Source organism: Rutidosis leptorrhynchoides, chromosome 10, assembly GCF_046630445.1.
Source record: "Rutidosis leptorrhynchoides isolate AG116_Rl617_1_P2 chromosome 10, CSIRO_AGI_Rlap_v1, whole genome shotgun sequence".
Lineage (NCBI taxonomy): Eukaryota > Viridiplantae > Streptophyta > Magnoliopsida > Asterales > Asteraceae > Rutidosis > Rutidosis leptorrhynchoides.
In genome coordinates, this window is record NC_092342.1 from 251,739,868 (window position 1) to 251,811,956 (window position 72,089).

Consider the following 72,089-nt stretch of genomic DNA (forward strand, 5'->3'; position numbering starts at 1 on the left):
ATCCTCTCTCTCTCTCTCTCTCTCTCTCTCTCTCTCTCTCTCTCAACAAAGAAATAAAACCCTAAACTAAATCTAGTCGCCGCCATCCGTTTCTCTCCTCCTCCGGCCGTCGGTTTTCGCCGGCGGTCCGGAGGACCTCCCTCATCCTTCGTTTTTTCTATTCACTGTTAACCCTTCGTTTTATTTCGCTATCTTCATTCGTTTTAGGTGTTTCAATTCGAGTGTATTAAGGTTGAGTTGTTGAAGTGTTGAGGTGGATCTGCCGGATCTTTCCTCATCGCTTTTTCGGCGTAGATCTACAGGTGTCATGCAATTAGTATTATGTGGGTCTTTCCGATTTATCGGAGGTTCGCGGCTGCCGGCAGTTTCGCTTCCTTTCTCCACCGCCGGCGGGTTCGGTTTTCTCTTGCTCCATCGCCTTCCTTCTGCTATTGACTTCAGGTATTGTCGTTGTTTAGGTTCGTGGTTGTGGATTTCGAGGTTGTGGGTTTCGTGGTTGTGGGTTTTGATTCGTGGGTGCGTGGGTGTCGATTTGTGGGTTCGTGGTTGTCCTTTCGTGATTGTCGATTCGTGATTGTTGGTTATGCGTATGAAGTTTGAATACTTCAATCGATCTGTTAGGTACCGGTGTTGGTCTCGTGATTTCTAGTCGGTGGACCCCAATATTGGAGGTCTTGGATGGGTGGTTTCATTTGCAGGTATCCCCGTATCTTGATCCTCTGTCGTGATTATTGTTGGGTTCCCTTAGTTCGTCATGTGGTGTTCAATCTATTGAATGGTTTTTTCTTTGTTAATCGTATTTACATAATACATTATCACCACTCGGTTTGAATGTGTGATCGGATCTTTGATTTAGATTATCGTGGGTTTTTCGGGTCGTTGTAAGTGTGCTCTGCTTTCATGATTTAAATTGAGTGCTTGCCCTTAAGTGGTATTGTGATGTGTTTTGGTTAACAAGGGGTTTCCTTAGATTGTTGGCCCGTTCATTTGTAGTAACTTTTTGTTAGAATTCGTGTTCTAGTGAGTTTTAGAATCGTTTATGTTGTATGTTTTTTATTTAGCTTGTTGTGTGCTAGTCGTTTCGTGTTGAAGTCATTGCATTGTAGAAGGTTTGGTGGAGGTCGTGTTATATGTAATTCGCTTTGTATTCCTAGCATCTTGCTAGTTTTTATCAATTTAATATAATTATTATTGCCTTTCAAAAAAAAAAAATATTTTGAGACTTTAATACACTTTATTGATAGACTATCCTTAGAATAATCCATAATTATCTAACCTTACAGGTACAATTTTGAATAATGTCGTCCAATTGGTATTATGAACATAACCGTAAAACGTTTGAAGTTTTTATACTTGGACACACACTGCCAAGTCAATAAAAAAATTTTATTGCCCAATTAGTTACTTGGGCCAACGCTAGATATATAATGTTGTGTTTGGGTAACAGAAGTCACGGATTTGACTTGCTTTTCGAGGCCTTTGATCATTAACTTATGGTTTCCACGAACCGTTTTGTGCTTTCGGGTTATTCAGGTTTTAATGAGCCTTCCAATCGACAAGCTGAGGTGATTGCGAATGTTAGGTTAAACGAGCCATATTCTGCTGCTTATGATGATCACAACAGTCTTGGTAAGAGTGCGGCTTCAACTCCTTTTAAAGGTGTGGAGTCGATCATCAATTCTAGTAAGGGTGAAGTGTCAGCTTCTGCAACTGAGGTCGTTTCGGTGAATACTTTATCGGATACTCCGATTGCGGCTACGAACTTGGAATAGAATTGTTCAAGTTTTAAATTCAGTTCTCTTCCTGATGAGGTGATCCTAAATGAGGTCCCTCCGATTTCATGTAATGACGCTATTCCTCCTTCTGTTGGTAATCCGAGTAATGAGCTAGTCGAAGTGCAAGTTTCGGTTGATAATTCGAGTAGCATTGGTATTTCTTCAAGGTTAAAACAATCGGGTTCTTCAAAGATTTCGAGTAATGAAGTTCAATTTAAGCTGCGGGATGAAGAGCATGATGATGTTTGTGGTGTTGAAGTGGATCAGAATGTCGGTTTTTTGAGGGTCTAGAGAAGGAAGGTTCACTCCCACCTCTCGTGCCGGGTATTAAGAATAGTAGTTCTTCGACAAAAGTTTCATCATATGAGATTCAAAATTGAACAGGCAAGTTATTTAATCGTTTGAAGGTTCACAGTGTGATTGTAAAGCCGATTATAAAGACTCGGAAAGTTAAATCGATTGTAAGTAGTGTGTGACCGGTTTGTTTGTTTGTTTTTGTGTTGATTGTTGTACGGTTTGGTTAGATTTGGATTATTGTTTTGATTCTTGTATTTGCTTGTGTTTGTGGTTCGTTTTAGTGATCTGGTTGCTCAAGACTCAGACTTAGGGTCTGTTCCAGAGATTTTGTGTAGAAGAAATGAAATGAGATGAAGGGGAAGGATTGTGAATCCTTCCAATTTGGAAGGAAGAGATGATGGGAAAAATACACTGAATTCTCCTTCCCTTTCATTTCCTTTCTCTCTCAAACTAAACTCTGGAACATCAATTTCATTTAGCTTCTTTCCTTTTCATCTCCCTTCTCTCCAAAATTACACTCTGGAACAGACCCTTAGTTATGTCTTGCTTTTTTATTTATTGATAGGGTTTCCGAGATTTGGAGTGCCTTTGGTTCGAACATATCTTTGTTCGTCTTTTATAAAAAGAATTTGTTTTAATATCATCGTTATTAAAAAAAATCCCATTTTTCATTTTCAACTAAATCTGTATCACCAAAACCCTGGAATCAATTGTTCATCACAACTTGCAAAAAAACAACTGTTAGGATATTAGGACCCAAACAACGCTAGTAATTCTACAAGACTACTAGCCGAGTAGTGATTCTATCAAGATCACTCAAACCCACTTAATGAACGAAAGATAATAAATGCGTAAATGTAAGAACGACACAAGATATAACGTGGTTATATGCAATCGGTGTGATTGCTTTAGTCCACGGACCAACTAGAGAGTGTTTATTACTGAGAATCTGTATGTGGTATGTTACAATTGCATACAATGAGTTCTATATATAGGAGAAAACAAGAACACCATGACAACTAGCTAGGAATCTTCATCATGACAAGTAATCATCTTGTTTACCAACTAGCCATGCTTTCCACCTTGTAATGGCATGATCACAGCCCTAATTTTAGGTGTAAAGTGATTAACTTTGCACCTAAAGTGAAAGGAGGCCAAAGCATGCTCGGATGTAAAGGTTGCAACTTGCCAACTTGCTGCCAGACACCAGATGCGCCGCATCTGATGTGTGATGCGCCGCATCACTTGCTTTTCACGTTCCAGATTCATGTACCAGCACTCGATGCGCCGCATCGAGATGGTGATGCGCCGCATCTGACCCCTGATGCGCCATATCAGCTCAATGCTCCGCATCAATAACTCTCGGACTATTTTGCTCTATGAATGCGCCGCATCCATGTCAAGATGCGCCGCATTTGACTGCTTCACGCTTCCCAAAATCTGCAAAATCCGTGCAAGTGTTGGAACAGTTTTTTTTTTTTTTTTTTTTTCTCGTTTTGTATAAATGTCTTCATAATCTAACAAATCTCCCACTTGGAGACTTTGAACAAAACTCCAATTATATCAATGAATTAACCAAGAACATTAAACCACCTTCGATTACCGCCAAATACCATTTGGGACACGCACGCTCAACACATTCTTCGGATGTGTAGACTTTCGATAAAAGGTCTTCAATACTACTTGTTAAACTTGTAACACCATTCACATCTCTAGCTGGGGTCTTCTCTCATCAATACATGAGAAGACAATTGAGGTAATGCAAAACCTCAATTTCTCCGTCGTAACCACCTTAGTAAACATATCGGCAGGATTCTTCGTACCAAGGATTTTCTCCAAGAATAAAGTGCCATCATTTATATGTTGTCGAATAAAATGATACATTATCTTGATGTGTTTCGTTCGACTATGAAACACTGGATTCTTCCCAAGATGAACCGCACTTTGATTATCACAATACAAGACGCAATAGTCTTGTCTTTTACCCAACTCACCTAAGAAGTTCTTCAACCACACTAGCTCTTTAGAAGCTTCCGCAATAGCCATGTATTCGACTTCGGTGGTTGACAAAGCAACACTCTTTTGCAATAGAGATAACCAACTAATCGCCGTCTTCCCCATTGTGAAAACATAACCCGTAGTGCTTTTCCCCGAATCATCACATCCACCCAAATTAGCATCCGCATAACCTCTAAGTATGAGATTGTTTTTGGAGAAACACAATCCCATATTAGAAGTACCTTTCAAATAACGAAGCAACCATTTGACCGCTTCCCAATGCTCTTTTCCCGGATTAGACATATAACGACTTACAACTCCCACTGCTTGAGCAATATCGGGTCTTGTACAAACCATGGCATACATAATACTACCCACGGCCGATGCATATGGAACCTTTTCCATATCCTTCTTGTCTCTTTCCATCTTTGGTGATTGACTTTTTGATAACTTTAAGGTGCTTCCCAAAGGCATAGAACGAGCCTTTGAATCTTCCATGTTGAACCTCTCTACTACTTTCTCAATATATTTGGATTGAGACAAGTATAGAGTACCCTTCAAACGATCACGCACAATACTCATGCCAAGTATTTGCCTAGCACCGCCAAGATCTTTCATCTTGAATTCTCGGGAAAGTAATCCCTTCAACTTGTTAATTTCAGACATGTTTGAACCTGCAAGTAACATGTCATCAACATACAACAATAAGATTATGTAAGAAGACTTGAATTTTTTCAAGTAGCAACAGTGATCCGCTTCACGTCTTAAGAAACCAATCTTCTTCATAAACTCGTCAAACTTCAAGTACCATTGCCGAGGTGCTTGCTTCAACCCATGCAAACTTTTCTTTAGCTTACAAACCCACTTCTCTTTACCCTTTACCTCAAAGCCCTCGGGTTGCCTCATGTAGATCTCTTCAACAAGATCACCATGCAAGAATGCAGTCTTCACATCTAGTTGCTCTAGATGTAAGTCTTCGGATGCAACCATAGAAAGTACCAAACGGATAGTAGTCATTTTAACTACCGGTGAAAATATCTCTTTGTAGTCAACCCCTTCCTTTTGTTGAAAGCCTTTGACTACCAAACGAGCCTTGTACCTTTTCTTGCCATCCATCTCATTCTTGATTCTATATACCCATTTGCTTTGCAATGCCCTTTTATCATGAGGTAACTTCACTAGTGACCAAGTCTTGTTCTTCTCAAGTGATCCCATCTCTTCTTTCATGGCAAGTTCCCATTGTATGGATTCTTTTGTTTTTCTTGCCTCAAAGTAACTTTCGGGTTCACCATTCTCGGTATAGAGCAAGTAGTTTGCTGATGGAGAATACCTAGGATTAGGTTTGGGCACTCTAGTCGAGCGTCTTAGTGTAGGATTAACCGAAATGGTTGGACCGGTTTCATTTTTAACCTCCTCATCACTAGAACTCGCACTATGTTCGGAATCATCACCGCTTTCCGAATCATCCCCATCATTAGCATTTCCCGACGCCTCACCGTTATTTGGCAATTCATTGTTCCCCGTACTCCCACTAGAACCTGCAAGATCATCAATAGAAACATCGTCAAAAGTAACTTGACTCGGTTTAGGACTCCCCGTTTCCGGTTTGCCATAGACCGAATCTTCATCAAAAGTAACATCTCGCGAACGAATTACTTTTCTAGTCTCGTTGTCCCAACAACGATAACTCATTTCATCCGACCCGTAGCCTATGAAAATACACTTCTTTGACTTAGCTTCAAGCTTGTCTTTATCCGCATCTTTGGTCTTCACATATGCATTACACCCAAAGATCCTAAGGTGACCATAACTCACCTTCTTACCTTGCCATTCTTCCTCGGGAATTTGGAAACCCAACGGTGTTGAGGGTCCCCTATTTATCAAATAAGCCGCCGTGTTAACCGCATCCGCCCAAAACATTTTAGGCAAACCGGCATGTAGTCTCATACTCTTTGAAATGTCCCGTTCTTATTGATTAAAAACGTTCCATATTAATTGATTTCGTTGCGAGGTTTTGACCTCTATATGAGACGTTTTTCAAAGACTGCATTCATTTTTAAAACAAACCATAACCTTTATTTCATAAATAAAGGTTTAAAAAGCTTTACGTAGATTATCAAATAATGATAATCTAAAATATCCTGTTTACACATGACCATTACATAATGGTTTACAATACAAATATGTTACATCGAAATCAGTTTCTTGAATGCAGTTTTTACACAATATCATACAAACATGGACTCCAAATCTTGTCCTTATTTTAGTATGCAACAGCGGAAGCTCTTAATATTCACCTGAGAATAAACATGCTTTAAACGTCAACAAAAATGTTGGTGAGTTATAGGTTTAACCTATATATATCAAATCGTAACAATAGACCACAAGATTTCATATTTCAATACACATCCCATACATAGAGATAAAAATCATTCATATGGTGAACACCTGGTAACCGACAATAACAAGATGCATATATAAGAATATCCCCATCATTCCGGGACACCCTTCGGATATGATATAAATTTCGAAGTACTAAAGCATCCGGTACTTTGGATGGGGTTTGTTAGGCCCAATAGATCTATCTTTAGGATTCGCGTCAATTAGGGTGTCTGTTCCCTAATTCTTAGATTACCAGACTTAATAAAAAGGGGCATATTCGATTTCGATAATTCAACCATAGAATGTAGTTTCACGTACTTGTGTCTACTTTGTAAATCATTTATAAAACCTGCATGTATTCTCATCCCAAAAATATTAGATTTTAAAAGTGGGACTATAACTCACTTTCACAGATTTTTACTTCGTCGGGAAGTAAGACTTGGCCACTGGTTGATTCACGAACCTATAACAATATATACATATATATCAAAGTATGTTCAAAATATATTTACAACACTTTTAATATATTTTGATGTTTTAAGTTTATTAAGTCAGCTGTCCTCGTTAGTAACCTACAACTAGTTGTCCACAATTAGATGTACAGAAATAAATCGATAAATATTATCTTGAATCAATCCACGACCCAGTGTATACGTATCTCAGTATTGATCACAACTCAAACTATATATATTTTGGAATCAACCTCAACCCTGTATAGCTAACTCCAACATTCACATATAGAGTGTCTATGGTTGTTCCGAAATATATATAGATGTGTCGACATGATAGGTCGAAACATTGTATACGTGTCTATGGTATCTCAAGATTACATAATATACAATACAAGTTGATTAAGTTATGGTTGGAATAGATTTGTTACCAATTTTCACGTGGCTAAAATGAGAAAAATTATCCAATCTTGTTTTACCCATAACTTCTTCATTTTAAATCCGTTTTGAGTGAATCAAATTGCTATGGTTTCATATTGAACTCTATTTTATGAATCTAAACAGAAAAAGTATAGGTTTATAGTCGGAAAAATAAGTTACAAGTCGTTTTTGTAAAGGTAGTCATTTCAGTCGAAAGAACGACGTCTAGATGACCATTTTAGAAAACATACTTCCACTTTGAGTTTAACCATAATTTTTGGATATAGTTTCATGTTCATAATAAAAATCATTTTCTCAGAATAACAACTTTTAAATCAAAGTTTATCATAGTTTTTAATTAACTAACCCAAAACAGCCCGCGGTGTTACTACGACAGCGTAAATCCGGTTTTACGGTGTTTTTCGTGTTTCCAGGTTTTAAATCATTAAGTTAGCATATCATATAGATATAGAACATGTGTTTAGTTGATTTTAAAAGTCAAGTTAGAAGGATTAACTTTTGTTTGCGAACAAGTTTAGAATTAACTAAACTATGTTCTAGTGATTACAAGTTTAAACCTTCGAATAAGATAGCTTTATATGTATGAATCGAATGATGTTATGAACATCATTACTACCTTAATTTCCTTGGATAAACCTACTGGAAAATAGAAAAATGGATCTAGCTTCAATGGATCCTTGGATGGCTCGAAGTTCTTGAAGCAGAATCATGACACGAAAACAAGTTCAAGTAAGATCATCACTTGAAATAAGATTGTTATAGTTATAGAAATTGAACCAAAGTTTGAATATGATTATTACCTTGTATTAGAATGATAACCTACTGTAAGAAACAAAGATTTCTTGAGGTTGGATGATCACCTTACAAGATTGGAAGTGAGCTAGCAAACTTGAAAGTATTCTTGATTTTATGAAACTAGAACTTTTGGAATTTATGAAGAACACTTAGAACTTGAAGATAGAACTTGAGAGAGATCAATTAGATGAAGAAAATTGAAGAATGAAAGTGTTTGTAGGTGTTTTTGGTCGTTGGTGTATGGATTAGATATAAAGGATAGGTTATTTTGTTTTCATGTAAATAAGTCATGAATGATTACTCATATTTTTGTAATTTTATGAGATATTTCATGATAGTTGCCAAATGATGGTTCCCACATGTGTTAGGTGACTCACATGGGCTGCTAAGAGCTGATCATTGGAGTGTATATACCAATAGTACATACATCTAAAAGCTGTGTATTGTACGAGTACGAATACGGGTGCATACGAGTAGAATTGTTGATGAAACTGAACGAGGATGTAATTGTAAGCATTTTTGTTAAGTAGAAGTATTTTGATAAGTGTCTTGAAGTCTTTCAAAAGTGTATGAATACATATTAAAACACTACATGTATATACATTTTAACTGAGTCGTTAAGTCATCGTTAGTCGTTACATGTAAATGTTGTTTTGAAACCTTTAGGTTAACGATCTTGTTAAATGTTGTTAACCCAATGTTTATAATATCAAAAGAGATTTTAAATTATTATATTATCATGATATTATGATGTACGAATATCTCTTAATATGATATATATACATTAAATGTCGTTACAACGATAAACGTTACATATATGTCTCGTTTCAAAATCATTAAGTTAGTAGTCTTGTTTTTACATATGTAGTTCATTGTTAATATAATTAATGATATGTTTACTTATCATAATATCATGTTAACTATATATATAACCATATATATGTCATCATATAGTTTTTTTACAAGTTTTAACGTTCGTGAATCACCGGTCAACTTGGGTGGTCAATTGTCTATATGAAACATATTTCAATTAATCAAGTCTTAAAAAGTTTGATTGCTTAATATGTTGGAAACATTTAATCATGTAAATATCAATCTCAATTAATATATATAAACATGGAAAAGTTCGGGTCACTACAGTACCTACCCGTTAAATAAATTTCGTCCCGAAATTTTATGCTGTTGAAGGTGTTGACGAATCTTCTGGAAAGAGATGCGGGTATTTCTTCTTCATCTGATCTTCACGCTCCCAGGTGAACTCGGGTCCTCTACGAGCATTCCATCGAACCTTAACAATTGGTATCTTGTTTTGCTTAAGTCTTTTAACCTCACGATCCATTATTTCGACGGGTTCTTCGATGAATTGAAGTTTTTCGTTGATTTGGATTTCATCTAACGGAATAGTGAGATCTTCTTTAGCAAAACATTTCTTCAAATTCGAGACGTGGAAAGTGTTATGTACAGCCGCGAGTTGTTGAGGTAACTCAAGTCGGTAAGCTACTGGTCCGACACGATCAATAATCTTGAATGGTCCAATATACCTTGGATTTAATTTCCCTCGTTTACCAAATCGAACAACGCCTTTCCAAGGTGCAACTTTAAGCATGGCCATCTCTCCAATTTCAAATTCTATATCTTTTCTTTTAATGTCAGCGTAGCTCTTTTGTCGACTTTGGGCGGTTTTCAACCGTTGTTGAATTTGGATGATCTTCTCGGTAGTTTCTTGTATAATCTCCGGACCCGTAATCTGTCTATCCCCCAATTCACTCCAACAAATCGGAGACCTGCACTTTCTACCATAAAGTGCTTCAAACGGCGCCATCTCAATGCTTGAATGGTAGCTGTTGTTGTAGGAAAATTCTGCTAACGGTAGATGTCGATCCCAACTGTTTCCGAAATCAATAACACATGCTCGTAGCATGTCTTCAAGCGTTTGTATCGTCCTTTCGCTCTGCCCATCAGTTTGTGGATGATAGGCAGTACTCATGTCTAGACGAGTTCCTAATGCTTGCTGTAATGTCTGCCAGAATCTTGAAATAAATCTGCCATCCCTATCAGAGATAATAGAGATTGGTATTCCATGTCTGGAGACGACTTCCTTCAAATACAGTCGTGCTAACTTCTCCATCTTGTCATCTTCTCTTATTGGTAGGAAGTGTGCTGATTTGGTGAGACGATCAACTATTACCCAAATAGTATCAAAACCACTTGCAGTCCTTGGCAATTTAGTGATGAAATCCATGGTAATGTTTTCCCATTTCCATTCCGGGATTTCGGGTTGTTGAAGTAGACCTGATGGTTTCTGATGCTCAGCTTTGACCTTAGAACATGTCAAACATTCTCCTACGTATTTAGCAACATCGGCTTTCATACCCGGCCACCAAAAATGTTTCTTGAGATCCTTGTACATCTTCCCCGTTCCAGGATGTATTGAGTATCTGGTTTTATGAGTTTCTCTAAGTACCATTTCTCTCATATCTCCAAATTTTGGTACCCAAATCCTTTCAGCCCTATACCGGGTTCCGTCTTCCCGAATATTAAGATGCTTCTCCGATCCTTTGGGTATTTCATCCTTTAAATTTCCCTCTTTTAAAACTCCTTGTTGCACCTCCTTTATTTGAGTAGTAAGGTTATTATGAATCATTATATTCATAGATTTTACTCGAATGGGTTCTCTGTCCTTCCTGCTCAAGGCATCGGCTACCACATTTGCCTTCCCCGGGTGGTAACGAATCTCAAAGTCGTAATCATTCAATAATTCAATCCACCTACGCTGCCTCATATTCAGTTGTTTCTGATTAAATATGTGTTGAAGACTTTTGTGGTCGGTATATATAATACTTTTGACCCCATATAAGTAGTGCCTCCAAGTCTTTAATGCAAACACAACCGCGCCTAATTCCAAATCATGCGTCGTATAATTTTGTTCGTGAATCTTCAATTGTCTAGACGCATAAGCAATCACCTTCGTTCGTTGCATTAATACACAACCGAGACCTTGCTTTGATGCGTCACAATAAATCACAAAATCATCATTCCCTTCAGGCAATGACAATATAGGTGCCGTAGTTAGCTTTTTCTTCAATAACTGAAACGCTTTCTCTTGTTCATCATTCCATTCAAATTTCTTCCCTTTATGCGTTAATGCAGTCAAGGGTTTTGCTATTCTGGAAAAGTCTTGGATGAACCTTCTGTAGTAACCAGCTAGTCCTAAAAACTGGCGTACGTGTTTCGGAGTTTTCGGGGTTTCCCACTTTTCAACAGTTTCTATCTTTGCTGGATCTACCTTAATACCTTCTTTGTTCACTATGTGACCGAGGAATTGAACTTCTTCCAACCAAAATGCACACTTTGAAAACTTAGCGTACAATTCTTCCTTCCTCAATACTTCTAACACCTTTCTCAAATGTTCACCGTGTTCTTGGTCATTCTTTGAGTAAATAAGTATGTCATCAATGAAAACAATGACAAACTTGTCAAGGTATGGTCCACACACTCGGTTCATAAGGTCCATGAACACAGCTGGTGCATTAGTTAAACCAAACGGCATGACCATAAACTCGTAATGACCGTAACGTGTTCTGAAAGCAGTCTTTGGAATATCATCTTCTTTCACCCGCATTTGATGATACCCGGAACGTAAGTCAATCTTTGAATAAACAGACGAGCCTTGTAGTTGATCAAATAAGTCGTCGATTCTCGGTAGTGGGTAGCGGTTCTTGATGGTAAGTTTGTTCAACTCGCGGTAGTCGATACACAACCTGAATGTACCATCTTTCTTCTTGACAAACAAAACAGGAGCTCCCCACGGTGATGTGCTTGGTCGAATAAAACCACGCTCTAAAAGTTCTTGTAATTGGCTTTGCAGTTCTTTCATCTCGCTGGGTGCGAGTCTGTAAGGAGCACGAGCTATTGGTGCAGCTCCTGGTACAAGATCTATTTGAAATTCAACGGATCGATGTGGGGGTAATCCCGGTAATTCTTTCGGAAATACATCGGGAAATTCTTTTGCAATGGGAACATCATTGATGCTCTTTTCTTCAGTTTGTACTTTCTCGACGTGTGCTAGAACAGCATAGCAACCTTTTCTTATTAGTTTTTGTGCCTTCAAATTACTAATAAGATGTAGCTTCGTGTTGCCCTTTTCTCCGTACACCATTAAGGGTTTTCCTTTTTCTCGTATAATGCGAATTGCATTTTTGTAACAAACGATCTCTGCTTTCACTTCTTTCAACTAGTCCATACCGATTATCACATCAAAACTCCCTAACTCTACTGGTATCAAATCAATCTTAAATGTTTCGCTAACTAGTTTAATTTCTCGATTCCGACATATATTATCTGCTGAAATTAATTTACCATTTGCTAATTCGAGTAAAAATTTACTATCCAAAGGCGTCAATGGACAACTTAATTTAGCACAAAAATCTCTACTCATATAGCTTCTATCCGCACCCGAATCAAATAAAACGTAAGCAGATTTATTGTCAATAAGAAACGTACCCGTAACAAGCTCCGGGTCTTCCTGTGCCTCTGCCGCATTAATATTGAAAACTCTTCCACGGCCTTGTCCATTCGTGTTCTCCTGGTTCGGGCAATTTCTAATAATGTGGCCCGGTTTTCCACATTTATAACAAACTACATTGGCATAACTTGCTCCAACACTACTTGCTCCGCCATTACTCCTTCCGACACCATTTGTTCCTTTCGTTCTATTAACCCCTGGTCCGTAGACCTCACACTTCGCCGCGCTATGACCATTTCTTTTACACTTGTTGCAAAATTTGGTGCAGAACCCCGAGTGATTCTTTTCACACCTTTGGCATAGCTGCTTCTGATTGTTGTTGTTGTTGCGGTTATTATTGTTGTTGGGATGATTGTTGTAGTTGCTGTTGTTGTTGTTGTTGTTGTTGTTGTTGGGCCGTTTGTTGTAGTTGCGATTGATGTTGCGATTGTTGGGATAATTGTTGCGATTATTGTTGTAATTGCTGTTGTTGTTGTATTGGTGATTCTTATCACCGTTTTCCTCCCACTTTCTTTTGACTTGCTTCACATTGGCCTCTTCAGCAGTCTGTTCTTTAATTCTTTCTTCAATTTGGTTCACGAGTTTGTGAGCCATTCTACATGCCTGTTGTATGGAGGCGGGCTCGTGTGAACTTATATCTTCTTGGATTCTTTCCGGTAATCCTTTCACAAACGCGTCGATCTTCTCTTCCTCATCTTCGAATGCTCCCGGACACAATAGGCACAATTCTGTGAATCGTCTTTCGTACGTGGTAATATCAAATCCTTGGGTTCGTAACCCTCTAAGTTCTGTCTTGAGCTTATTGACCTCGGTTCTGGGTCGGTACTTCTCGTTCATCAAGTGCTTGAATGCTGACCACGGTAGTGCGTATGCATCATCTTGTCCCACTTGCTCTAGATAGGTATTCCACCATGTTAACGCAGAACCTGTGAAGGTATGCGTAGCGTACTTCACTTTGTCCTCTTCAGTACACTTACTTATGGCAAACACCGATTCAACCTTCTCGGTCCACCGTTTCAATCCGATCGGTCCTTCGGTTCCATCAAATTCCAAAGGTTTGCAGGCAGTGAATTCTTTGTAGGTGCATCCTACACGATTTCCTGTACTGCTAGATCCAAGGTTATTGTTGGTATGTAGCGCAGCCTGTACTGCGGCTATGTTTGAAGCTAGAAAAGTACGGAATTCCTCTTCATTCATATTCACGGTGTGTCGAGTAGTCGGTGCCATTTCCTTCAAAATAGTTAAATGGAACAAGTTAATCATACAGAATATTAAGAGTAGTTAATAGTATTTCGTAGCATAATATGAACTCATTTATAAAAGCTTTTTCTTCATATTAGCGTTTTATAAGTTTAAATTCGGGTAGTACCTACCCGTTAAGTTCATACTTAGTAGCTAATATACAATTCAACTACTACAATTCTATATGAAAAACTGATTATAATAATATTTCGCGTTCAAACTTTTATACACTATTTTACAAACTTACAATACCGCTTATTTTACATAAAGCATGAAATATAGCACACAATAACTTTGATACAAGATAGTTGTGAAGATAATTCTAGCTAGTACACAAGTCGTTCAGCAAAGGCAATAAAGACACGTAATTCATACGTCCAGAAACAAGTCATGCATTCTGGTTTTACTAGGATTACTTCCCATCCTTGGTCTTGTGCAACATAACCGTTATGGCCGTTGATAAGACAGCGTGTTGTAACGTCATCAAAGGGACGAGGGTTACGTAATGTCCAACAGTCCCGTAATAATCTAAAAACCTCATTTCTTACCCCAATTACCGACTCCGTCACTTGTGGAAACGTTTTGTTTAATAGTTGTAGCCCGATGTTCTTGTTCTCACTTTGGTGAGAAGCGAACATTACTAATCCGTAAGCATAACATGCTTCTTTATGTTGCATGTTAGCTGCTTTTTCTAAATCGGGAAGTCCAATATTCGGATATATTGAGTCAAAATAATTTCTTAACCCGTTGCGTAAAATAGCATTTGGGTTCCCCGCAATATATGCGTCAAAGTAAACACATCGTAACTTATGGGTTTCCCAATGTGATATCCCCCATCTTTCAAACGAAAGTCTCTTATAAACCAAGACATTCTTGGAACGTTCTTCGAATGTCTTACAAACTGATCTCGCCTTAAATAGTTGTGCCGAAGAATTCTGGCCGACTCTAGACAAGATTTCATCAATCATGTCTCCGGGTAGGTCTCTTAAAATATTGGGTTGTCTATCCATTTTGTGTGTTTAAACTGTAAAATAGACAAGAGTTAGATTCATAAAAAAATACTTATTAATACAAGCAATTTTTACATATATCATAAAGCATAAGAACACTATATTACATATATTACACCATACGAATACAACTATCTTATTCCGACTCGCTCGTTTCTTCTTCTTCGGTTTTGGTTCGTTTTGCCAAGTTTCTAGGGATATATGATGTTCCCCTAATACGAGCCGTCGTTGTCCACATTGGTTTAGAAAAACCTGGTGGTTTAGAGGTTCCCGGGTCATTGTTACAACTTAAGGACTTCGGGGGTTGACGATACATATAAAGTTCATCGGGGTTGGAATTAGATTTCTCTATTTTTATGCCCTTTCCCTTATTATTTTCTTTTGCCTTTTTAAATTCAGTTGGGGTAATTTCTATAACATCATCGGAATTCTCGTCGGAATCCGATTCATCGGAGAATTGGTAATCCTCCCAATATTTTGCTTCCTTGGCGGAAACACCATTGACCATAATTAACTTTGGTCGGTTGGTTGAGGATTTTCTTTTACTTAACCGTTTTATTATTTCCCCCACCGGTTCTATTTATTCATCCGGTTCCGATTCTTCTTCCGGTTCCGATTCTTCTTCCGGTTCCGACTCTTCTTCCGGTTCCTCTTCGGGAACTTGTGAATCAGTCCACGAATCATTCCAATTTACATTTGACTCTTCATTATTATTATTAGGTGAGTCAATGGGACTTGTTCTAGAGGTAGACATCTATCACATAATATCAAACACGTTAAGAGATTAATATATCACATAATATTCATATGTTAAAAATATATAGTTTCCAACAAAAATGTTAAGCAATCATTTTTAAAGAAAACACGGTCGAAGTCCAGACTCACTAATGCATCCTAACAAACTCGATAAGACACACTAATGCAAATTTTCTGGTTCTCTAAGATCAACGCTCTGATACCAACTGAAATGTCCCGTTCTTATTGATTAAAAACGTTCCATATTAATTGATTTCGTTGCGAGGTTTTGACCTCTATATGAGACGTTTTTCAAAGACTGCATTCATTTTTAAAACAAACCATAACCTTTATTTCATAAATAAAGGTTTAAAAAGCTTTACGTAGATTATCAAATAATGATAATCTAAAATATCCTGTTTACACATGACCATTACATAATGGTTTACAATACAAATATGTTACATCGAAATCAGTTTCTTGAATGCAGTTTTTACACAATATCATACAAACATGGACTCCAAATCTTGTCCTTATTTTAGTATGCAACAGCGGAAGCTCTTAATATTCACCTGAGAATAAACATGCTTTAAACGTCAACAAAAATGTTGGTGAGTTATAGGTTTAACCTATATATATCAAATCGTAACAATAGACCACAAGATTTCATATTTCAATACACATCCCATACATAGAGATAAAAATCATTCATATGGTGAACACCTGGTAACCGACAATAACAAGATGCATATATAAGAATATCCCCATCATTCCGGGACACCCTTCGGATATGATATAAATTTCGAAGTACTAAAGCATCCGGTACTTTGGATGGGGTTTGTTAGGCCCAATAGATCTATCTTTAGGATTCGCGTCAATTAGGGTGTCTGTTCCCTAATTCTTAGATTACCAGACTTACTAAAAAGGGGCATATTCGATTTCGATAATTCAACCATAGAATGTAGTTTCACGTACTTGTGTCTACTTTGTAAATCATTTATAAAACCTGCATGTATTCTCATCCCAAAAATATTAGATTTTAAAAGTGGGACTATAACTCACTTTCACAGATTTTTACTTCGTCGGGAAGTAAGACTTGGCCACTGGTTGATTCACGAACCTATAACAATATATACATATATATCAAAGTATGTTCAAAATATATTTACAACACTTTTAATATATTTTGATGTTTTAAGTTTATTAAGTCAGCTGTCCTCGTTAGTAACCTACAACTAGTTGTCCACAATTAGATGTACAGAAATAAATCGATAAATATTATCTTGAATCAATCCACGACCCAGTGTATACGTATCTCAGTATTGATCACAACTCAAACTATATATATTTTGGAATCAACCTCAACCCTGTATAGCTAACTCCAACATTCACATATAGAGTGTCTATGGTTGTTCCGAAATATATATAGATGTGTCGACATGATAGGTCGAAACATTGTATACGTGTCTATGGTATCTCAAGATTACATAATATACAATACAAGTTGATTAAGTTATGGTTGGAATAGATTTGTTACCAATTTTCACGTGGCTAAAATGAGAAAAATTATCCAATCTTGTTTTACCCATAACTTCTTCATTTTAAATCCGTTTTGAGTGAATCAAATTGCTATGGTTTCATATTGAACTCTATTTTATGAATCTAAACAGAAAAAGTATAGGTTTATAGTCGGAAAAATAAGTTACAAGTCGTTTTTGTAAAGGTAGTCATTTCAGTCGAAAGAACGACGTCTAGATGACCATTTTAGAAAACATACTTCCACTTTGAGTTTAACCATAATTTTTGGATATAGTTTCATGTTCATAATAAAAATCATTTTCTCAGAATAACAACTTTTAAATCAAAGTTTATCATAGTTTTTAATTAACTAACCCAAAACAGCCCGCGGTGTTACTACGACGGCGTAAATCCGGTTTTACGGTGTTTTTCGTGTTTCCAGGTTTTAAATCATTAAGTTAGCATATCATATAGATATAGAACATGTGTTTAGTTGATTTTAAAAGTCAAGTTAGAAGGATTAACTTTTGTTTGCGAACAAGTTTAGAATTAACTAAACTATGTTCTAGTGATTACAAGTTTAAACCTTCGAATAAGATAGCTTTATATGTATGAATCGAATGATGTTATGAACATCATTACTACCTTAATTTCCTTGGATAAACCTACTGGAAAATAGAAAAATGGATCTAGCTTCAATGGATCCTTGGATGGCTCGAAGTTCTTGAAGCAGAATCATGACACGAAAACAAGTTCAAGTAAGATCATCACTTGAAATAAGATTGTTATAGTTATAGAAATTGAACCAAAGTTTGAATATGATTATTACCTTGTATTAGAATGATAACCTACTGTAAGAAACAAAGATTTCTTGAGGTTGGATGATCACCTTACAAGATTGGAAGTGAGCTAGCAAACTTGAAAGTATTCTTGATTTTATGAAACTAGAACTTTTGGAATTTATGAAGAACACTTAGAACTTGAAGATAGAACTTGAGAGAGATCAATTAGATGAAGAAAATTGAAGAATGAAAGTGTTTGTAGGTGTTTTTGGTCGTTGGTGTATGGATTAGATATAAAGGATAGGTTATTTTGTTTTCATGTAAATAAGTCATGAATGATTACTCATATTTTTGTAATTTTATGAGATATTTCATGATAGTTGCCAAATGATGGTTCCCACATGTGTTAGGTGACTCACATGGGCTGCTAAGAGCTGATCATTGGAGTGTATATACCAATAGTACATACATCTAAAAGCTGTGTATTGTACGAGTACGAATACGGGTGCATACGAGTAGAATTGTTGATGAAACTGAACGAGGATGTAATTGTAAGCATTTTTGTTAAGTAGATGTATTTTGATAAGTGTCTTGAAGTCTTTCAAAAGTGTATGAATACATATTAAAACACTACATGTATATACATTTTAACTGAGTCGTTAAGTCATCGTTAGTCGTTACATGTAAATGTTGTTTTGAAACCTTTAGGTTAACGATCTTGTTAAATGTTGTTAACCCAATGTTTATAATATCAAAAGAGATTTTAAATTATTATATTATCATGATATTATGATGTACGAATATCTCTTAATATGATATATATACATTAAATGTCGTTACAACGATAAACGTTACATATATGTCTCGTTTCAAAATCATTAAGTTAGTAGTCTTGTTTTTACATATGTAGTTCATTGTTAATATAATTAATGATATGTTTACTTATCATAATATCATGTTAACTATATATATAACCATATATATGTCATCATATAGTTTTTTTACAAGTTTTAACGTTCGTGAATCACCGGTCAACTTGGGTGGTCAATTGTCTATATGAAACATATTTCAATTAATCAAGTCTTAAAAAGTTTGATTGCTTAATATGTTGGAAACATTTAATCATGTAAATATCAATCTCAATTAATATATATAAACATGGAAAAGTTCGGGTCACTACACTCTTAGCCCTTTCGTTTAACGTACGATTCATACGTTCGGTGACCCCATTGTGTTGCGGTGTTTCCGGTACCGTTTTCAACATTCTAATACCGAGCTTTGCACAATGGTCTTTAAACTCAAGACTACCATATTCCCCTCCATTATCAGACTTCAAGCTCTTGACTTTCAAGTTAGTTTCATTTTCTACCATAGCTTTCCACTTCACAAAAGTATTAAATACATCGGATTTAGCTTTAAGAAAATAAACCCACACCTTTCGAGTGGAGTCGTCAATGAAGGTGACATAATAGCGAGAACCTCCATGTGATTCTACATTGGTTGGACCAAACACATCCGTATGAACGAGCTCCAATTTCTCCAACTTAGGTGCATTCCCTGATTTCCCAAAGGTCACCTTCTTTTGCTTCCCATATACACATGGTTCGCAAAACCCAAGTTCTACCTTTTTCAAATCCGGAATTCTTCCACTCGAAACAAGCATCTTCATACCCTTCTCACTCATATGCCCGAGTCTTCGGTGCCATAGAGTTGATTCGGACACAACATTAATCGTAGCAACTACCGTGTCTTCATCAAACACTTCAACCATATAAAGAGTTCCCCTTTTATGTCCACGAGCCACAATACTACTACCCTTAACCACCTTCCATTGGCAGTTTTCAAAAGTAACTGTGTTACCTTCATCATCTAATTGACCAACCGAAATAAGTTTCCTTTTCAATTTAGGAATGTACCTTACGTTCTTCAAAGTCCAATTAGAACCAAGAGTAGTCTTCAAAACAACATCTCCAATGCCCTCTATGTTGAGTTGCTTGTTGTCCGCCAATCTCACCTTGCCTTGATATGAACGAAAATTCTTCATCATGCTTTTAATATGAGTAGCATGAAACGAAGCTCCTGAATCCAAAATCCAAGACTCCATAGAATTTTCAACACTACACAAAAGTGCATCATCACTTTCCCCTCGGCTAAGTTTACACCTTTCGCGGAACCATTTTTGCAATTCCTTTGAAAGTGCCCCTTTTGATTGCAACCCCAACAAGTAACTTCACTTCTATCCTTCGATGAATTCCTCTTCTTAGACTTCTTCCTACCCTTCTTCTCACCACGTTCAAATTTTCTACCACGGTTGTCGGTACTTAACAAAGAACCGGATGTCGATTCTCCCGAGTTTCTTCTACGAGTATCTTCACCAAGAATCAAATCCCTTATAGCTTCAAACGCTAGCTTAGTAGTTCCCGTAGAGCTACTAACCGCGGTAACAGTACCCGACCAACTTTCCGGTAATGATGAAAGCAAGATAAGTGCTTTTAGTTCATCATCAAACTTAATCTCTACCGATTCAAGTCTAGAAACGATATTATTAAATTCATTGATATGATCCGTTGCACTCGTACCTTCCTTCATCTTAGTATTAAACAATTGACGCATGAGAAATACCTTATTTGCAGCTGTAGGTTTCTCATACATGTTAGAGAGTGCTTTCAAGCAAGCAAACATCGTCTTCTCATTCACAACGTTGTATGCAACGTTCTTAGCAAGTGAAAGACGAATAGCACCCAAAGCTTGACGATCCAAAAGCGTCCAATCGGCATCGTCCATGCTTTCGGGCTTGGTCTCTAACAAGGGTTGGTGTAGCTTCTTTTGATACAAGTAATCTTCAATTTGCATCTTCCAAAAGCCAAAGTCTCTCCCATCGAATCGGTCGATTCTAAACTTCCCATCTTCCGCCATCGTTCCCTTAACGAAACCTTGTGCTCTGATACCAGTTGTTAGGATATTAGGACCCAAACAACGCTAGTAATTCTACAAGACTACTAGCCGAGTAGTGATTCTATCAAGATCACTCAAACCCACTTAATGAACGAAAGATAATAAATGCGTAAATGTAAGAACGACACAAGATATAACGTGGTTATATGAAATCGGTGTGATTGCTTTAGTCCACGGACCAACTAGAGAGTGTTTATTACTGAGAATCTGTATGTGGTATGTTACAATTGCATACAATGAGTTCTATATATAGGAGAAAACAAGAACACCATGACAACTAGCTAGGAATCTTTATCATGACAAGTAATCATCTTGTTTACCAACTAGCCATGCTTTCCACCTTGTAATGGCATGATCACAGCCCTAATTTTAGGTGTAAAGTGATTAACTTTGCACCTAAAGTGAAAGGAGGCCAAAGCATGCTCGGATGTAAAGGTTGCAACTTGCCAACTTGCTGCCAGACACCAGATGCGCCGCATCTGATGTGTGATGCGCCGCATCACTTGCTTTTCACGTTCCAGATTCATGTACCAGCACTCGATGCGCCGCATCGAGATGGTGATGCGCCGCATCTGACCCCTGATGCGCCATATCAGCTCAATGCTCCGCATCAATAACTCTCGGACTATTTTGCTCTATGAATGCGCCGCATCCATGTCAAGATGCGCCGCATTTGACTGCTTCACGCTTCCCAAAATCTGCAAAATCCGTGCAAGTGTTGGAACAGTTTTTTTTTTTTTTCTTTTTCTCGTTTTATATAAATGTCTCCATAATCTAACAACACCCCCCAAAACATATCAATTAATCAAATGTTGAGAATAGCAAGAATCCCATTTGGTGTATTGCTATGAAACACGTTTAAAAATGCACCAATTCATACCATAATCAAATCGACTTCAACAATCAATAATAACCTAATTATCGAGAAACCAATTTTTTGCAATTCATTTGGGGGTACGCATCGAGCTTACAGTAGTTCGTTGAGCTTAAATGATTTACGAAATAACAAAGGTGCAACACAACAAAAAAGGAGAAAAGGTCGTGGAATCGGGTCGGGTAAAGGAAAAACCGCGGGTCGGGGTCATAACGGTCAGAAAGCAGGAAGAACTCATAAATTTGGTTTTGACTTTTGAAGATGGTCAAACTCCATTGAGATGTAGAATGCCTAAAAGAGGTTTTCAAACTCCAGGTGATTTTCATTTCAATTTCATTTTAATTTTATATATTATATTATATTATATATATATATATATATATATATATATATATATATATATATATATATATATATATATTTATTATATTTATATATTATATTGTTTTGATGTATATGATGACGATGATTTTACAGTAAGTTAATCACATGCTCACTGATATCTAGCAAAATGTGATCTTTATATGATGTCACTACTTAATTATGATTTCTACGCTATTACAGCCCTAAATAAATAAAAAAATTGTTAATGTTAATTAGGCATCCAATATCATCAATCATTTAGGACTTGTGGGTTGTAATTCATTTAATTATACCCAATTAATTTTATATTGTTCATGTTTTGTCGTTGCTATTTTAGTTTGTTTTCATTGTTTATTCAACCATTATTCTTATCACCAGAGAGATGATCGCAACTGGTGATTTAGTCCCCTCGAATGATCCTAAGCGTTGTTAAAAAAAAAGAGTGTCACAATAGTAATGGTTTCTAAGCTTATTAAAGCTTAATATATACTACTAACGTTATGTTACAACTAGTTTTGCTATTTTTACTGTGAGTATGTACGATTAGTTAGCTAATATGTTCTGTTTTTATATCATCTTTAACCCTTCGAGGTGTGTTGGCGTGTTGCTGGGTGTGGGTGAGGTGCTTGATGGGCGTGCTGGCAAACTGCTGAATAATGGGTGGCGTGCTGAGTGGCGTGTTTCTGGGTATGAGTGGTGTATTTTTAATTTCTTTTTCATTTATCTTGATTTTAATTTATTTTATTTAATTACTTATATTATTATTTTGTAAATTATAAAAAACAAATAAATTTAATAAATCACACAACATAAAATTAATAATACGATTACAATAATTTAAAAGTTCTAAAAAATAAAAGATTACAATAAAAATTCATTAAAAAAGCATTACAATTATTAAATAGTTTTTAAATGGTGCGGCAAAAATTTGGTGGAAGATTCCATATATGCTCGGTTAAGTCTGCACGAAGTTGATTGTGCACATCTTTGTCTCGTATTTTCTTTTCTCGTGTTGCTCGATTACTATTTCGATTCCTAACAAAAGCAAGTTGGTTTTCTGGCTCTTTTAAATACCCTTCGTCGAGTGAAGTTATAACAAAACCGTTATCCTCTTGGATCATATTGTGCAATAGAATACAAGCGTATAAAATGCGGGACATTTTTTTGGCTTTCCAAGCTCGTCCAGACACACGTAATATATTGAATCTACCTTGAAGAACACTAAATGTGCGCTCGACATCCTTTCGTGCACTTTCTTGAAATCGTGTAAAACTTTGCAGATGGGTCGTTAGTTGGGCATGAATATGCTTTAATAAGTGTAGCCCAATCCGGAAAAATATCATCAGCGAGATAATAACCATGTGTGTAGTCATGACCATTTACTGTAAATGGTGAAGGTGGAGCGGTACCGTTCTTAAGAGAGTCAGACAATGGTGATCGGTTTAACACATTGATATCATTGTTGGAACCTGCAACACCAAAATAGGCGTGCCATATCCACATATCATATGAGGCTACAGCTTCGAGAATAAGAGTTGGTTTTTTTTTATGACTACTTGTGTGGTGCCCTTGCCATGCAACATGACAATTCTTTCATTCCCAATTCATGCAATCGATGCTCCCAAGCATCCCCCTAAAACCATGTTTTGTTTTGTGCGATGCGTATATTCGTTGAATATCGTGTGCAGTTGGTTTTCGTAAATACTCTTTTTGGTACAAATCAGTAACACATAAACAAAGTTGTGTAAACAGTTTAATGATGTTTGGTCACTCATATGCAAATATTCGTCCCACATATCACCCCTGTACCGTACGCCAACTGGCGTAACGCAGATGTGCATTTTTGATAGATATTAAAACTTTGACGACCACACCCATCGTATTTTTGTTTAAAAAATTCAAAGTGCGCGGGTAAAGGATTCATAGAGCATTCAGATATACTTGTTATGATACGCATGAATAATTGCAATTGCATTCGAGATCTTCTTTTAAATTTGTGATCGGGAAACGTAGGATTATCAGAAAAATAGTCATTCCATAGACGTTGAGCGCACCTTCGTGATCCCTATGAAGATACATTCGGGGTGCTCGTGGAGGTCTCTGACTTGAGCTTTCACCAGCTTCTTGGTCTAGCTCTTTGGTGCACGAACGCATAACATTTCATAATATTTCATTATCCGAAGAATCATCGTCGACAATGCGTAAAAAGGCATCCATTTGGAGTAATGTTTTGTTTAGAAAATTGAAAGAGTATAGAGAAATGAATATAAAGTGTGTTTGATTTTGTGTTGTATTTAATGTTTTATTTATTTATTTATTTATTTATTTAATTATTTATTTATTTAATTTTATATCCGTTAACTTATATATCCGTTGTATATGATTCAAAACAACCAATATAAATCAAACACGTCAACGAAAAAGCTTTGCACGCGGTTCATTCTTCCCGTGTTTGTGACGACCCGGAAATTTCCGACCAAATTTAAACTTAATCTCTATATGATTTCGACACGATAAACAAAGTCTGTAATGTTGAGTCTCAAAAATGTTGAAACTATATTCATGTAATCAATTACCCTCGACCAGTTTCGACGATTCACGAACCATTAATTGTAAATAGATATGAGTGTGTGTGTGTGTGTGTATATATATATATATATATATATATATATATATATATATATATATATATATATATAAATGGTAATTGAAAATATAATTTGAAATATTATATGTTATTGCTATTAAAAATTTAATTATGTAAAATAAAATAAAAATAGGATATTATAATAATTATTATTTAAAATATATCTATATATATAAATAAAGTATATTAAAAATAAATATTAAATGATTGTAATACTCGTTTGATGTTCCGATTGATATTAAGCAAACTAAATTCAAACTTATGTGATTTTAAAATAAACGGTGATCCGAAATTGAGTTCTATAAATTATAGACTTAATAAAAATTGTATTTAGGAGCTGTTTATTAAATTTTAGAATTTTTTTATATTTTACTCAGAATTGAGAGGGACATTTGATGTAATCTTTATTTAATAAATTAGTGATCAAATTTTATACCATAATGACCAAAATAAATAAAGCTATTTAATTTAAAATATGGGATTTTTCTGAAGACTTTTATCCGCCACTGATTAACAACGGGGTACGAAATCCAGTCCGTGAAAAATTGTCGGTAACATACATCCAACTATATGTCACGAGATGTTAATCAAGATACTGTTGTTGCTTTTCATTACCACTTTCTATATATATATATATATATATATATATATATATATATATATATATATATATATATATATATATATACTATACGTGCATATAATGATAGAAGCATGTACAAACACAAACATCACCCCACTTTACTACTTATATTTTTCTGTTTTTCCTGAGCAACCTAAAACCCACCACTACAAGTATCTTCTTTTCTCTTGTTTCTATCTTTCAAACACCTTGCAAACCCGTCACCATACCATCGTGATCAACCATTGCACCACTCTCTTCCTCTCTCTCTACAAATCTTTCTTCTTAAACCTCAAAACCAACACCTTTCACAAATCACCATGAGTCACTACCCTTACTGCTATACTTGTTCCCTAATACCTTATTTCTGTTTCAGCGTAAAACGGCATCCTTTGCTGCAACTATCACTCACTAATTTTTCTTTCTTTCAATTTTCGAAACCACCATCACACAACCCATGTAACCATCGAAACCATTCCATCAAACACCTTCTGTTTTCTATTACTGATTAACACCATACCCAACTGCTAATTACAGTCTCCTATTTAGGCTACTATACAATCGTTTAACTGCTATTAGTACACTTCTGTTTACAGTTTAACGTTGCAAACCGAACCCAAAACACGAAATCAATTACTGTTACAACGTTGTGTATAATGATAATCACGATGAAGACGATGGAATGGTGATAAGATGATTAAACTGCTGCTACTGCTGTCGTGTTTGTTGTCGAGACCAAGCCACCAAAACCCAACGGTTACCCGATATCTTCTGGTTGTTGTTTGTACGTTCGACCACCAACATAAACCAATCCAAACCTGGTGCTAATTGATCACTAACAATCACCACCATCCCTGCCACAACCTCCGCCACTCTACAACCACCACTACCACTCTACAATCTCCACCTTAAACCACCGTATCCTGCTACACCTTTCTGATTAGACTGCAACTACTACACTTGCTTCGGTTTATATTTTTACTACAGTAACGATAACAATGAAAAAGATGATGCTACAGTGCATCTGTTATGCCCATATTTCTGTTTATGACGAATACTACCACCACCGCTAACCATGATCAAAACCTGCTGCGATAATTATTTTTCTGTTTTCCCTTTATAACCGACAATCATCAAACAAATAACCCCTACATGTGCAACTTGTGATTACGACGGCTATTTCATATTATTATCGAACTATGTAATCTTTCAATTGGGGCTGAGTGGATCCAGTATATTCTTGGCGGTTAATAGGCTCTTGATATCGGATAAAAAGTTACATTTTTACCCCCGATATTGAGTCTCAAAAAGCATAAAGTTCAGAGCTTTGTCGGAAAAATAATCGCTTTTTCGGTTAAATTTGTAGGTAAAGTAATTACGAAGACGATGCAAAAAGAATCAAGAGAAATGGAGCTAAAACGAAGATTCTACAGCGAAAACGGTGAAAGACAAGAAATCAAGTTACGATCCAGTGAATCAAGGCTGACCAGACCAAAAACGGCCTGCCATACGGCCTACCAGTATGTAAACGGCCTGCCAAATACGACCCACCAAGCGGCCTGTCAAACGGGCTGCCAAGCAAACGGCCTGCCAAATACGGGCCACCAAACGGGCTGCCAAACGGCCTGCCAGCCGTTTTCTGGCAATTTCCTAGTCTATTTAAAGGGCTTTTTGTCATCCATTTTCCACACACCTCTCTTCACTCTCTCACTACAATACACTTTCTCCCACTAGAGCTTTCAAGGCCTTCTCACCTCCGAGCGGGAAATTAAGTACCCGGAGGCGAACGTCGAAGATTGTACTAGGAGCGGTTTAGAGGTTGTCAGCACTTGTAATGGTCCAGATCTCGTCTGTAAACGGTGAACGCTTTCCTTAATTTAATAAAGTTATTATCTTGAGTTGCTTTCACTTTGCATGATTATCTATCTGTTACAATTGTTTATCATGTGTTGAATATGTTATCTGAAACTTATCATATTGTTATGCTGAAACCTTGACGGTCTAGAAGTTTAATTTACGGATCATCCTTTCCGCTTATTCACGTGGCTATAACCTAGTATTAGGACCTGATCAACCCTAGGATACAAGGTAAGTAGTTATCTGTACTTAACGTCACAATAGGGATATAGTACTTACGTACGAATAATCACTTGTTCGTCATAGAAGAGCTGCCCATTTTAGGTTGTGGTTAGAGTTAGCAATAGAGAGTTCAGTGAACACTAGCTTACTCAGAAGCATGATTCGCGTCAAAAGCAATGTTCTTGAGATATAGTAAGATGATCCGGGGTTGAATAAGTGATCGCAAAGTAGAGACTTCTATCCCAGTTAGCAGTACCTTAGAATATCTAAGATTGCGCATCTGTTAATGTTAAGGCATAGCATAGTGATTGAGTGGTAAGATATTGCTTTTGTTAGACCAACTAGGATTAAGAAAAGCTGAGACTTTCCTTTATTGGGTATACCACTTTGTTCATGTACCTAGTATTCTATCCATAAGGTCGTTTAAACCTTTAGGTTAACGTTGGGAGTAGGGATATCCGTCTTAGCCAGAATCTTCAAGGCCTAAACTCTTAGTGACAAATCAGTTAGGTTCACAGTCCAGTTGATTGAGGTTTAGTGTTTATCCTAGGAAGTTGAACTCTTGCGATAATTCCCCTTCAGAATACTATTCTTCATACCTATCTATCTTTACTTTTATAGTTAAAATACTATTCTACTTAGTTAAACTTAATCTATCACCTCTTGTCATTAGGGTTAACTATATAGGCACTTTTGTCCCACATTACTGAGCAAACATACAAAAATACGAACCTGAGTTATATTTACCACTTACTCATTAAAAGGAAGACAGGTAGGTGAGTTATAGGTAGGAACCCCAGCTAAATATAAATAATAAAACCATTACTCTCTTTTGGTAGCTAAAATCTGACGTGTTGCGACCTAACGACACCGCACAAATAAAACCGTCCGTTTTGGCCATATCATAAGTAGAAGTAAAGTTTTTGGCGCCGCTGTCGGGGACCTTATTTTCTGTCTGTTGAGGTAATCGTTGATTCTATCAAGATATCTAAGATTCTTGAGTGGTGTCTAAGAAAGACAATTATACACGGACTTGGTTGTTGGATTTTTCGAACAGTCTCCAATTAAATTGGAACCAAATGGGTCCTGCCTCTCCGTTGTCTGCCTGGCCACTTGTTTCGAAGATAAATTGACAAGAATCACACATGCTTAACAAGCAGAGAGTTTGTCGGTATAGGATTTAAAGTCGCCATTAAAGTAAACCCTTCTCAAATTAAACAAAATATTAATTATGGTTTTAATTTCTGTAGTTTCCAGTTCAAACTTAACCGACTACGAAGAAAGTGCGAATGGCAGTTGCTCTCCCACAACTTCAGAAACCGGCGAAGTTTTTCTTTATAAACCTAAAACAAATCTATACCCTGATGAATCTCATCAAGACTTAATTCTTGATTCTTGTAGTCCAAAAAGCCGGATAATTTCATCTAACTTAGAGATTTCATTGCTTTTGGATAAGTTTTACTCAAATGAACCAGGATTCGACCCTCTTCGCAATCCAAAAGGGAGGCTCAATCTTAACGAACTCTTGATTATGGAAGATGAACTACGGGAAGAATATCCAACTATCTTCAACTATCCGGACTTGTTTGAATTTAATCCTAAAGAGACACGAAACCCTGATAAAACAAAAGCTCCGTTTATTGGAAATCTGTTAAATCCTAGCAGAAGGTTAGACGTCTATAGAACATTCATTAGGCACCTCTATTCCTCATACTTCCCATTTTCAACATTTCAAATCAATTTGTTAAAAGAGTTGCGTTCTCAGATGCGTTCTCTTCACAAACTGTTAAAAGAATGTGGGGATGACCTTTTCGTCAAGTATCGGGATGCAGAAATTGATTTCAAATTCGATTTAGAGTCATTCGTCAATTTTCTCCCTCACTTCACCAATAAGAAAGTTTCTCCAATTCACATAAACCGTTATGTCTCGACAATGATCTCTGAATTAGAATTTTGGATTGAAAGAAAGAAACCTAACCCTATCTCATAATATGAAAACCGAGATTTCTTCTACTTTGATCCAGCCTCATTCCTCATCAAAAGATTAATTGAAGTTTTTCCGGATTCTACCGAGGAAAGAATACATCAGAATTTCTTCGCAAAAAGAAAGGAAATATATTCAGAACTCGTGCAGATCCTCACTATGTCAAAATTTCCATTTACAACTCCGCAAAGGAAGATCATTCGGGAAATATCTACAAATTTTAAATTTACTATCGGTGATCCTAACTGCGCGGAAGATCTTTTATTTCAAGACACAGTGTCAAAACTTCTTTTCGAACTTAATTATAGAGATACTGGGCCAAGGGATGGAATTTTAAACACTAAGAAAATTAAAAGGGCTTTGGTTAAACTTATGGACGATATCGGAGATTTACATAAGCGCGAGTGCAAGATGTTAAGTGATTTCGAAATATTTTCAGTACACTCCGATGATTTACTCTAGATGGTCAAAGAAGCTTTAAACTTGTCTTTCTTTCCACATCATTTCTGGAATTTAGTTGTAGAACCTGTGTAATTTGAGTTTTTAATAAAAACAAAATATTTTGATTTTACTCCATGTATTTGTCTTTTTTTTTAGATAGTTATATAAAAATAACCGGATTAAAATCCGAGGCAAAATTTTATTTATCTTTTCTTAAACCCTTTTAAATTTTAAAATCTTAAAAAATTAAAAATTTCGCGAGTCGGGTCGGGGAAATAAGCCCGCGCGCCACACGGGCCACTTTCTTTTCTCTCTTTCTTTCCTTTCTCCTTCTTTTTCTTTCTTTTTTTTGTGTGTTCTTCTTCTCCCTTCTGCTTCCCCCTTCGACGAGCACCACCACCACCACACAAACCTCAAAACTCAACCATTTTCAACAAATCGAAGCTCAAATCATATTCTCTCGTGCCTCCTAAACTCGATTCCATCATCAATTTGGCATAAAAGGTACTCTTTCTTGGTTAAAATTCGAATTTTCTTTAAATGAATTTTTTTTGACTTTTTAGAAAAACTTTGTTTTGACCAAATTTTGGATTCCTTTATGCTTAGATAGATAATGTGATTACTCTGTGTTAGTTTTTAGGCTTGATTAAGGCATTTTTTTTTATAGTTTTTGGCTCTCGATTCACTAGTTGAGGTTTTAGTGTAAAATATGGTGAAATTCTTGGAAATTTGATGTTTTGCTAGCTTAGTTAGGCTTAGTGATCCATTAAGAATGTTTAGAAACTGATTTTGGAACAAAGTAGGCTTGTTTGCTTGAATTTGGCATTTTGATCAAAACTACACATAATTAGAATTATGGTTTTTCCTATAGTTAAAACGTTTTTAAAACTTAGGATTGCCTTAAAACTAGTTCAAATAATGATATCATTGATTTGCTTGCGAAAATGTAGATTAATCCTTGATATTCCTTATTTTGTACATTTTGAACAAAATGAATATTTTTCGGATAAAAGGCTTTAATCGTTGACTTTAAGATGTTATAGCTCAAGTTTGATGATTAAGAATAATTAAGATGGCTAATCGTTTACAACACGAGTATGAGTTGCCCCATTATCTCCGCGGGCAAGATAACCCGGCTGATAATGAGCCGGTTATGAGAGTCTGGATTAATCGGCCTAAAGCGGGTAATAAATATATCAATTGGACGATCTTGGAACAATGTGAATGGGCCGATGAGCTTAGGGGACTTTTAACCTTTCAAGCTGAGGGTAGAAAACACCGAGCCTGGCAACATTTGTTTGAGTTAAATGAGACGACATACAATGAGCCGTATGCGGAATTTATGGCTACTTGGAGTTTTGATTCGGATATTGACCAGGAAGATTATAATGATCAAGAGTGTATCCATTTCCGACACCAAAACCACACGTATAACCTAATTCTCACACGGTTTGCGAGATACTTGGAGTTGTATAAACCTTCACAGCTAAACCGGTCAATATTCAAGAGGGGATCCACCACCTTGAATAACATAGATCACCAAGCTTTTTGGCGCGATTACACCACTGATAATGGGCCATGGAAATCGAGTAAAAAGGCATCTAAATTCGCCAACCCCGTACACCGAATCCTCCACCACCTCATCACTAAAACCCTCCACCCAAAAGCCCAACATGGCGGCACTGTTACGATTGGCAATATGCGCCTAATGCATGCCATGATACATAACCAAAATATGCAGGTAGCACATCTCCTGGCTCAGGCTCTCACTAATGAGAAGAATTCAGCAAGAACAGTTGTGCCGGTTTTAGGGGGCGTTGTTACTAAGCTGCTTCGTAGAATGCTTGTCTTGGGAGATGTAGAACGATTTAACTATAGGATCGGGGCCATGTCAGAGGAAATAGGGTATAAGCTGCTGAGCTACTGGGATTATATTCGTGTTGAGGGTGATCAGTTAATCATTTAGGCGAATCCAGAGATACCTGGTTCTGAAGATCGGATAGTGCCAGGGGTGAGAGTACAGGGTTTCAGACCAGATACGAGGACACGAGACGGTAGTAGGCGGCGAGGTTCTCAAGAACCAAGGGATGAGGATGATCCCATAGCGCATGGACGGCCTACTGACACCCGCCGACACTCATCAGTTGGGGAGGGTGATCGGCCACGGTATCCGCCATACCAGTTACCACATGGGAGACCTACCCGGGCACGAGAGTTGGTTTGCCCAACACGCGATTCTGCAGAATTTGGATCATTTTGCTCACTACGCAGGCAGACAGCTCCACGTTCCGCCATACCCTCATGAGTACCCAATACTAGAATCCCACCGTGATCCCAGGGGAGCAGGCCCAAGCCACCAGTTCTCAGGACCTCCACCTCCACCTCCACCTATACATCACTACACGCAGCGTACAGTTATCACACCGCCACCTCCACAGAACACAGGGACCGAGAATTTTGTCGAGGACCTGTTCAACACCGACCATTTAAACGTTAACAGAGATACACCTACCGATGCTCAGGAGTCGGTATGGGATCAGGCGGTGCACCGACGTAGGACTGAGGGGATTGCGCAGGGTATTGATGGTATGGATGTTAACCAACAGTGGGGTAGGGGTAGAGATTTGCAGGAAGGAATGGGTTGGCAGACAGGGCCGATGGTTTACACGAGCACATCATCACTAATTGGGTTAATTGCACAATCGGACGAAATAGAGTTTAGAATATCCTCGGGCATGAACACAGAGGAGTTGGCAAATCAGTTTACCACGGACGAGGAAATGACCAGCGAGGGTCAGTCTAGATTGAGAAACCCAGCCAGGCCCCGCACAAGTGTAATCTATTCTCCTCCATACCCACCACCTCAGCCGTGACCATGTTTATTTTGGAACATTCGTATTAGTACTTATGCTACATTATCTTATTTTTGTACGCCCGATTCCGGGCATGACTATCTTTATGTTTTAGTGTGTATGGTTTCTTTTAGAATAAAAATTGCATGAATAAAACATCACAAAACAAACGACGATCGAGACCGTACTAGATGGAAGCACGACTTGGAGCAAGGACGCTTTGAACAAGGATGACGTCGGCACCAGAATTGAAGAACCAATAATTAGCACGCCATCCGACTACACCATAGGGGAGTACTACGTCTTCATCACCTTGTCAATAGAATAGACGCAAACTACTATACCACTTTAAAAACTAAGTGTGGGATTGGCAACCCCACCAACATAAACTTTTAATAACAAAACGCCTCTTTTTAAAACCTAAAGTGTGGGATACTCCGTATCCTTAACATTGAGCACAATGTTATTTTAAAGTGTGGGCTAGCAAATGTTGCACATAATGATTCTTGTAAAATCCTCAAGTTTTTCACAAAATTTAAAACTTTCCGAATTATAAAACACTAAGGATGATAAAATTCTATAAAAGATCAAAAAGTTTTTGCTACAAAATAGACAAAAAGAGTAAAACAAGGTTGAAAACAAGGTTGAAAACTTTTTGCGAAAATCAAAATCAATTTTCCAATAGAGCAATGCATAACGAAAGGCGCAATTCGACCTGCTATAATTGTTGTGAGGCACCCCCAAATAAGGCTTTATAAGCACTCATTTTTAGTGCTTCACTATACTTCTGTTGAGCGCGCCGATGTTAACATCTCGGAATCAGAACTTGCTCTTGATCTACATTTCGGAATCACACATTTTAATGAGGATGACTAAGTTAAAACCTCAGCTATTCGTGAAGACAAAAACAACCTCCGCTACACACCTCCGTTTCCATTTTCACTCCACAAATCCATTCACCTTTTCTTATTTACTCTATCTGTAGTGACCCGAACTTTTCCATGTTTATATATATTAATTGAGATTGATATTTACATGATTAAATGTTTCCAACATGTTAAGCAATCAAACTTGTTAAGACTTGATTAATTGAAATAGGTTTCATATAGACAATTGACCACCCAAGTTGACCGGTGATTCACGAACGTTAAACCTTGTAAAAACTATATGATGACATATATATGGTTATATATATAGTTAACATGATATTATGATAAGTAAACATATCATTAAGTATATTAACAATGAACTACATATGTAAAAACAAGACTACTAACTTAATGATTTTGAAACGAGACATATATGTAACGATTATCGTTGTAACGACATTTAATGTATATATATATCATATTAAGAGATATTCGTACATCATAATATCATGATAATATAATAATTTAAAATCTCTTTTGATATTATAAACATTGGGTTAACAACATTTAAGAAGATCGTTAACCTAAAGGTTTCAAAACAACATTTACATGTAACGACTAACGATGACTTAACGACTCAGTTAAAATGTATATACATGTAGTGTTTTAATATGTATTCATACACTTTTGAAAGACTTCAAGACACTTATCAAAATACTTCTACTTAACAAAAATGCTTACAATTACATCCTCGTTCAGTTTCATCAACAATTCTACTCGTATGCACCCGTATTCGTACTCGTACAATACACAGCTTTTAGATGTATGTACTATTGGTATATACACTCCAATGATCAGCTCTTAGCAGCCCATGTGAGTCACCTAACACATGTGGGAACCATCATTTGGCAACTAGCATGAAATATCTCATAAAATTACAAAAATATGAGTAATCATTCATGACTTATTTACATGAAAACAAAATTACATATCCTTTATATCTAATCCATACACCAACGACCAAAAACACCTACAAACACTTTCATTCTTCAATTTTCTTCATCTAATTAATCTCTCTCAAGTTCTATCTTCAAGTTCTAAGTGTTCTTCATAAATTCCAAAAGTTCTAGTTTCATAAAATTAAGAATACTTTTAAGTTTGCTAGCTCACTTCCAATCTTGTAAGGTGATCATCCAACCTCAAGAAATCTTTGTTTCTTACAGTAGGTTATCATTCTAATACAAGGTAATAATCATATTCAAACTTTGGTTCAATTTCTATAACTATAACAATCTTATTTCAAGTGATGATCTTACTTGAACTTGTTTTCGTGTCATGATTTTGCTTCAAGAACTTCGAGCCATCCAAGGATCCATTGAAGCTAGATCCATTTTTCTCTTTTCCAGTAGGTTTATCCAAGGAACTTAAGGTAGTAATGATTTTCATAACATCATTCGATTCATACATATAAAGCTATCTTATTCAAAGGTTTAAACTTGTAATCACTAGAACATAGTTTAGTTAATTCTAAACTTGTTCGCAAACAAAAGTTAATCCTTATAACTTGACTTTTAAAATCAACTAAACACATGTTCTATATCTTTATGATATGCTAACTTAATGATTTAAAACCTGGAAACACGAAAAACACCGTAAAACCGGATTTACGCCGTCGTAGTAACACCGCGGGCTGTTTTGGGTTAGTTAATTAAAAACTATGATAAAATTTGATTTAAAAGTTGTTATTTTGAGAAAATGATTTTTATTATGAACATGAAACTATATCCAAAAATTATGGTTAAACTCAAAGTGGAAGTATGTTTTCTAAAATGGTCATCTAGACGTCGTTCTTTCGACTGAAATGACTACCTTTACAAAAACGACTTGTAACTTATTTTTCCGACTATAAACCTATACTTTTCTGTTTAGATTCATAAAATAGAGTTCAATATGAAACCATAGCAATTTGATTCACTCAAAACGGATTTAAAATGAAGAAGTTATGGGTAAAACAAGATTGGATAATTTTTCTCATTTTAGCTACGTGAAAATTGGTAACAAATCTATTCCAACCATAACTTAATCAACTTGTATTGTATATTATGTAATCTTGAGATACCATAGACACGTATACAATGTTTCGACCTATCATGTCGACACATCTATATATATTTCGGAACAACCATAGACACTCTATATGTGAATGTTGGAGTTAGCTATACAGGGTTGAGGTTGATTCCAAAATATATATAGTTTGAGTTGTGATCAATACTGAGATACGTATACACTGGGTCGTGGATTGATTCAAGATAATATTTATCGATTTATTTCTGTACATCTAACTGTGGACAACTAGTTGTAGGTTACTAACGAGGACAGCTGACTTAATAAACTTAAAACATCAAAATATATTAAAAGTGTTGTAAATATATTTTGAACATACTTTGATATATATGTATATATTGTTATAGGTTCGTGAATCAACCAGTGGCCAAGTCTTACTTCCCGACGAAGTAAAAATCTGTGAAAGTGAGTTATAGTCCCACTTTTAAAATCTAATATTTTTGGGATGAGAATACATGCAGGTTTTATAAATGATTTACAAAATAGACACAAGTACGTGAAACTACATTCTATGGTTGAATTATCGAAATCGAATATGCCCCTTTTTATTAAGTCTGGTAATCTAAGAATTAGGGAACATACACCCTAATTGACGCGAATCCTAAAGATAGATCTATTGGGCCTAACAAACCCCATCCAAAGTACCGGATGCTTTAGTACTTCGAAATTTATATCATATCCGAAGGGTGTCCCGGAATGATGGGGATATTCTTATATATGCATCTTGTTAATGTCGGTTACCAGGTGTTCACCATATGAATGATTTTTATCTCTATGTATGGGATGTGTATTGAAATATGAAATCTTGTGGTCTATTGTTACGATTTGATATATATAGGTTAAACCTATAACTCACCAACATTTTTGTTGACGTTTAAAGCATGTTTATTCTCAGGTGAATACTAAGAGCTTCCGCTGTTGCATACTAAAATAAGGACAAGATTTGGAGTCCATGTTTGTATGATATTGTGTAAAAACTGCATTCCAGAAACTGATTTCGATGTAACATATTTGTATTGTAAACCATTATGTAATGGTCGTGTGTAAACAGGATATTTTAGATTATCATTATTTGATAATCTACGTAAAGCTTTTTAAACCTTTATTTATGAAATAAAGGTTATGGTTTGTTTTAAAAATGAATACAGTCTTTGAAAAACGTCTCATATAGAGGTCAAAACCTCGCAACGAAATCAATTAATATGGAACGTTTTTAATCAATAAGAACGGGACATTTCAGTTGGTATCAGAGCATTGGTCTTAGAGAACCAGAATTTTGCATTAGTGTGTCTTATCGAGTTTGTTAGGATGCATTAGTGAGTCTGGACTTTGACCGTGTTTACTTGAAAAATGATTGCTTAACAAATTTTGTTGGAAACTATATATTTTTAACATGTGAATATTATGTGATATATTAATCTCTTAACTCGTTTGATATTATGTGATAGATGTCTACCTCTAGAACAAGTCCCATTGACTCACCTAATAATAATGAAGAGTCAAATGTAAATTGGAATGATTCGTGGACTGATTCACAAGTTCTCGAAGAGGAACCGGAAGAAGAGTCGGAACCGGAAGAAGAATCGGAACCGGAAGAAGAATCGGAACCGGATGAAGAAGTAGAACCGGTGGGGGAAATAATAAAACGGTTAAGTAAAAGAAAATCCTCAACCAACCGACCAAGGTTAATTATGGTCAATGGTGTTTCCGCCAAGGAAGCAAAATATTGGGAGGATTACCAATTCTCCGATGAATCGGATTCCGACGAGAATTCCGATGATGTTATAGAAATTACCCCAACTGAATTTAAAAAGGCAAAAGAAAATAATAAGGGAAAGGGCATAAAAATAGAGAAATCTAATTCCAACCCCGATGAACTTTATATGTATCGTCAACCCCCGAAGTCCTTAAGTTGTAACAATGACCCGGGAACCTCTAAACCACCAGGTTTTTCTAAACCGTTGTGGAAAACGACAGTTAGTATTAGGGGAACATCATTTATCCCTAGAAACTTGGCAAAACTAACCAAAACCGAAGAAGAAGAAACAAGCGAGTCGGAATAAGATAGTTGTATTCGTGTGATGTAATATATGTAATATAGTGTGCTTATGCTTTATGATATATGTAAAAATTGCTTGTATTAATAAGTATTTTTTTTATGAATCTAACTCTTGTCTATTTTACAGTATAAAAACACAAAATGAATAGACAACCCAATATTTTAAGAGACCTACCCGGAGACATGATTGATGAAATCTTGTCTAGAGTCGGTCAGAATTCTTCGGCACAACTATTTAAGGCGAGATCAGTTTGTAAGACATTCGAAGAACGTTCCAAGAATGCCTTGGTTTATAAAAGGCTTTCGTTCGAAAGATGGGGGATATCACATTGGGAAATCCATAAGTTACGATGTGTTTACTTTGACGCATATATTGCGGGGAACCCAAATGCTATTTTACGCAACGGGTTAAGAAATTATTTTCACTCAGTATATCCGAATATAGGACTTCGTGATTTAGAAAAAGCGGCTAACATGCAACATAAAGAAGCATGTTATGCTTACGGATTAGTAATGTTCGCTTCTCACCAAAGTGAGAACAAGAACACCGGGCTACAACTATTAAACGAAACGTTCCCACAAGTGACGGAGTCGGTAATTGGGGTAAGAAATGAGGTTTTTAGATTGTTACGGGACTGTTGGACATTACGTAACCCTCGTCCCTTTGACGACGTTACAACACGCTGTTATATCAACGGCCATAACGGTTATGTTCCACAAGACCAAGGATGGGAAGTAGTCCTAGTAAAACCAGAATGCATGACTTATTTCTGGACGTATGAATTACGTGTCTTTATTGCCTTTGCTGAACGACTTGTGTACTAGCTAGAATTATCTTCACAATTATCTTGTATCAAAGTTATTATGTGCTATATTTCATGCTTTATGTAAAATAAGCGGTATTGTAAGTTTGTAAAATATTGTATAAAAGTTTGAACGCGAAATATTATTATAATCAGTTTTTCATATAGAATTGTAGTAGTTGAATTGTATATTAGCTACTAAGTATGAACTTAACGGGTAGGTACTACCCGAATTTAAACTTATAAAACGCTAATATGAAGAAAAAGCTTTTATAAATGAGTTCATATTATGCTACGAAATACTATTAACTACTCTTAATATTCTGTATGATTAACTTGTTCCATTTGACTATTTTGAAGGAAATGGCACCGACTACTCGACACACCGTGAATATGAATGAAGAGGAATTCCGTACTTTTCTAGCTTCAAACATAGCCGCAGTACAGGCTGCGCTACATACCAACAATAACCTTGGATCTACAGGAAATCGTGTAGGATGCACCTACAAAGAATTCACTGCCTGCAAACCTTTGGAATTTGATGGAACCGAAGGACCGATCGGATTGAAACGGTGGACCGAGAAGGTCGAATCGGTGTTTGCCATAAGTAAGTGTACTGAAGAGGACAAAGTGAAGTACGCTACGCATACCTTCACAGGTTCTGCGTTAACATGGTGGAATACCTATCTAGAGCAAGTGGGACAAGACGATGAGTACGCACTACCGTGGTCAGCATTCAAGCACTTGATGAACGAGAAGTACCGTCCCAGGACCGAGGTCAATAAGCTCAAGACAGAACTTAGAGGGTTACGAACCCAAGGATTTGATATTACCACGTACGAAAGACGATTCACAGAATTGTGCCTATTGTGTCCGGGAGCATTCGAAGATGAGGAAGAGAAGATCGACGCATTTGTGAAAGGATTACCGGAAAGAATCCAAGAAGATATAAGTTCACACGAGCCTGGCTCTATACAACAGGCATGTAGAATGGCTCACAAACTAGTGAACCAGATTGAAGAAAGAATTAAAGAACAGACTGCTGAAGAGGCCAATGTGAAGCAAGTCAAAAGAAAGTGGGAGGAAAACGGTGATAAGAATCACCAATACAACAACAACAGCAATTACAACAATAATCGCAACAATTATCCCAACAATCGCAACATCAATCGCAACTACAAAAAACGGCCCAACAACAACAACAACAACAACAGCAACAACATCAACTACAACAATCATCCCAACAACAATAATAACCGCAACAACAACAACAATCAGAAGCAGCTATGCCAAAGGTGTGAAAAGTATCACTCGGGGTTCTGCACCAAATTTTGCAACAAGTGTAAAAGAAATGGTCATAGCGCGGCGAAGTGTGAAGTCTACGGACCAGGGGTTAATAGAACGAAAGGAACAAATGGTGTCGGAACGAGTAATGGCGGAGCAAGTAGTGTCGGAGCAAGTTATGCCAATGTAGTTTGTTATAAATGTGGAAAACCGGGCCACATTATTAGAAATTGCCCGAACCAGGAGAACACGAATGGACAAGGCCGCGGAAGAGTTTTCAATATTAATGCGGCAGAGGCACAGGAAGACCCGGAGCTTGTTACGGGTGCGTTTCTTATTGACAATAAATCTGCTTACGTTTTATTTGATTCGGGTGCAGATAGAAGCTATATGAGTAGAGATTTTTGTGCTAAATTAAGTTGTCCATTGACGCCTTTGGATAGTAAATTTTTACTCGAATTAGCAAATGGTAAATTAATTTCAGCAGATAATATATGTCGGAATCGAGAAATTAAACTGGTTAGCGAAACATTTAAGATTGATTTGATACCAGTAGAGTTAGGGAGTTTTGATGTGATAATCGGTATGTACTGGTTGAAAGAAGTAAAAGCAGAGATCGTTTGTTACAAAAATGCAATTCGCATTATACGAGAAAAAGGAAAACCCTTAATGGTGTACGGAGAAAAGGGCAACACGAAGCTACATCTTATTAGTAATTTGAAGGCACAAAAACTAATAAGAAAAGGTTGCTATGCTGTTCTAGCACACGTCGAGAAAGTACAAACTGAAGAAAAGAGCATCAATGATGTTCCCGTCGCAAAAGAATTTCCCGATGTATTTCCGAAAGAATTACCGGGATTACCCCCACATCGATCCGTTGAATTTCAAATAGATCTTGTACCAGGAGCTGCACCAATAGCTCGTGCTCCTTACAGACTCGCACCCAACAAGATGAAAGAACTGCAAAGCCAATTACAAGAACTTTTAGAGCGTGGTTTCATTCGACCAAGCACATCACCGTGGGGAGCTCCTGTTTTGTTTGTCAAGAAGAAAGATGGTACATTCAGGTTGTGTATCGACTACCGAGAGTTGAACAAACTTACCATCAAGAACCGCTACCCACTACCGAGAATCGACGACTTATTTGATCAACTACAAGGCTCGTCTGTTTATTCAAAGATTGACTTACGTTCCGGGTATCATCAAATGCGGGTGAAAGAAGATGATATTCGAAAGACTGCTTTCAGAACACGTTACGGTCATTACGAGTTTATGGTCATGCCGTTTGGTTTAACTAATGCACCAGCTGTGTTCATGGACCTTATGAACCGAGTGTGTGGACCATACCTTGACAAGTTTGTCATTGTTTTCATTGATGACATACTTATTTACTCAAAGAATGACCAAGAACACGGTGAACATTTGAGAAAGGTGTTAGAAGTATTGAGGAAGGAAGAATTGTACGCTAAGTTTTCAAAGTGTGCATTTTGGTTGGAAAAAGTTCAATTCCTCGGTCACATAGTGAACAAAGAAGGTATTAAGGTGGATCCGGCAAAGATAGAAACTGTTGAAAAGTGGGAAACCCCGAAAACTCCGAAACACATACGCCAGTTTTTAGGACTAGCTGGTTACTACAGAAGGTTCATCCAAGACTTTTCCAAAATAGCAAAACCCTTGACTGCATTAACGCATAAAGGGAAGAAATTTGAATGGAATGATGAACAAGAGAAAGCGTTTCAGTTATTGAAGAAAAAGCTAACTACGGCACCTATATTGTCATTGCCTGAAGGGAATTATGATTTTGTGATTTATTGTGACGCATCAAAGCAAGGTCTCGGTTGTGTATTAATGCAACGAACGAAGGTGATTGCTTATGCGCCTAGACAATTGAAGATTCACGAACAAAACTATACGACGCATGATTTGGAATTAGGCGCGGTTATTTTTGCATTAAAGACTGTGAGGCACTACTTATATGGGGTCAAAAGTATTATATATACCGACCACAAAAGTCTTCAACACATATTTAATCAGAAACAACTGAATATGAGGCAGCGTAGGTGGATTGAATTATTGAATGATTACGACTTTGAGATTCGTTACCACCCGGGGAAGGCAAATGTGGTAGCCGATGCCTTGAGCAGGAAGGACAGAGAACCCATTCGAGTAAAATCTATGAATATAATGATTCATAATAACCTTACTACTCAAATAAAGGAGGCGCAACAAGGAGTTTTAAAAGAGGGAAATTTAAAGGATGAAATACCTAAAGGATCGGAGAAACATCTTAATATTCGGGAAAATGGAACCCGGTATAGGGCTGAAAGGATTTGGGTACCAAAATTTGGAGATATGAGAGAAATGGTACTTAGAGAAGCTCATAAAACCAGATACTCAATACATCCTGGAACGGGGAAGATGTACAAGGATCTCAAGAAACATTTTTGGTGGCCGGGTATGAAAGCCGATGTTGCTAAATACGTAGGAGAATGTTTGACGTGTTCTAAGGTCAAAGCTGAGCATCAGAAACCATCAGGTCTACTTCAACAACCCGAAATCCCGGAATGGAAATGGGAAAACATTACCATGGATTTCATCACTAAATTGCCAAGGACTGCAAGTGGTTTTGATACTATTTGGGTAATAGTTGATCGTCTCACCAAATCAGCACACTTCTTGCCAATAAGAGAAGATGACAAGATGGAGAAGTTAGCACGACTGTATTTGAAGGAAGTCATCTCCAGACATGGAATACCAATCTCTATTATCTCTGATAGGGATGGCAGATTTATTTCAAGATTCTGGCAGACATTACAGCAAGCATTAGGAACTCGTCTAGACATGAGTACTGCCTATCATCCACAAACTGATGGGAAGAGCGAAAGGACGATACAAACGCTTGAAGACATGCTACGAGCATGTGTTATTGATTTCGGAAACAGTTGGGATCGACATCTACCATTAGCAGAATTTTGCTACAACAACAGCTACCATTCAAGCATTGAGATGGCGCCGTTTGAAGCACTTTATGGTAGAAAGTGCAGGTCTCCGATTTGTTGGAGTGAAGTGGGGGATAGACAGATTATGGGTCCGGAGATTATAAAAGAAACTACCGAGAAGATCATCCAAATTCAACAACGGTTGAAAACCGCCCAAAGTCGACAAAAGAGCTACGCTGACATTAAAAGAAAAGATATAGAATTTGAAATTGGAGAGATGGTCATGCTTAAAGTTGCACCTTGGAAAGGCGTTGTTCGATTTGGTAAACGAGGGAAATTAAATCCAAGGTATATTGGACCATTCAAGATTATTGAGCGTGTCGGACCAGTAGCTTACCGACTTGAGTTACCTCAACAACTCGCAGCTGTACATAACACTTTCCACGTCTCGAATTTGAAGAAATGTTTTGCTAAAGAAGATCTCACTATTCCGTTCGATGAAATCCAAATCAACGAAAAACTTCAATTCATCTAAGAACCCGTCGAAATAATGGATCGTGAGGTTAAAAGACTTAAGCAAAACAAGATACCAATTGTTAAGGTTCGATGGAATGCTCGTAGAGGACCCGAGTTCACCTGGGAGCGTGAAGATCAGATGAAGAAGAAATACCCGCATCTATTTCCAGAAGATTCGTCAACACCTTCAACAGCTTAAAATTTCGGGACGAAATTTATTTAACGGGTAGGTACTGTAGTGACCCGAACTTTTCCATGTTTATATATATTAATTGAGATTGATATTTACATGATTAAATGTTTCCAACATGTTAAGCAATCAAACTTGTTAAGACTTGATTAATTGAAATAGGTTTCATATAGACAATTGACCACCCAAGTTGACCGGTGATTCACGAACGTTAAACCTTGTAAAAACTATATGATGACATATATATGGTTATATATATAGTTAACATGATATTATGATAAGTAAACATATCATTAAGTATATTAACAATGAACTACATATGTAAAAACAAGACTACTAACTTAATGATTTTGAAACGAGACATATATGTAACGATTATCGTTGTAACGACATTTAATGTATATATATATATCATATTAAGAGATATTCGTACATCATAATATCATGATAATATAATAATTTAAAATCTCTTTTGATATTATAAACATTGGGTTAACAACATTTAACAAGATCGTTAACCTAAAGGTTTCAAAACAACATTTACATGTAACGACTAACGATGACTTAATGACTCAGTTAAAATGTATATACATGTAGTGTTTTAATATGTATTCATACACTTTTGAAAGACTTCAAGACACTTATCAAAATACTTCTACTTAACAAAAATGCTTACAATTACATCCTCGTTCAGTTTCATCAACAATTCTACTCGTATGCACCCGTATTCGTACTCGTACAATACACAGCTTTTAGATGTATGTACTATTGGTATATACACTCCAATGATCAGCTCTTAGCAGCCCATGTGAGTCACCTAACATATGTGGGAACCATCATTTGGCAACTAGCATGAAATATCTCATAAAATTACAAAAATATGAGTAATCATTCATGACTTATTTACATGAAAACAAAATTACATATCCTTTATATCTAATCCATACACCAACGACCAAAAACACCTACAAACACTTTCATTCTTCAATTTTCTTCATCTAATTAATCTCTCTCAAGTTCTATCTTCAAGTTCTAAGTGTTCTTCATAAATTCCAAAAGTTCTAGTTTCATAAAATCAAGAATACTTTTAAGTTTGCTAGCTCACTTCCAATCTTGTAAGGTGATCATCCAACCTCAAGAAATCTTTGTTTCTTACAGTAGGTTATCATTCTAATACAAGGTAATAATCATATTCAAACTTTGGTTCAATTTCTATAACTATAACAATCTTATTTCAAGTGATGATCTTACTTGAACTTGTTTTCGTGTCATGATTTTGCTTCAAGAACTTCGAGCCATCCAAGGATCCATTGAAGCTAGCTCCATTTTTCTCTTTTCCAGTAGGTTTATCCAAGGAACTTAAGGTAGTAATGATGTTCATAACATCATTCGATTCATACATATAAAGCTATCTTATTCAAAGGTTTAAACTTGTAATCACTAGAACATAGTTTAGTTAATTCTAAACTTGTTCGCAAACAAAAGTTAATCCTTCTAAATTGACTTTTAAAATAAACTAAACACATGTTCTATATCTATATGATATGCTAACTTAATGATTTAAAACCTGGAAACACGAAAAACACCGTAAAACCGGATTTACGCCGTCGTAGTAACACCGCGGGCTGTTTTGGGTTAGTTAATTAAAAACTATGATAAACTTTGATTTAAAAGTTGTTATTCTGAGAAAATGATTTTTATTATGAACATAAAACTATATCCAAAAATTATGGTTAAACTCAAAGTGGAAGTATGTTTTCTAAAATGGTCATCTAGACGTCGTTCTTTCGACTGAAATGACTACCTTTACAAAAACGACTTGTAACTTATTTTTCCGACTATAAACCTATACTTTTCTTTTTAGATTCATAAAATAGAGTTCAATATGAAACCATAGCAATTTGATTCACTCAAAACGGATTTAAAATGAAGAAGTTATGGGTAAAACAAGATTGGATAATTTTTCTCATTTTAGCTACGTGAAAATTGGTAACAAATCTATTCCAACCATAACTTAATCAACTTGTATTGTATATTATGTAATCTTGAGATACCATAGACACGTATACAATGTTTCTACCTATCATGTCGACACATCTATATATATTTCGGAACAACCATAGACACTCTATATGTGAATGTTGGAGTTAGCTATACAGGGTTGAGGTTGATTCCAAAATATATATAGTTTGAGTTGTGATCAATACTGAGATACATATACACTGGGTCGTGGATTGATTCAAGATAATATTTATCGATTTATTTCTGTACATCTAACTGTGGACAACTAGTTGTAGGTTACTAACGAGGACAGCTGACTTAATACACTTAAAACATCAAAATATATTAAAAGTGTTGTAAATATATTTTGAACATACTTTGATATATATGTATATATTGTTATAGGTTAGTGAATCAACCAGTGGCCAAGTCTTACTTTCCGACGAAGTAAAAATATGTGAAAGTGAGTTATAGTCCCACTTTTAAAATCTAATATTTTTGGGATGAGAATACATGCAGGTTTTATAAATGATTTACAAAATAGACACAAGTACGTGAAACTACATTCTATGGTTGAATTATCGAAATCGAATATGCCCCTTTTTATTAAGTCTGGTAATCTAAGAATTAGGGAACAGACACCCTAATTGACGCGAATCCTAAAGATAGATCTATTGGGCCTAACAAACCCCATCCAAAGTACCAGATGCTTTAGTACTTCGAAATTTATATCATATCCGAAGGGTGTCCCGGAATGATGGGGATATTCTTATATATGCATCTTGTTAATGTCGGTTACCAGGTGTTCACCATATGAATGATTTTTATCTCTATGTATGGGATGTGTATTGAAATATGAAATCTTGTGGTCTATTGTTACGATTTGATATATATAGGTTAAACCTATAACTCACCAACATTTTTGTTGACGTTTAAAGCATGTTTATTCTCAGGTGAATACTAAGAGCTTCCGCTGTTGCATACTAAAATAAGGACAAGATTTGGAGTCCATGTTTGTATGATATTGTGTAAAAACTGCATTCCAGAAACTGATTTCGATGTAACATATTTGTATTGTAAACCATTATGTAATGGTCGTGTGTAAACAGGATATTTTAGATTATCATTATTTGATAATCTACGTAAAGCTTTTTAAACCTTTATTTATGAAATAAAGGTTATGGTTTGTTTTAAAAATGAATGCAGTCTTTGAAAAATGTCTCATATAGAGGTCAAAACCTCGCAACGAAATCAATTAATATGGAACGTTTTTAATCAATAAGAACGGGACATTTCACTATCCGTTTCATAAATAAATAAATCCCGACTAAATCATTCTTTTTCGGGAAAACCCTCTACAAAATCACACGAGAAAAATGCGAGCATCCAAGCCAAGTATCAAAGAAGATCGCCAAAAGGAGACCTCGAAGAGAAAAGCAAAAGTTGCTTTAAAAAAAAAAAAAAAAGCTAGAGCAAAGACTCTATGAATAAAGGTTCTGAGAAAAGGAGTAGAACCAGAAAAGATTCGAGGAAAGAAACTCCTAGCAGTCAAAAAGAAGGATGCTCATCAAGAAATTCTGGACAAAAAAGCTGAAAGGATTATTAAAATCGATCTTTCCAAAAGAAACTCCTATCTATCAAAACCCTTCACACTCTAGAAACTTCCAAATCCCCATCTCTTCACAATTCAAGCTGAGTCGATAACCGAAAATTCTCGCAAATAAGTGATGGAGATTTGAGTCTTGATCAAGCCTATGATGAAGAATGTAAGCATGACTGGCTAAGAGTGACTTCATTTATTAGAACTATAGGACACCCTAAACACTTTAGTGAAATGAGTGACCCGAGTGAGATAGCCTCAGTTATGTAACCTCCTCTCATGCTTGCGGAAAAGATTCGAGAATAACAAAAAGAATAAAAACTAAGTTTTCGCTCTTCCATCTTACGGAACAAAAACAACTTGATCACTACGAATTAAAATCCTCACTGTTTTAAGTTCAGAAGTTTGCTTGAGGACAAGCAAAGTCTAAGTGTGGGATATTTGATATCGGCTAAAAAGTCACGTTTTAACCCCCAATATTGAGTCCCAAAAAGCATAAAGTTCAGAGTTTTTTCGGCAAAATAATCGCTTTTTCAGTTAAATTTGTAGGTAAAGTAATTACGAAGACGATGCAAAAAGAATCAAGAGAAACGGAGCTAAAACAAAGATTCTAGAGCGAAAACGATGAAAGACAAGAAATCAAGTTACGATCCAGTGAATCAAGGCTGACCAGACCAAAAACGGCCTGCCATACGACCTGCCAGTATGTAAACGGCCTACCAAATACGGCCCACCAAGAGGCCTGCCAAACGGACTGCCAAGCAAACGGCCTGCCAAATACGGGCCACCAAACGGGCTGCCAAACGGCCTGCCAGCCATTTTTTGGCAATTTCCTAGTCTATTTAAAGGGATTTTTGTCATCCATTTTCCACACACCTCTCTTCACTCTCTCACTACAATACACTTTCTCCCACTAGAGCTTTCAAGGCCTTCTCACCTCCGAGTGGGAAATTAAGTACCCGGAGGCGAACGCCGAAGATTGTACTAGGAGCGGTTTAGAGGTTGTCAGCACTTGTAATGGCCCAGATCTCGTCTGTAAACGGTGAACGCTTTCCTTAATTTAATAAAGTTATTATCTTGAGTTGCTTTCACTTTGCATGATTATCTATCTGTTACAATTGTTTATCATGTGTTGAATATGATATCTGAAACTTATCATATTGTTATGCTGAAACCTTGACGGTCTAGAAGTTTAATTTACGGATCACCCTTTCCGCTTAGTATTAGGACCTGATCAACCCTAGGATACATGGTAAGTAGTTATGTGTGCTTAACGTCACAATAGGGATATAGTACCTACGTACGAATAATCACTTGTTCGTCATAGAAGAGCTGCCCATTTTAGGTTGTGGTTAGAGTTAGCAATAGAGAGTTCAGTCAAAATATATTAATAAAGTATATAATATATTATTATGATAATCTAATAAAATATATAAAATAAAAATATTTAAGTAATTATTAATATTAAATTTAATATCACAAGTATATTACTAATATCAAAATACATTTTTATTTGAATATTGTTATATGTGTTAATATACATACTTGATATAGGTTCATGAATCCGAGGTCAACCCTGCATTGTTCAATTCCGTCGTATGCATATTTTTACTACAAAATATCGTATCGTGAGTTCATTTGATTCCCTTGTACTCTTTACATTTTTGGAACTGAGAATACATGCGCTGCTTTCATAACTGCTTTATTAAATGCTTTTGAAATATATTTTGAACTGAAAATACATGAAATGATTTTATAAATGTTTGACGCGATATGACATAAGCAAAACATTCCTCGAATGAATTATTATGCAGACAGAAGTTATGTGGATTATTATTGAATTAGTTGGATGTTATAATTGCCACTAATTGTTGTGAATATTTTTCCCTGATTATTATTGCTTGGTAACCTAAGAATTAGAAATGGGTATGGCCCTAATTCACGCGAATCCTAAAGGTAGTTACCGGGTTTAACACCCCCACCCAGAATGTTCACTAGACGGAAGAGCTAGTGGGCGTGGTGTTTAGTACTTCGAAGTTTATATATTATACAGACGAGATGTTCTGTTTTGGGGATATTATTTATGAGCATTATATGTTAAGGTCGGTTACCATGTTGAGCAATAAAAATCAAAATGAATGTTATGTATCGAGAGAATGATTTTTATACACAGGTTATGTGTATTAGTTTTGTGCACGAGATATGTGTACGGTTATTAAAAATCGCGAGGCACCTACGGGGGAGAAAAGGATACGAACCTACTCTGCCAAGCATTATGAAAAATGGTTTAGTACACGAGATAGGTGTACTGTATTTAAATCTTGTGGTCTATTAAAATGATGAATTTTATTGTTTATGATAAACCTATGAACTCACCAACCTTTTGGTTGACACTTTAAAGCATGTTTATTCTCAGGTATGAAAGAAATCTTCCGCTGTGCATTTGCTCATTTTAGAGATATTATTTGGAGTCATTCATGACATATTTCAAAAGACGTTGCATTCGAGTCGTTGAGTTCATCAAGATTATTATTAAGTCAACTATAGTTAGATATATTATGAAATGGTATGCATGCCGTCAACTTTCGATGTAAAGAAAGTTTGTCTTTTAAAAACGAATGCAATGTTTGTAAAATGTATCATATAGAGGTCAAGTACCCGCAATGAAATCAACTATTGTGAATCGTTTATAATCGGTATGAACGGGGCATTTCAGTTGGTATTAGAGCGGTGGTCTTAGTGAACCTGGTCTTGCATTAGTGTGTCTAACTGATAGTTGTTTAGATGCATTAGTGGGTCTGGACTTCGACCGTGTCTGCATGTCAAAAGTTTGGTTATCATTTCGTGTCGAAAATTACCTGCTTATCATTGTTAAGTCTAGACACGTCTTACTGCATTGATAGTGTATAGACAAATTCATATCATAGCGTATCTATTATTGTAAACTTTGCCTGACAGTTCTGAAGAATCCTCCGTAACTTATGGGATTTTGGAATATCAATCTAAGCCCTATAATCTATTTCATATCGAAAATCAATTCCCTGATCGTACAAGATGAATCCCTTAACCAGTTCGAGTCACTCGGATTCTGATAAGCTATTCCGATAGTTATTCCGACCACTATTCTGATATGGATATTCACCCAAGCTCTAAAAGTAGTGTAACTGGAATGGATCAACCAATTAGCCATAACATATGTTGGATGAAAGGGGGATGGGTTCGTAGTTGACTAAACCAATGGAGACAAGAAGAAAGCGATCCTTTTCATCCACCGACTTTCCCTCTTGGCGAAAAACCTTAAGCACTTACCGGCGAACCCGTTCGAAACACCATTTTCTCTCTCATTTACAGAGTATCTCACCACGACTATATCATAACTCAGATTCTAAACCTTATTCATTCGCTCGTTCCTACCGACAATCATCCCGGAGTAATAGCAGAAGTCAACGAGCTTCGCGCCCGAGTTGTAGCCTTGGAAAATATGGTGCAAAATGTACCAGCTTCAGCAACATCACCGGCACCAACAATACCACCATCAGCAGCACCAGCAGCATAACCAGTACCACCATCCACACCATCCACATCCCATGATTCAACATCACAATCTGTATCTTGAGCATCAACGTCATACGCACCATAGATACCAAGGAGTACCAACAACAACAACAACCGATGAAGTATTAATCTATAAAATCATTGGAGAAACATTCGGTAGCGATTATGTAATCTCTAAAGTCTTAGAGATTATTTATTTTAGTTTCAGCCGAAAATCAAATGAGCTTAATACGATATAAAATCATTAAATCTGTATTACATCTGAAGAAAATATATGTGTATATATGTTTTCATAAAGATTGTAATTAAAAATTCTTTTGTACAAACTGTTAATGGTGAAAATATTTTAACGGGTAGGTAATACCCGAGGAATATTTAAATTTCACATTAATAAGTTACACCGTACATTCTTCGAATATGATTCAACAGTCACTTACTATCCTACTTACATCCACAGATATACGTATCCGTTCACCGCAGAATAACCATTTTCATTCAATTTCATATTTGGATTTTGACTTATCAGAATCCAACAAGTGGCATAATGAAGAAAACATTGGACAAAATAAAATTTATTAGAAACAAACAAATTGACTATGAGAAATTCTGTTAAGAAACCACGCTAACAAAATCCTAGCTAACTGTTCCTAGGTAACTGTTAATTCCTTATTACATTTTATTTATCGCAATTTATTTATCGCAATTTTAATTCTCGCAATTTTATTTATCGTCATTTAATTTCTGTTATTTATTTTACGCACTTTAAATATCGGGACACGTATACAATGTTTTGACATATCATATTGATGTCATCTATATATATTATTTGGAATAACCATAGACACTCTATATGCGGTAATGTTCGAGTTAGCTATACAAGGTTGAGGTTGATTCTCAAATAATATATATACTTTGAGTTGTGATCGAGTCTGATACTTGTATACAATGGGTCACGACACGTATTAATTAATTCGAATATATTAAACTACATATGAATTATGGAACTACTAACTGTGGACTATTAACTGTGGACTACCAACATTGGACAATTAAAATGAATTAAAATATTGATTATAACATATGATGCCAATTGATTTCATCATAAACCTCATTTGTATCTTGACGATTACAATCTGCGTTCAAACCTTTCATGATTCTTGAAAACACCTCAATCGAGAGGATGAACCACCCGCACTTCATCTACCGGAGAAAAGATTTATGCATATAGTTATGCACCTGAAAACACTCGGAACCTGAGTAAATATTTAACACGTATCTGTGCTAGCTCCTTTGGCGTTGTTATTACCGAAAATAACTTTGCAATTTCTTTTTAAAATTAGCCAATTTTGTCACAGCTCCAGCAAGACAACTTCGACTTTTCCGTCAGACTAGCCTTATTATAACCTCGATATATACGTTGTAATTTTGTCATCGTTACTGGGGAACCGTTTATATCCCACCACATTAGCAGTAAACTTACCAGCAACTTCATTACTCATTGGCTTATGTCTCTTCGAAAAACCATTATATTCATTGAAACCCTATCATATACTGATCCGTACCTTGTAACAAGAATTGCCATACCAATTACCGAGAATCAGCAATCAGTATTTTGAATCTCGCAGTGTTTCTATATCAACAGTTATATGTATACATATAACATTTATCTCTTATAATTATGATCTTCCATTCTGAAATTCTGAAAAGCACCCAGTCTGCGAATTAGTTCTCGAAATTTTGGAAAAATGCTGATAAAGCAGCAAAAACTGTAAACGACGTTAACAGCCAAAAGTTTGATGATAAAGAATGAAGTGTTGGAAACACTCAATGAAAAATTTGTACTGAAAAACGGATTGAGCAAATCATGAAGGAGGCTGTGGACAAATCACAAAGACTAAACCTGCCTTCAAAGAATCCAAATGATTCAGTATCTGCTGGAGTCATTAACGAATACCTTGCTCCTGACTCTGAATCCATACGGACAAATTTTCTTCATCATCCTTTGATATTAGAAATTCTAAGATATCATCGTATCTTTCATTATAAATATCCTCGATATTTCTGAAGATATTTCATAAGTATTCTTATCTGAAATCATTTACCTCTCTGCGCTATCTGTATTACATCATAAAGTAAACTGTTTAGTTTCTATATTCTGTAAACCTTCGAGTTTAAAATATGAATGTTTTTGAAGTAGTGTTGGGAACTGAAGCATGAGTTAGTATAATATAATGACACTTGATCAATGTGATTATATTATAGTAAGTCATGCTGAGTTTCTAATGGAACGTGATGATTCACAGATTATAACGTTATCATGCGCCATGTTACACGACTCTTACATTCTACCTAATCTCCAAACATATCGAGAACATATCTTTCTGATAATTCTATCTTTTCTTTTGAATTCTGGTAATTTAACCAATCCTCGTGCTATTACAATCTCTCTCTTAGAACATTAGTTATGTTCATTCGAAACTTCATACCTACGAATTCTGGACCATCATTCGTTTGACTTAAAGTCGGGAAGAGAAAAACAAAAGGATGGAGCTCCAAAATATAAAGGAAACGAAGAGGGTGGATTTATAGTGAAATATGAGACAAAGCAATCGAGACAGATCATCGCATTTAATCAAAGAGGATCCTAATTTCCTCAAATTTCGAAGAATCAAATCTTATTACGAAAATTTTCTCTAAATCCCTTGAATTTCGAAAATCAACCATATCTACGTCAAAAGATATGACGAAACTTTACCTTTCTTATTTCATTCTTTTACGATAGCTTCACTCGTATTCTTCACATAAATGGATTGTTTTATCCATATTACTCAATGATGATAAAATTCTATTTAGCAACTCATATTTGTCATGAAAACATTCTTATTGTTAGCCATGACGACCTCGATCAAATTTCGGTGACGAAATTTCTTTAACGGGTAGGTACTGTGACGACCCTGAAATTTCCGACCAAATTTAAACTTAATCTCTATATGATATCGACACGATAAGCAAAGTCTGTAATGTTGAGTCTCAAAAATGTTGAAACTATATTCATATAATCAATTACCTTCGACTAGTTTCGACGATTCACGAACCATTAATTGTAAATAGATATGTGTGTGTGTGTGTGTGTGTATATATATATATAAATGGTAATTGAAAATATAATTTAAAATATTATATGTTATTGCTATTAAAAATTTAATTATGTAAAATAAAATAAAAATAGGATATTATAATAATTATTATTTAAAATATATCTATATATATAAATAAAGTATATTAAAAATAAATATTAAATGATTGTAATACTCGTTTGATGTTCTGATTGATATTAAGCAAACTAAATTCAAACTTATATGATTTTAAAATAAATGGTGATCCGAAAATGAGTTCTATAAATTATAGACTTAAAAAAAATTGTATTTAGGAGCTGTTTATTAAATTTTAAATTTTTTTTATATTTTACTCAGAATTGAGAGGGACATTTGATGTAATTTTTATTTAATAAATTAGTGATCAAATTTTATATCATAATGATCAAAATAAATAAAGCAATTTAATTTAAAATATGGGATTTTTCTGAAGACTTTTATCCGCCACTGATTAACAACGGGGTACGAAATCCAGTCCGTGAAAAATTGTCGGTAACATACATCCAACTATATGTCACGAGATGTTAATCTAGACACTGTTGTTGCTTTTCATTATATATATATATATATATATATATATATATATATATATATATATATATATATATATATATATATATATATATATATATATATATATATATATACACGTGCATATAATGATAGAAACATGTACAAACACAAACATCACCACACTTTACTACTTATATTTTTTTGTTTTTCCTGAGCAACCTAAAACCCACTGCTACAAGTATCTTCTTTTCTCTTGTTTCTATCTTTCAAACACCTTGCAAACCCATCACCATTACCATCGTGATCAACCATTGCACCACTCTCTTCCTCTCTCTCTACAAATCTTTCTTCTTGAACCTCAAAACCAACACCTTTCACAAATCACCATGAGTCACTACCCTCACTGCTATACTTGTTCTCTAATACCTTGTTTCTGTTTCAGCGTAAAATGGCATCCTTTGCTGCAACTATCACTCACTAATTTTTCTTTCTTTCAATTCTCGAAACCACCATCACACAACCCATGTAACCATCGAAACCATTCCATCAAACACCTTCTGTTTTCTGTTACTGATTAACACCATACCCAACTGCTAATTACAATCTCCTATTTAGGCTACTATACGATCGTTTAACTGCTACTAGTACACTTCTGTTTACAGTTTAATGTTGCAAACCGAACCCAAAACACGAAATCAATTACTGTTACAATGTTGTGTATAATGATAATCACGATGAAGACGATGGAATGGTGATAAGATGGTTAAACTGCTGCTACTGCTGTCGTGTTTGTTGTCGAGACCAAGCCACCAAAACCCAACGGTTACCCGATATCTTCTGGTTGTTGTTTGTACGTTCGACCACCAACATAAACCAATCCAAACCTGGTGCTAATCGATCCCTAACAATCACCACCGTCCCTGCCACAACCTCCGCCACTCTACAGCCACCACTACCACTCCACAATCTCCACCTTAAACCACCGTATCCTGCTACACCTTTCTTATTGGACTGCAACTACTACACTTGCTTCGGTTTATATTTTTACTACAGTAATGATAACAATGAAAAAGATGATGCTACAGTGCATCTATTATGCCCATATTTCTGTTTATGATGAATACTACCACCACCGCTAACCATGATCAAAACCTGCTGCGATAATTATTTTTCTGTTTTCCCTTTATAACCAACAATCATCAAACAAATAACCCCCACATGTGCAACTTGCGATTACGACGGCTATTTCATATTATTATCGAACTATGTAATCTTTCAATTGGGGCTGAGTGGATCCAGTATATTCTTGGCGGTTAATAGGCCCCTATGTTTCAGTTTTCATTTGGGCCGAAGCCCAATTATAATTAGATGATGAGTCTGATTAATGAAGAAGAAGGTGAATACCGATTAAGGGTTAAAAGAAATTAAAATCGTATTAAAAGCAGATATGCAAGGATAGAGGAATGGTTTATGAGGGTGTCGGGTTAGTGTGGGAGGTCGCGAGTGCGAGCCTTGTCTTAGGCATTTGTTTTTGGGGAAAAGCTTTTAAGGTAGTATACTTATTATTATTATTATTATTATTATTATTATTATTATTATTATTATTATTATTATTATTATTATTATTATTATTATTATTATTATTATTATTATTATTATTATTATTATTATTATTATTGTTGTTGTTGTTGTTGCTGTTATTATTATTATTATTATTAAAATAAGTATTATTATTACTAATATCAATATTATTATCATTATCATTATTTATACTACTAATATCATTATTATTATTACAACTATATTAATATTATTATTATTATTATTACTACTAATATCATTATTATTATTATTATTATTAACTTTACTAACTATAACTTTAGTTTTAAATATATTTGTATTAAAAATATAACTATATTTTTATGATCTTAAACTAAAAAGATAGATATTATAAGTTAGATACAAACATTAGATATATAGAAGTATATATAATAAGTATACTACTTTTACTAATAAAATATTTTTTGTTCATTTATGTTTTAATATAACTCGAATTTATTAAAAAAATAATATCATATTAAAAATTATGAGTATTTAAAAAAAATATTAATACTAAGTATTTATTCAAAATATATTAATAAAGTATATAATATATTATTATGATAATCTAATAAAATATATAAAATAAAAATATTTAAGTAATTATTAATATTAAATTTAATATCACAAGTATATTACTAATATCAAAATACATTTTTATTTGAATATTGTTATATGTGTTAATATACATACTTGATATAGGTTCATGAATCCGAGGCCAACCCTGCATTGTTCAATTCCGTCGTATGCATATTTTTACTACAAAATATCGTATCGTGAGTTCATTTGATTCCCTTTTACTTTTTACATTTTTGGGACCGAGAATACATGCGTTGCTTTCATAACTTCTTTATTAAATTCTTTTGAAATATATTTTGAACCGAGAATACATGAAATGCTTTTATAAATGTTTGACGCGATATGACACAAGCAAAACATTCCTCGAATGAATTATTATGCAGACAGAAGTTCTGTGGATTATTATTGAATTAGTTGGACGTTATAATTGCCACTAATTGTTGTGAATATTTCCCCCTGATTATTATTGCTTGGTAACCTAAGAATTAGAAACGGGTATGGCCCTAATTCACGCGAATCCTAAAGGTAGCTACCGGGTTTAACACCCCCACCCAGAATGTTCACTAGACGGAAGAGCTAGTGGGCGTGGTGTTTAGTACTTCAAAGTTTATATATTATACAGACGAGATGTTCTGTTTTGGGGATATTATTTATGCGCATTATATGTTAAGGTCGGTTACCATGTTGAGCAATAAAAATCAAAATGAATGTTATGTATCGAGAGAATGATTTTTATACACAGGTTATGTGTATTAGTTTTGTGCACGAGATATGTGTACGATTATTAAAAATCGCGAGGCAACCTACGGGGGAGAAAAGGATACGAACCTACTCTGCCAAGCATTATGAAAAATGATTTAGTACACGAGATAGGTGTACTGTATTTAAATCTTGTGGTCTATCAAAATGATGAATTTTATTGTTTATGATAAACCTATGAACTCATCAACCTTTTGGTTGACACTTTAAAGCATGTTTATTTTCAGGTATGAAAGAAATTTTCCGCTGTGCATTTGCTCATTTTAGAGATATTATGATGTGGTAGCGGAGTGGTATAAAATAGTTATTAATTTTAGCAGAAAATACTATTAAATACGATACAATTTTACACAAGATATTTATTTATTTATAGAATGGATATACTTAAACCTTGCTACAACACTTATAGGCAGTGTACCTAATCGTACAGTAGTGTAGTTTTTAGTAAGTCCGGTTCGTTCCACAGGGAATCTTTTTAAACAAAGCTTAACGCTATATTAGTTTACTTTTATAAAAATACAAATATATATATATAAGTAATATTATTATTATAAAGGGGGATTTTTACCGTTTAATGACCGGTTTGTCGATTTTAAAACTTTAGTCGCAGTTAAAACCAAATGTAAAAAAAATAAATACAAGACTTAAATTAAAGCATAAAGTAAATAACGATAATGAAATTGCGAATAATAAAAGTGCGATAAAATAAACTTGCGATAATTAAAAAGTACGATAATTAAAAGTGCAATTAAATACAATAACAATAAATAAAAATGCGATAATTAGAAGTGCAATTAAATATAAAATAAAGGAAATTAAATATGAAATAAAAGAATTATGCTTATTTAAACTTCAGTAATCATGATGTTTGACGTGTTGATTTTAGTTTTATGCCCATGGGTTAATTGTCCTTTGTCCTGGATTATTTAATATGTCCATACGGATTTGTCCATAATAGTCCATCAGTCATAAATATAAAGAGCGAAAGCCTTCGTCAAATTATTCTTATTCCCGAAGTCAAATATTCCAACTAATTGGGGATTCGAATTGTAACAAGGTTTTAATACTTTGTTTAATGAATACACCAGGTTATCGACTGCGTGTAAACCAAGGTTTTACTACTTTGTTAACAATTACACCAATTACCCTTGAATGTAATTCACCCCTGTTTCAACAAGTTTATTAACTATTAATCCAGTTCCGTATCCGGTAAAATGAATAATTATTGGTATTTATAGATATCCCGCCCACCGTACCCAGTCAAGCGTATGTGGTTATATATAAATACGTCGAATTATAAGTTTGTATATTAAATTAACAAGGTATTGTTTAGTTAATATAAAACCCATTAATAGCTCATAGTCTAATTTCCACAAGTGTCGTTCTTTTGTCCAAACCCCAATTATGGTACAAAGCCCAATTACCCAATTTTAGTAATTAGCCCAACATCATGATTACTTCGGATTAAATAAGCATAATAATAACTTAGCTACGAGACATTAATATAAAAAGGTTGAACATAACTTACAATGATTAAAAATAGCGTAGCGTTACACGGACAGAATTTCGACTTACACCCTTACAGCATTCGCTAACATACCCTTATTATTAGAATTATAATTAAAATTAAAATTAAAATTAAAATATAAATATAAATTTTTACGTAGTATTATAAGAGAAGAAGAAAAAGATGATATTTTACGATCAGAATGCGCGAGCTTTATAGGGGGTTTCTGAATTTGGGGCTCCGCGACTCGCGGCATTTTTGCCTTCAAACTCCGCGAGTCGCGGATATTGAAATTACAGCTCACAACTTTGGAGTCTTTCTCTGCCGACGGTTTTTATTTATAAATATAATATATATATAATTAATATAATTAATTATATATTATATTACATTTATATACATAGTTAACTTGTAATTTTTAGTCCGTTGCGTCGAGCGTTGAGAGTTGACTCTGGTCCCGGTTCCGGATTTTCGAACGTCCTTGCGTACAATTTTATATTTTGTACTTTGCGTTTTGAATCTTGTACTCTTGTAATTTCTAGACGTTTCTTATCAATAATTGGAACCTCTTTGATTGTCTTTTGTACTTTTGAGCTTTTTGGTCGTTTGCGTCTTCAATTCGTCGAATCTGTCTTTTGTCTTCACCTTTTATTATTTAAACGAATATTACTTTTAAATAGAACAATTGCAACTAAAAGCTTGTCTTTCTTGAGGAATAATGCTATGAAATATATGTTCGTTTTTAGCATTATCAAATATTCCCACACTTGAGCGTTGCTTGTCCTCTAGCAATATCGTCTTGAAATACTAGAATCACTTCTTTATTCTTCACACTTTGTACATCAGTGATTTTCTATACGACGGTATAAACAATGGTAGTAACGATATGGTTTACAGTCCCACATGACTATAAAAATTTAGATCCATTAAGAAAATTGGATCTTTATGAAAACATTTGATCTTTTGAAAATTAAATCTAGTTTTTACCCTAGATAAGTTTTCCGGAATAACCCTTTACCGGTGTTTGCAAAATATTTTTGTGGGTTTGGTGGGTTTCAGATTTGAAAATTTTAGCTCAAAACTTATGGTTTTGTGTCACCCACTTGCTAACCTTGTATTTGGAAAGCAACACGTCCAGTTTACTTGTCCCGTATATTACTTTTCGATAAACTACCGTCCGGTTGTAAAGGAAAGCGTTGAACAAGCAACTGTTAAGGCAATGTCCCCTGACATGCTTTTAATTATGATTTATAACGTGTCGGACGCAATTACTATCCTTGGTAGGAACAATAGTAAAGCTCACCCTTATAATTTTTCGGTATGGCACAAGGTCCTGTCTTTGACCACTATGCAACCACCGTTCTTACGGTTGACACCCGATTTAGTTCAGGTGACCTAATGAATTCCAGGTGAATTCCTAGGATTTTACGTTCAATGGTAATGAACGCATTGAAAATAGGGTTTTCAGAAAACAAATCGGTTTGTAATTTTGATCAAAATATTTTCTCGTTCAAGCTCGAGTTTAGATATCATTGAATTCCATGAGTTTGTAATTCTCAATCTTTAAGGTCAATCTCTAGGATTGAGTAATATCAGGCTTAAAAGCTGATTTTTAATCTTTAAGGAGATTATCCTTTCTGGGGATCTGATTTATTAGTCTTATCCAGCTAATTTGCATGGTGCCCCCCCATTTTACGAGATAAATCCTTCTCATGGTTAGGATAAATCTGATCACTTGGCGACCCTGTTTAATGCTGAGGTCCGTGGATTTCCTGCTGATTTTAGTGATGACTTTTCTCGATTTTTCGTCAACCTACAGCTGGTCTGGACGACAACTTCATGACCTAAATCAAGAAGTGCATGTCTTTTTTGGAAGACTTTACTTCCTTTTAATGATGGAATTGATTCATCGTGTAGATCCATCTTTTCTTTTCTTTCATCGGGTAAAACAGTTTAGTTTAGTCCAAAGCAAAAGTATTTTCAGTTATTTGTTACAGATATATGTGACATATGTTTAAGATAACTTGGTAAATTTTCCCACACTTGGCTTTTATTTTCCTTTTTATCGTCCTCTATTCCATTTTAAATGAATTTTTAACATTTTGGTTTGTTTCTCAATTTATGTCCTTTCCGAGGTAACAATAATTTCGGTGTTAAAACCTAGTTTTATCGTTCATAAATATGTATAAACATGATTTTGAGTTCATTTAATTGAAAATTTTGAAAAATTTTACTAGAATTGGTGATAATGCTAAAAACGAACATATATTTCATAGCATTATTTCTCAAGAAAGACAAGCTTTTAGTTGCAATTGTTCTATTTACAAGTGATATTCGTTTAAATAATAAAAGGTGAAGACAAAAGACAGATTCGACGAATTGAAGACGCAAACGACCAAAAAGCTCAAAAGTACAAAAGACAATTAAAAAGGTTCCAATTATTGATAAGAAACGTCTCGAAATTACAAGAGTACAAGATTCAAAACGCAAAGTACAAGATATTAAATTGTACGCAAGGACGTTCGAAAATCCGGAACCGGGACCAGAGTCAACTCTCAACGCTCGACGCAACGGACTAAAAATTACAAGTTAACTAGGTATATAAATATAATATAATATATAATTAATTATATTAATTATATATATATTATATTTATAAATAAAAACCGTCGGCAGAGAAAGACTCCAAGGGTGTGAGCTGTAAATTCATTCTCCGCGACTCGCGGAGTTTGAAGAGGATTTCACCGCGAGTCGCGGAGCCCCAAAATGAAAAATTCCCTATAAAGCAAACCGAAATCTGATCATTTTCATCATCTTTTTTCTCCTCATTCATACGATATATATATATTTATAATTTATATTTTAATTTTAATTTTAATTATAATTCTAATAATAAGGGTATGTTAGCGAATATTGTAAGGGTGTAAGTCGAAATTCTGTCCGTGTAACGCTACGCTATTTTTAATCATTGTAAGTTATGTTCAACCTTTTTACATTAATGTCTCGTAGCTAAGTTATTATTATGCTTATTTAAAACGAAGTAATCATGATGTTGGGCTAATTACTAAAATTGGGTAATTGGGCTTTGTACCATAATTGGGGTTTGGACAAAAGAACGACACTTGTGGAAATTAGACTATGAGCTATTAATGGGCTTTATATTTGTTTAACTAAATGATAGTTTGTTAATGTTAATATAAAGATTTACAATTGGGCGTCCCTATAAATTACCATATACACTCGATCGGACACGATGGGCGGGGTATTTATATGTACGAATAATCGTTCATTTAACCGGACACGGAAATGGATTAATAGTTAATAAACTTGTTGAAACAGGGGTGAATTACATTCAAGGGTAATTGGTGTAATTGTTAACAAAGTAGTAAAACCTTGGTTTACACGCAGTCGATAACCTGGTGTATTCATTAAACAAAGTATTAAAACCTTGTTACAATTCGAATCCCCAATTAGTTGGAATATTTAACTTCGGGTATAAGAATAATTTGACGAGGACACTCGCACTTTATATTTACGACTGATGGACTGTTATGGACAAAAACCAGACGGACATATTAAATAATCCAGGACAAAGGACAATTAACCCATGGGCATAAAACTAAAATCAACACGTCAAACATCATGATTACGGAAGTTTAAATAAGCATAATTCTTTTATTTCATATTTAATTTCCTTTATTTTATATTTAATTGCACTTCTAATTATCGCACTTTTATTTATTGTTATTTAATTGCACTTTTAATTATCGTCCTTTTTAATTATCGCAAGTTTATTTTATCGCACTTTTATTATTCGCAATTTCATTATCGTTATTTACTTTACGCTTTAATTTAAGTCTTGTATTTATTTTATATTTTACATTAGGTTTTAACTGCGACTAAAGTCTTAAAATCGACAAACCGGTCATTAAACGGTAAAAACCCCCCTTTATAATAATAATATTACTTATATATATGTTTGTATTTTTATAAAAGTAAATTAATATAGCGTTGAGCTTTGTTTAAAAAAGATTCCCTGTGGAACGAACCGGACTTACTAAAAACTACACTACTGTACGATTAGGTACACTGCCTATAAGTGTTGTAGCAAGGTTTAAGTATATCCATTCTATAAATAAATAAATATCTTGTGTAAAATTTTATCGTATTTAATAGTTTTTCCTAGTAAAATATAAACTATTTCGTATCCCTTAGCTTTGACATCAAGTATTTTTGGCGCCGCTGCCGGGGGCACTCTTAAACGCCGGAAGCGCAACGCTAATATAAAAAAAAAGATTTTTTATTTACTTTTATTAAAATTCGCTTTTGTAAAAATACGTTTTGAATATTCGAAAATATAAAAAGAAAAACAAAAATTTATATATTTTTAAGAGTTTGTTAAAAAGTTTTATAAGTTTCTTTATTTTTATTTTAGTTTATAAAAATATAAGTTTTATTTAAATATCTTTTATTTATATTAAAACAGAAAAAAAAATGCGTAAATTAAAACAGCTCCAGAGTTGAATTTCTGAACCCCGCGACTCGCGGGGTTTGATGTAATAAATACCGCGACTCGCGGAGACTTTCTGACAGGCGACAAAACCCTAATCCTGCATTTATTACGGATTATTATTAATTATTATTATTATTAACCCTAATTATTATTATTATTATTATTATTAAGTTTATTTTTAATTTAAGTTTTATTTAATTTATATTTTAGTTAAATTAGTTTAATTAAATTGTAAAATTAATAGTTTAATAAAATAAATAATATAAAAATAATATTTTTATAAAAATTGTAATTTTTACAACTTTTTGTATATTTTTATAGTTTGTCCCTTTTTAATCGCTTTAGTGTAACTTTTGTATTTTTAGCTCATATTTAGTTTTAAACTTAGTTTTTGCCATAGTTATTTTTACTCCTAGATTTTTAGGCTTTGCCGTAGAATTTCTTAAGTGCTTTTTCTTTAGACTAAGATTTAGGTACTTTAGAATTTTGCGACGCCTTTTTAAGTTTTAGTTTCTTTTTAAGTTATTTCCATTTGGGATATAGTTTTTCCTGTAAGCTTTAAATAGAACAATTGCAACTAAAAGCTTGTCTTTCTTCAAACTATTTTGCAAACACCGGTAAAGGGTTATCCTGGAAAACTTATCTAGGGTAAAAACTAGATTTAATTTTCAAAAGATCAAATGTTTTCATAAAGATCCAATTTCCTTAATGGATCTAAATTTTTATAGTCATGTGGGACTGTAAACCATAACGTTACTACCATTGTTTATACCGCCGTATAGAAAATCACTGATGTACAAAGTGTGAAGAATAAAGAAGTGATTCTAGTATTTCAAGACGATATTGCTTGAGGACAAGCAAAGCTCAAGTGTGGGAATATTTGATAATGCTAAAAACGAACATATATTTCATAGCATTATTCCTCAAGAAAGACAAGCTTTTAGTTGCAATTGTTCTATTTACAAGTGATATTCGTTTAAATAATAAAAGGTAAAGACAAAAGACAGATTCGACGAATTGAAGACGCAAACGACCAAAAAGCTCAAAAGTACAAAAGACAATAAAAAAGGTTCCAATTATTGATAAGAAACGTCTCGAAATTACAAGAGTACAAGATTCAAAATGCAAAGTACAAGATATTAAATTGTACGCAAGGACGTTCGATAATTCGGAACCGGGACCAGAGTCAACTCTCAACGCTCGACGCAACGGACTAATAATTACAAGTTAACTAGGTATATAAATATAATATAATATATAATTAATTATATTAATTATATATATATTATATTTATAAATAAAAACCGTCGGCAGAGAAAGACTCCAAGGGTGTGAGCTGTAAATTCATTCTCCGCGACTCGCGGAGTTTGAAGAGGATTTCACCGCGAGTCGCGGAGCCCCAAAATGAAAAACTCCCTATAAAGCAAACCGAAATCTGATCATTTTCATCATCTTTTTTCTCCTCATTCATACGTAAAATTTATATTTATATTTATAATTTATATTTTAATTTTAATTATAATTCTAATAATAAGGGTATGTTAGCGAATATTGTAAGGGTGTAAGTCGAAATTCTGTCCGTGTAACGCTACGCTATTTTTAATCATTGTAAGTTATGTTCAACCTTTTTACATTAATGTCTCGTAGCTAAGTTATTATTATGCTTATTTAAAACGAAGTAATCATGATGTTGGGCTAATTACTAAAATTGGGTAATTGGGCTTTGTACCATAATTGGGGTTTGGACAAAAGAACGACACTTGTGGAAATTAGACTATGAGCTATTAATGGGCTTTATATTTGTTTAACTAAATGATAGTTTGTTAATGTTAATATAAAGATTTACAATTGGGCGTCCCTATAAATTACCATATACACTCGATCGGACACGATGGGCGGGGTATTTATATGTACGAATAATCGTTCATTTAACCGGACACGGAAATGGATTAATAGTTAATAAACTTGTTGAAACAGGGGTGAATTACATTCAAGGGTAATTGGTGTAATTGTTAACAAAGTAGTAAAACCTTGGTTTACACGCAGTCGATAACCTGGTGTATTCATTAAACAAAGTATTAAAACCTTGTTACAATTCAAATCCCCAATTAGTTGGAATATTTAACTTCGGGTATAAGAATAATTTGACGAGGACACTCGCACTTTATATTTACGACTGATGGACTGTTATGGACAAAAACCAGACAGACATATTAAATAATCCAGGACAAAGGACAATTAACCCATGGGCATAAAACTAAAATCAACACGTCAAACATCATGATTACGGAAGTTTAAATAAGCATAATTCTTTTATTTCATATTTAATTTCCTTTATTTTATATTTAATTGCACTTCTAATTATCGCACTTTTATTTATTGTTATTTAATTGCACTTTTAATTATCGTCCTTTTTAATTATCGCAAGTTTATTTTATCGCACTTTTATTATTCGCAATTTCATTATCGTTATTTACTTTACGCTTTAATTTAAGTCTTGTATTTATTTTATATTTTACATTAGGTTTTAACTGCGACTAAAGTCTTAAAATCGACAAACCGGTCATTAAACGGTAAAAACCCCCCTTTATAATAATAATATTACTTATATATATGTTTGTATTTTTATAAAAGTAAATTAATATAGCGTTGAGCTTTGTTTAAAAAAGATTCCATGTGGAACGAACCGGACTTACTAAAAACTACACTACTGTACGATTAGGTACACTGCCTATAAGTGTTGTAGCAAGGTTTAAGTATATCCATTCTATAAATAAATAAATATCTTGTGTAAAATTTTATCGTATTTAATAGTTTTTCCTAGTAAAATATAAACTATTTCGTATCCCTTAGCTTTGACATCAAGTATTTTTGGCGCCGCTGCCGGGGAACTATCTTAAAAGCCGGAAGCGCAACGCTAATATAAAAAAAAAAGATTTTTTATTTACTTTTATTAAAATTCGCTTTTGTAAAAATACGTTTTGAATATTCGAAAATATAAAAAGAAAAACAAAAATTTATATATTTTTAAGAGTTTGTTAAAAAGTTTTATAAGTTTCTTTATTTTTATTTTAGTTTATAAAAATATAAGTTTTATTTAAATATCTTTTATTTATATTAAAACAGAAAAAAAAAACGCGTAAATTAAAACAGCTCCAGTGTTGAATTTCTGAACCCCGCGACTCGCGGGGTTTGATGCAATAAATACCGCGACTCGCGGAGACTTTCTGACAGGCGACAAAACCCTAATCCTGCATTTATTACGGATTATTATTAATTATTATTATTATTAACCCTAATTATTATTATTATTATAATTAAGTTTATTTTTAATTTAAGTTTTATTTAATTTATATTTTAGTTAAATTAGTTTAATTAAATTGTAAAATTAATAGTTTAATAAAATAAATAATATAAAAATAATATTTTTATAAAAATTGTAATTTTTACAACTTTTTGTATATTTTTATAGTTTGTCCCTTTTTAATCGCTTTAGTGTAACTTTTGTATTTTTAGCTCATATTTAGTTTTAAACTTAGTTTTTGCCATAGTTATTTTTACTCCTATATTTTTAGGCTTTGCCGTAGAATTTCTTAAGTGCTTTTTCTTTAGACTAAGATTTAGGTACTTTAGAATTTTGCGACGCCTTTTTAAGTTTTAGTTTCTTTTTAAGTTATTTCCATTTGGGATATAGTTTTTCCTGTAAGCTTTAATATTTTTAGACACTTTTTTCTATGTATCAATTATCATTCCAATTAGTAATATCAATTTGCGATTATAATTTTAAGTTAGTTGTAGTAATAAGGTTAGGTTAGTCAAGTATTTTTAAGTTTTTATAAGTTTCTTTTATTTTTCCGTCACATTTTATTTTTTTCAACCATTTTTCGTTTTCAATTTTTTTTTCCGACGAACTCTTTTTCTTTCTTATTTCTCGCTATTCTAGTTTTAGGACATAGATTTTTATTCTACTTCTTATCTAAATTTCTTAAAATTACGAAAATTTATTTTGAGTGGTTAAATTGATAGACATCAAAATTTTCTGGTTCGTAGTAATAGTTGAATTTGTACGTGGACCGGGTTATTGGAGCCAAACAGTCCTCAATTATATTGAGACCAAACGAATCCTGCCCCTCTGCTGCATCTTTTGGCTATTCGAAACGTGGGCAAAATCAGAACAGTCTATTGATTGGATAACTTATATAATTTTTCTTTCCTTTTTAAAAACTAATAGGATATTCAGTGAATGCACCGAGCAAGACGTTCACCACCTTTTGTACGTTCACCACCTGTAACTAGATCAAGACATTTAGCAAATATAACCGCCGTTGATTTTTCTTTAGAATCGTCATCCAGTCGACCAAGTACTTCAGTTCAAATTTCCGATAATCCATTTTTTGAACCCGACCTCACAATTGAGAATCCGGAAAATATTCAGGAACGGTTCGTAGATCCTGAACCATTAAACTTTCCTCCGGAACCACCAATTATTCAAACAGAGATTGTTGAGGAACGAACCATTAAATCAGAATCATCTAGTGATTCCGATTCAACAAATTCAATTATGGAGAATCTGGAACCTTTAAGTATGGAAGACCGAATGAGAGCTAAACGCACTGGCCAAGGTCACGCAATTACTCATCCAGACATTAATGCGCCAGATTATGAAATCAAAGGACAAATTCTACACATGGTGACTAATCAATGCCAATTTAGTGGTGCGCCGAAGGAAGATCCAAATGAACATCTACGTACCTTTAATAGGATCTGCACACTATTTAAAATCCGAGAAGTGGAGGATGAACAGATATATCTCATGTTATTTTCCTGGACTTTAAAGGGAGAAGCCAAAGATTGGTTGGAATCATTACCTGAAGGGGCGATCGATACATGGGACGTTTTAGTTGACAAATTTCTTAAACAATTCTTTCCTGCATCTAAAGCCGTAAGACTTCAAGCAGAAATTGTTACGTTCACACAGAAACCAAATGAAACTCTATATGAGGCGTGGACTAGATATGGAAAGTTGTTAAGAGGATGTCCGCAACATGGTTTAGACACCTGTCAAATAGTACAAATATTCTACCAAGGATGCGACATCACTACAAGAAAAGACATAGATATAGCAGCTGGTGGTTCTATTATGAAGAAAACCGAAACTGATGCTTACAAAATTATTGATAACACTGCTTCCCACTCACATGAGTGGCACCAAGAAAAAGATATCATTAGATCATCTAAAGCAGCTAGAGCCGATTCTAGCCATGACTTAGATTCCATTTCCGCAAAGATAGATGCTGTGGAGAGACGAATGGAAAAGATGACTAAGGATATTCACTCAATACGAATTAGTTGTGAGCAGTGTGGAGGACCACATTTGACAAAAGATTGTCTCAGTATTGAATTAACAATGGAACAAAGAGAGAATATTTCATACATAAACCAAAGGCCTGGAAATAATTATCAGAATAATTATCAACCGCCAAGACCGATTTACAATCAAAACCAGAATTATAACCGAAATATTCCATACAACAACCAACAAGGTCCTAGCAATCAACAAGTATCCAATAATACTTACAATCAGCAAAGACCTAATTTTCAAAACAAACCACCACAACAAACCGATGATAAAAAGCCGAATTTAGAAGATATGATGACGAAGCTAGTTGAAACTCAAACGCAGTTTTTCACATCTCAGAAACAAACCAATGAACAAAATGCTCAAGCATTTAGAAATCAACAAGCTTCGATTCAAAATCTGGAACAAGAAGTAAGTAACCTAGCAAGGTTAATAGGTGAAAGAAAACCGGGAAGTCTACCTAGTGATATAAATGCTAACCCCCGGAGTGAAACAGCTAAAGCCATTACCACAAGAAGTGGCACAACACTTAAACCACCTGAAATACCTGTAACTTCTGATGAAACTATTCCTACTCCACAAGAACCACAACCTGATCAAGATAAGGAAAAAGAACCGGTAGTTGAAAAGGTTAATGAAGATAACACAGTTAAGGATAAACCTTATGTTAAACCATATCAACCACCACTTCCTTACCCGAGTAAAATGAAGAAAGAGAAATGTGATTTCAGATAAATGTAAATCTTCCTTTCATTGATGTGATTTCAGGAATGCCTAGATATGCTAAATTCTTGAAAGATCTAATCTCAAATAGAAAGAAAATGGAAGAACTCTCGGCTGTTACTATGAATGCTAATTGTTCAGCAGTGCTGTTGAATAAGATACCAGAAAAACTATCTGATCCAGGAAGTTTCACAATTCCATGTTTTCTGGGTAGTCTTAGTTCAATAGAAGCATTGGCAGACTTAGGTGCTAGTATAAATCTAATGCCGTATTCACTATACACTAAACTAGACCTTGGAGAATTGAAACCAACCAGAATAAGCATACAACTAGCCGATAGATCAATAAAATATCCTAGAGGGATAATGGAGAACATGCTAGTTAAAGTTGGTACTTTAGTATTTCCAGTAGATTTTGTTGTTCTGGACATGGAAGAAGATTCTCAAGTTCCTCTCATATTAGGAAGACCATTCTTAAACACGGCTAAAGCAATGATAGACGTGTTCGGTAAGAAACTGACCCTAAGTATAGAGGATGAGAGTGTTACCTTTTCAGTTGATAGAGCAATGCAACAACCACAATCTGCAGATGATACATGTTATTATATTCAAACTATAGATGCACATGCAGAATTATTAGAAGAATTTCCAGAATTACAAGGAACAGGAGAATGTTCTTTAGGAGAAGGTAATGAACCAATTGATGAAGCTGAAATGTTAGCTACACTTATAGCTAATGGATATAAACCAACAACAGAAGAAATTCAAATGCTAAAAGAAGAAGACAGATATCGATACAAATCATCGATAGAAGAACCTCCGAAATTAGAGTTAAAGCCACTTCCAAACCATTTGGAATACGCTTATTTACATGGTGAATCTGAATTACCTGTAATAATATCGTCTTCTCTTACTGAAAATGAGAAATCACAACTCATTTCTGTGTTGAAAGCTCATAAACCAGCCATTGCATGGAAGATTCATGATATTAAAGGAATAAGTCCTTCGTATTGCACACATAAAATCCTTATGGAAGAAGGTCATAAAACGTATGTGCAACGCCAACGAAGACTAAATCCTAATATGCAAGATGTAGTTAAGAAAGAGATTATTAAACTGCTAGATGCAGGTTTAATTTATCCAATCTCTGATAGTCCATGGGTAAGCCCAGTTCAATGCGTACCTAAGAAGGGTGGCATGACTGTCATTACAAATGAGAAAAATGAGCTTATTCCTACTAGGACTGTAACAGGATGGCGTGTATGTATTGATTATAGAAAATTAAATGACGCCACCAGAAAAGATCACTTTCCCTTACCTTTCATAGATCAAATGTTGGAAAGATTAGCCGGAAATAGTTACTATTGTTTTCTAGATGGATTTTCCGGATATTTTCAAATTCCAATAGCACCCGAAGATCAATAGAAAACCACATTTACGTGCCCTTATGGTACTTTTGCTTACAAACGCATGCCATTTGGACTTTGTAACGCCCCTGCAACCTTTCAAAGGTGTATGATGGCGATTTTTCACGACATGATAGAAGAATGCATGGAAGTATTCATGGATGACTTTTCAGTCTTCGGTGATACATTTAAATCATGTCTAGTTAATCTGGAACGAATGCTAATTAGATGCGAAAAATCAAATCTAGTACTTAATTGGGAGAAATGCCATTTCATGGTTAAAGAAGGCATCGTTCTTGGACATAAAATTTCAAAAGAAGGAATTGAAGTGGATAGAGCTAAAGTAGATGTAATTGCTAAACTTCCACATCCCACCAATGTTAGAGGAGTTAGGAGTTTTCTAGGGCATGCCGGTTTTTACCGACGTTTCATAAAAGATTTTTCTAAAATTGCCACTCCTATGAATAAACTCCTAGAAAAGGATGCACCATTCATCTTTTCAGATGAGTGTATCAAATCTTTTAATATCCTTAAAGAAAAACTCACTAATGCGCCGATCATGATAACACCAAATTGGAATCTACCATTTGAACTAATGTGCGATGCAAGTGATTTTGCAATGGGAGCCGTTTTAGGACAAAGGATTGAAAAACGATTTCAACCTATATATTATGCTAGTAAGACATTACAAGGAGCACAAACGAACTATACAACTACTGAAAAAGAACTCCTTGCTATTGTCTTTGCTTTTGACAAATTTCGATCATATCTCGTTCTAGCAAAAACGGTGGTCTATACCGACCATTCTGCTCTTAGATACCTATTTTCAAAACAAGATGCTAAACCAAGATTAATCCGTTGGATCTTACTCTTACAAGAGTTTGATATTGAAATCCGAGATAAAAGAGGAGCAGAAAATCTCGCCGCTGATCATCTTTCTCGTCTTGAAAATCCCGAATTAGAAGTTCTAAATGAATCAGCCATACAAGACAACTTTCCTGATGAATATCTATTGAAAATAGATTATAAAGAAATCCCATGGTTTGCAGACTATGCAAACTACTTAGTTTGTGGATTCCTTGAAAAAGGATTATCGTACCAAAGACGAAAGAAATTCTTCAGTGATATAAAACACTATTTCTGGGAAGATCCACATCTGTTTAAAAGTTGTCCCGATGGAATAATACGCCGATGTGTATTTGGAGATGAAGCTAGTAAAACTTTAAACCATTGTCACACAGGACCAACAGGAGGGCATTATGGGCCTCAAC